The following is a 72,089-nucleotide window of genomic DNA, read 5'->3' on the forward strand; positions in this document are numbered from 1 at the left end:
CTTGTCTGGGTGACACTTGTCTGAACCCCTTTAATAAGGAATTTCAATATTAAGCTAAAGCCATGAAGAAAAGCACAATAGTTCCTTCATATGTCAAACCAATTTCAGTTTCTTTCTTTATTCCAAATCCCAATAATTATTCACCCAGTTCAACTAAATTAGGAATTTTCACTGTATAAGAATAGAATTCTCCCAATCTATATTCTCAAATTTCAATTTACATTCTTATTTATGATTAAAAACAACTTAATGATATAATAATAATTAAGAAGGAGGAAATAAAGGAGAGGGGAGGAGGAGAACACGATCATATTGTTTTTGGTTATTTTTTTAATCTCAAAATCGATTCTCAGCAAATACCAACTAAAATCTCACTAGAAGTGACTCATTGTTTTCATGCTGCCATTGAGATCAATTGAGTTCACGGTAGCTCTGTGTGGGTGTCTCTGAAATAAGATCTTAAATGATAAATTCAACTCAACTCTAGAGGAACATGAAAATGTCTTGAAGACTTTTAGTGGGAGGAAAGTTTTGGTCTCCTTTTCCCACCATCACTAAACCATATCCTTTCTGTACAATTGTTGTTCAGTGATAAGCTCAGCAATCTAGTATAGCTCCCTCCCTCTTCAGAACGGGAAATACTCCAATGAAATTGAAAACATTTGAAGTTTCCCTATACGACTGGCTATTCTACGTGTTATCACATTTAATTTTGTAGGAACCCTGCAGGTTCCCATCAATGAGATTGATACTAGAAGAACTAACAGAACATACAGGCTAGTTCTGGGGGTTTTGTTTGTTTGTTTACCATCTTCTTCCTCCCTTATAGAACCTAATTGTTTCATGTCTCCTTTTCTTCCATGTGTCTCATTGGAAATCAACCTCTTGCCTGCCTTTGCAGGTGTATCAAGACTGGATTAAAACTCATGATTTCATTATCCTGGTCTAGTTTGCAGGAGAGGGAAGCATGTGTTCTTGAAGCCAGGGCTTCACAGGGTTTCTGGGAAGGGCTTTCTTGCCGTTAAGAAAACAACACAGAAATAAAGAGCTTATTTTCTGCCTCTGGACATTGCCATTTCCTGATGTGATCCAAAAACTGCTTTAGCAACCTGCACACAGGAAGGGAGGCCTGAGGGCTGCCCAGCAGAGACATGGAAGGAATCAGTGAATCAGGTCCTTGAGGACATCATTGAATTGTTGATCATATTGCACCTGGGGCCTCCTTTCTTCTTACTCTGACATTCAGCTATGTGGGAAAAAATAATCCCTCACTCATTAAGGTAATTTGAATCCAATTCAGGGATAATTTATTCCTGTCTCAGTGACTCTTCCCTTACTTCTGGCTGTTACTCCTCACACATGGAACCAATGACAAAACTATTTTGATTTCCCATTGGTTCTATTTAGAATTGCCAGATAAAATACAGAAAGCCCAGTTAAATTTGAATTTCAGATGAACAATGAATATTTTAGGATAATTATGTCCCATGCAATGTTAAGGACATACTAACACAAAAAATTATTCATCATTTATGTGAAATTTCAAATCTAACTGGTACCCCATATTTTTGTTCAATCTGGCAACCCTAATTCTATTAGAACAATATTAGGAAGAAAAATTTGAAAAAGTACTTCTCAACAAGCAGCGGGAGGTAGCATCAAATAGAGTATGTGTGATTTGATTAAGAGGCATTTGGGTATGAGGAAAACACCTAACTCAAATTTTCATTCATAAATTTAGATAAAAAAAAAGTCATAAATGCATATGTACAGTAAAGCAAACACATTACCAGATATATTATCATGGAAAGAAGCTAAAAGAAAGGAAATTTCTTTTAACACCAATTTTGCATTTTTTGCCACCCTTAAAAGCATATTTATGAAAGGTATTATTATTATTTTTTGAAAGATTACTTTTAAACGAACTCCTACTTTTTGTTTTCAACCTAGGCTCATGTTTGTTAAGATAGATCCTTGGATTCAAGACCTGTAAATATGGCATTTAGTTCTTGCACTCATTGGGAGAGATTTGTAAATTCCTAACAAAGAGAGATTGGGGGAGTAGTTAACTAGTTTATGGTAAAATGCAGTGGAATGTGATCTGGAAGTTCTGGGTTTAAGGCCCAGGAAATAAGAATAAGAAAGTAAGAAAATGGGCATGAATTCTCTTACCTTTCCAAGAGTTCTGTAAGATTTTAAGCAATGCCCTTAACCTCTAATTCTTAATATCTAAAATGGAGAAATGACTTATCATATAGATCATATATAGAATTTTTTGTGAGTTTAAAAAAGCCCTTTGCCAAGGACAGGCCCTAGTAAAATTATACAATAGCGTTATGAGTACTATAATTAAAATAGCTTTCATAAAAATTATCAACTAGAGAAGTCTAATCTGGAAATATTCTCACCACTGCAATCCACAAGTATTATATTTCAATGTCTTTTATATGTCTTATTAAGAATCCATTTTACATCATGACTTCTCTCTAAAAGTATCTATTTCTTTTGTGCAGAATCTCATTATCAAACTGTCCTGCGATAAAGATGTTCTGAATGGCAGGCAACTATAGTCATTACCTCTGCTGTGTCTTTCCAAAGAGCAAATATAGATCTGTTTCCTCTGTATTAATGATATGATTTGAAAACTTCTCAAGTTTGGCAGGTGTGGATTATTCCATTTATGTTACTTTTCAAACTTTGGTCTTCTAATTTGATTATTCTGACTTTTGGCATTTTGCTGTAGAACTATAGATAGACTGAATTCTTGATTTAAAGGAGTTCTCCTGCCATGGGGGAAATAAATGGAATAAGATGGAAAGCTCATTGTAAGCCTTTGATTATTTTAGAATTAAAAATACGTATCACCTAATGGCCCATATGGAAGCTAAAATGTTTTTGAGATTTTCTCAGAGAAGGTTTATAGAAAGAAATGTTGGTAAATTGTTAATCAGGATAAACACATTCCAATCAAACACATAGAAATTTTAATTGTTCCTTAAAACTCATACTTTCAAGACGTTGCCAGAGTAAATGATTGTCTTCTAATTATACAATTGTTCTTTCTGCACACTTCATCTTCCAATCAAGACTGTTATGGAATGAAGATATAGAACAGAATGAAGTAACTTGATGAACCTAAAGTCTTTGGTACTATAACTATGCCTGTGTTGTTTCTAGGACTTTTGCCTCTTTGCACAAAGAAGACAAGTTGATCAATTTAAAATTTTTTACAGTATTTTAAAAGTATTTTAAAAATCTTTAAAGTATTGAAACTTGATTGTTCTAATGGTACAATGGCACGTGTCCTTTGATGAGAAGAGCTAATGCAAAACTGTGTCTTAAAATACATTGTGAACACAGAAAAACTCAATAGAAATTTATTTTATTGACATTAAATTACCGAATTTAATCTCCAAACATATTTTGAACTTCAACTATGTGTCAGAAACATTAGCAGTTGGAGCTAGGGGGAAAAAAATGAAAAAAACAAACAAACAAACACACCACATTGGATATTGTTTGGATATTGTCTGTTCCTTTCAGGGCCTTCAATTAGGGGACAATAATAAATCCTCTATAATATAGAGATCTTGTCACCCTATTGTTTATTTTTATTTAATTTTATTTTGTTTGATGAAAAGATCTGCAATCAACTCAATTCTGATTTTATGGCTATATTTATGGATATAGGAATAGTTTTGAATTTTATGTAAGGTAATTTCTTATGTCCCAGTCAGCCATTGGCATCTAGACCAATTCTATACATTATATACATTTGATACAACTACACCAAGGATTAGAAATAATTTAAATGCCTAGCACATTGTATGTCACATGAAAGGTGCCTCACACATGGCTGAGACTGTGGATTTATTTCACAAATATGTATATACTTTTATTTTGGAGGGGGGGTGGACAGAGGGAAAGGGAGAGAGAGAATTTCAGGCAGGCTCCATGCCAGCCCAGAGCCCAAAGCAGGGCCCAATCTCATACCTGTGAGATGATCATGACTTGAGCCAAAGTCAAAAGTCAGACACTTAACCAACTGAGCTATCCAGGTCGCCCCACAGATACATTTTTAAAAAGCTTAATTATAGCTGAAGAAGAAAAGTTGAGTTCAAAGGTGATATTTTCTGACATGGATACAAACAAAAAAAATTAAAATTTCCTCATTCATGTTAAAACAAGTTGTGAGAATGAAAATAAAGAATTAAAAGATGGTGTCAGTGTCAGCTTAGACATCTTTAGTCAAAGGTATGGCAAAAAGTTAAAAAGCTTTTTTTTTTTATATTTGGAGATTCTTTTTAAAAGAGAAATAGAGAAAAAGTCCATAGGAAATAAAATTGTTTTAGGTTTTGTGAGTACAGAATTCTAAATAGATTACTAAAAAAATGTCCTTCCTGTTAAAAAGAATGTTTTAGTTAGAGAGAGAGAGAGAGAGAGAGAGAGATTCCTCCACAATGTGCTTACAGAAGGAGAGAGAAAGACAGACCCATGTAGCTGTTCAGACAAGGTGAAGAATAAGCAATCACTGACCAGAGTGATGACATTCCAGGAACCCAATCAAGGAATCCTATTATATCATTTCTTACTCATATTATTTCTCTCTATTAACCAACCACTATACAGAAAATGATGACAGAGAAGGAAAAGAAAACATAGGGCAACCCACAGACCCTTTTCCTTTAAGTCTTTCATTACTCAGCAAGCCGAAGGTAGAATGTGTCAGTAGAGACTATGTATATCGAGAAGTAAATAGAAACAGCTGAGTCGGCTTGAGCAGCATTTCCATTGTTCTTGTAAAAACAAAATGTATTGCATGTTTGAGCTACTGAATAGGAGTTGCATCATTTTGGTGACTCTGGATGCACTTTTTGCATCTAGAACGAGCACTAGGCAATATAAATATAAACAGAAAAAGGCTAAAATTAAAAATACTAACCTTTCTTAACTCTGATCATTATGTAGCAAACACAACACTGACAAATCAAGAGAAAAACTGCAAGAGAAAGGAAAAAGCCTTACATTTTAAGACCATTTCCAGCAATTTATCCTTGCTTTAAAAAAAAACAAAAAAACAAAACATATTTTCATTTTGCACCAGCCCTGGAAGTTTGCATCATCAACCCTCCACAGTAAAAACGGTATCTGTTGCATTACATTAGAATCTCATTCTTGCCTCTCTATCACAAATCACATCTTCTTTATATTTTTCTATATCAACCTACAATGGCTCTCACTGCTGATGGCAGGATTGATCTTACTCTCCTAGTTTAGCTTCAAACATGGCACAAAAATGTCTGTCTTGGTGTAAGCAGAGAATATATGAGCACTCATGGAATACGCTCATTTTTAGAGTTCAGAGTTTATGGAGCCACATGTAACACCTGGATCAAACCTAACAGAGAAAACCCAGAGAAGTAGAAATCTTAGCCATTCACTGCATGAGAAACCACTGAACAACACAGAAGAACCAAAGCTCTCTGAAAGCTGCCAGGAAATAGAACACAATGCCTCTCAAGGTTATGGGCTCCTGCCACTAATAATATTAGAAACAGGCTTAATTACACTTAGCAAGAGTGGCTGTTAGTAATATGGTTTATAGGTTAAAATCAAGGGTAATTGTGGACAAGGAACTTGAGATTGATCTCTATTTCAGCAATAAATAATTATGAGACTTTAGGAAATTACTTATTTTTTCCATGAACAGGTTTCCTCATCTGTAAAGCTGGAATCATAGTAATACCACATGGGGTCTTTGTAAAGATTGAATGAGACCATGTATGAGGCCACTAACTCAGTGCTGTATGTACAGAGTAAATGCTCAATGAAGTCGACAATCACTATTTGGGGGTATATGTGTGACAAAGGTAGAGGAGAGAAGGGATTTCTACTTTGATTAGGAGATTAGACTAAGTGATGTTAGAACTTTTTACAATTATAAACTTGTATAGGAAATGACACAACAGCTAAAGCTGCAAATTTGGCAGGAAGCCAGAGGCAGATGTAAACATTAAAGACAGTAACCAAATTTAAATGGAAATCCCAGGCACAGGTGGAAACTAAAGGTAGACTATAAGCCCCATACAGAATATTTCAGCATGTGGAAGATGATTCTGTAACTCAGGAATGTGAAGATGGTGACATATTGCTGTGAAGCGGTTCGGTACATCATGGCAGCCACTTGAGGCAACTGGCTATTTAAATTTTTTTTTTTTAACGTTTATTTATTTTTGAGACAGAGAGAGACAGAGCATGAACAGGGGAGGGGCAGAGAGAGAGGGAGACACAGAATCTGACAGGCTCCAGGCTCTGAGCTGTCAGTACAGAGCCCGACGCGGGGCTTGAACTCACGTGAGATCATGACCTGAGCCGAAGTCAGACGCTTAACCGACCAAGCCACCCAGGTGCCCCGAGGCAACTGGCTATTTAAATTTAAATGTAAATTATTTAAAAATCAATACAATTTAAAATCCAGTATTTATTAGCCACATTTCAAATTCTGAATGACTACAGACACCTAATGGTTACTGTACTGGACACAGAAGATACAGAACATTTGCACCATTGCAGAAAGTTCCATTGGACTGTCTCTAGGGAAAGGTAGAGTGCTACATGTATTTGGGTCTGTGGTTTCATTTCACTCCCAGAGGAAATCTCTACTTTCTTTTCTTATTGCAGCTATTCATTTATTTTCCCCTTCCATATTTTTACTCTCTCACTGAATATTTAGAAGAAAACCAAGGAAAGTTCTGTGGTAAGAAAAATTCTAAGAAACCCTCTAAAATTGTCACCTCTGGTATGGGCATCCTGTATAGTCCCCTCCTGAGTGTGGGTGGGCCCGACCTAATCAGATGAGTCCTTTCAAAAGAGGGCTTACAGGGGAGCCTGGCTGGCTCAGTCAGTTAAGCGTCCGACTTTGGCTCAGATCATGATCTCACGGTTCGTGAGTTCGAGCCCCGCATCAGGGTCTGTGCTGACAGCTCGGAGCCTGGAGCCTGCTTCGGATTCTGTGTCTCCCTCTCTCTCTGTTCCTCCCCTGAGAGCACTCTGTCTCTCTCTCTCTCTCTCTCAAAAATAAATAAAGATTTAAAAAAATGTAAAAGAGAGCTTACAAATAAGAGAAACAAGTCAAAGCAACATTCTCCTGCTGGCCTTGAAGGAGCAAATGGCAATGTTGTAGAGAAAGCCATGTGGAAGGGAATGTCCAGATAAATCCTAAGAACTGAGAGTAACCCTGGTCAATAGCCAGCAAGAAAACAGGACCTACGATCAAAAAGAACTGGTTTCCACTAACAACCTGAATGGCCTTGGAAGAGGACCCTGGCCCTCAGATAAGAACCCAGCCATGGCCTACACCTTCATATCAGCTTAATATTACCCTAAGCAGAGAACCCAGATGAGCCATGCCTGGACTTGTGATCTACAGAAATGTGAGATAATCACATAGGTGCTGTTTTCAGCTACAAAGTGCAGAATACTTTGTATTATTTATTTACTTTGTATTATATTATTTACTAGTTGTTATGCAATAATAGAACACTAATACAAGGCCCTATTAAACACAACCTCCTCTCCCACACACAAGCATGTGCACACATAGAGAGACAAACTTGCCCACACTCACACACACACACTTTTTCTTTTTTAAATCAAAAAAGTATAAGTTTTTAAAATGCAATGTGTTTTTCTTGCTTTGTTTTCATTTGTTTGCTTTACTAGGATAAAAGTTTTAAAAAAGGTATGTTCAAAATTTTGCTGCTGGATTTGGCCAAGGAATAGAAAGGAGGTGAAGCAATTAGCTGGGATTCCAGCATTTTTACATTTTCTTCATATAGAATCAAATGTACTCGACTCTCAACAACTCCAAGAAAGGAAAGAATAAATTTTCACTGTGACAAAAAGGCGGCTCTGCAAGTATTTGATGACTGCTTAAAGGTACCAAATTATCACATATCGTGGCTGAAATTGTTCTCTCAGGTTAGATCACTGGACCCCAAGGCCTCTATTAAAATGTAATGTGTTATATGGTGGTTGGGTAAAGAGTGAAGAGTTCTCATTAAAACCTACAGCTTCAAGCCAGATTATCACTTTCTAATAGAAAACAGACCTGAAGCAAATGGGCCGAAGGTTAGATAAACTTGGATAGGGAGGAGGCAGGGGGAAGGAAAGGCCAAGAACTATTCCCCACCAGGTAGACCCAAACCATCATGGGTGAGAAGCTATCACTGACAGAGGGTCTCTGGAACTCCTGCTGGGGAACCCCAGTGTAGTGATGAGGCTTCAGAAAGGGGAGGTGAAGAAGGCTAAGGCAAACTTCACCTGCTTTATAATTTTGCTCACTGCCCCCTGATGTGTAAACATCACCTTTCAAGTCACATATGAATTCTCATCCCTGAGGAAGGAAATGTCTGAAGGCTTGCTGCCCTAAGTGGCTCTTGACAGGAACCTGAGGAATCCTGAGGAGAGAAGACATTTGTAAGAGATCAATGGAACCCAATTAACTTTGCCACTGATGACTTTTGTCACAGTTCTTTATCAGAGGGGGGGATGAAACAGTGGGATACAGAATCTAGACATGAAAGAAAGTTGCTGAGTGAATAGGTTTCTAATGGTTTCCTGCCTTTTCTTGCCTTTTTAAAAAATAAAATACCTTTGAAGGGGAATAATTTCTCAAGAATATTATGGCCATATAAGAATTACACCAGATATGATAGGTCAGATATGAAATATGACCAGTTAGTTGAAATAAGCTTTTGAAAATTCCAGAATGTGCACACTAGGTAATGCTGTGTTCAAATGGAGCATTAAAAGTGGGTTGTCTGATTTTCTTCAGGTAGGTTCGCCTGTATATCCAGTGTATTAGCATCTTAAAATCAGGGACTCTACCTTATTTTTCTTTTGACTCTATCTCAAAATCAGTATCATGCTGAGAAGGGGATAGATGGTTAGTAAATACCTGGTGATAATTTATTTTTTTTTAAATGTTTTAATGTTTATTCATTTTTGAGAGAGAGTGAGACAGAGCACGAGTGGGGGAGGGTCAGAGAGAGAGGGAGACACAGAATCCAAACAGGCTCCAGGCTCCGAGCTGTCAGCACAGAGCCCGACGCGGGGCTCGAACTCACAGACCGCGAGATTGTGACCTGAGCCGAAGTCGGCCGCCCAACCGACTGAGCCACCCAGGCGCCCCATTACCTGGTGATAATTTAACCACAACCACTGATCAAGATAAATGACTATTGCAGGTACATGTGGCATAACATATCTAAATATACATACATATATGCCAGGACACACATGCACTTCTCAAACACAGAACTAACCCATGGGGAAATGTGACAATCATCTTGTGGTCCTCCCTATTTGTGGGGGTAAAAAAGAGATGAGAGGCAGAATTTGTCTTCCTCCCCAAGCCTCATCTTGATCCTACCATCAAGCAACACCACATTCAATCATTCTAGTTTTGACTTAGCAGAAAAGCATTGCCACAGTCTTATGTTAGGCTGGCATAATATTTGCTTTGTAAATCAGGGGTTTCTTGTTCAAACTTGTATACCCATGGCTTTTTGATGACTGTGCCACATGCTTCAATCCAAAGTAGCTACAGGGGCACCTGGGTGGCTCAGTTGGTTAAGTGTCCAACTTTGGTTCAGGTTAGGATCCCACAGTTGGTGAGTTCAAGCCCTGCATCGGGCTCTCTGCTGTTAGCACAGAGCCCGCTTCAGATTCTCTGTCCCCTTCTCTCTCTGCCCCTCTCCCCCTTCTCTCTCAAAAATAAACATTTTTAAAATTTATTTATTTTTAAATGTTTATTTATTTTTGAAAGAGAGGCAGACTGCAAGAGGGGGAGGGGCAGGGACAGAGTGAGAGAAGGAGGCACAGAATCTGAAGCAGGCTCTAGGCTCTGAGCTGACTCCAGGCTCTGAGCTGTCAGCACAGAGCGCGACGCGAGGCTGGAACTCGGGAAGGCGAGATCATGACCTGAGCCGAAGTCAGACGCTTAACCTACTCAGCTGCCCAGACACCCCAAAATTAAACAGTTTTTAAAAAGTAGCTACAGCATGCCCTTTAAAGGGCATATATCATCATCATATATCAGCCTATAACAGTTAGCTTCTCTATGACACCTTACAATTTTCAGATTAAATATAAGGTTATTAGGAACATGCCAATCAGGATAAAGAAGTAGGATATGTTGGCAAAAATAAGGTAGAGAAAAGAATTCTGGGCAGTGATACTATCCATAAATTATGAGAGACTTCAAAATACCATTTCAAATGGACTATCTTGCTTTCCCCCAAATACACTTTCCTGAGCATCTTTATATGGGATAATATTAAATCTCTCTGCCACAGTTGAACCCAACTCGGGGATTAGATTTGTACAAAGCTATTTGTTTCAACCATTAGGCATAACTTAATTATGGATATTTCTTCCAGGCATCCATAAATAAGTGATCAAAGATGTGCTTTCAGGATACCTTTAGAGTTCTCTAAAACTATCAATATGGGGAAAAATCATCAAAGCCTGATATTTGGGAACTATTAGTTCTTATCACCTTCAGTGTAGAGCCCAAAAGACAGCATAATCTTGCCCTGCTCTTGTGTTCAGCCTCATTGTTTTACTGTGTGAATTTGCTTTTGCTACATTTATATCATCTATATAGCTCAGTTTGGTGACGAGGGCTGGGTTTAGCCGGGCAGTTGTATTGGTCTCTTCTGAGTACACTCCTGCATCTGTGTGAGCTGCCAAGTTGGCTTGTACCAGGTGGTTTTAGGATGGCCTTAGCTGGAATGGTTGACTTTGCCTTGCATGGTCTCTAAGCCTCTAGCAGCTCAGCTCACGCCTGTTCACACGGTGGCTTGAATAAGCTTCCAGGAGAGTGAGGAGAAGTGTCAATCCCTCTTGAATCTGTGCTCAGAACTGGCAGATTTCTTCTGTTGCATTCTATTGGCCAAAATAAGTCACAAAACCAATCCTGATTCAAGGGGTGAGTCAATTTCCCCATGGAAAAAGCTAAAACGTTATACTGTTAATGTCATGGATCCAGAGAGGGTAACAATTACAGCCATTTTTACAATCTGCTGTACACCCAAGACTCTAGACTACATACTTGGTCATCCTCTGTCCCCCCTCAGACCTCCTGCCTTTACATAGGCAGCGCCCTCCTCTGCATCTTCACTACACCTTCCGTCTACTGACTTTCGCTATTAAGATTAGGTCAACATTCCTTCTATGAGGGGGACTGCCCTGAACCCTAGATGAGGTAGATTCCCCTCTCCTGTGCTCTCATCATCCGCAGCCTATGCATCCTTACCAAAATTTACTATCATTTTTCCAGCATTCAACTACCTCCCATGCTTGAGGAAAATGAAAGTGTTTTCATCTATTTATTATGACAATACAGGGCATCTCCTGTGCATAGAAAATATTCAACAAATATTTATTAACCAGTATTTCCAATCATTGGAAATTCATACATAATCACCAACAGTGAAGGGGCGTATATTTTCTAGGTAGGAACTTGAAATTCTTTCTCTCTGCCAAGCCTAAGAAATGTGAGAGTTCATAAAATTAGTCTAAATAGTCATAGCTTTAAAAAAATTTCAAAGCAACTGAAGTGTTCAATCCAATAACTTCTCCAAAAAATAAAATTGGATCCTTAATGTTATCAACTAATTCAGACACCATAACTTATCCAGTGTGTTAAAAAGTAATGGGCCTGGCAATCAGTCCTGAAGGACCCCATTTGTCACTTCTCCATGAGGATTTGCTACAATTCACTGCTATCCTATATTATTTTAGGCTACAATCAGTCTTTTAGCTAGGTTCACACTTAGACCGAAGTCTAGCATTTTGCTTATTAACTTTTCCTATGATAGACTGTCAGAAGTCCCATCTGAAATCCTGTTAAATTACATCTACTTCTCAACCTAATATAATCACTTAGCCACTGCCACAGCAAGCTACAAATTATCTGGTGAGACCCAATTTTCCCTTTAGTGACCTAAGATACAATTCCCTGTTTTTTTCCCTAAATGAGCCAAATTGTCTGTTTTTAATAAAAGACTTCAAAATTCTAGTGTTTTAATTCAAGTGCTTATCTTCTTACCTTTTGTATATAACACATACAGATAGTACTCTGGCATGATTATTTCACCTCTTTACCAGCTGCCTGCTATCCATTTACTAGTGAGTTAATAGCTCTAATTAGAGACCAATGAAAAGTTTAATAAAGCCATTTTTCCTCTAAGTCTCAAAACAAGCAAAATATATTACATTATCACATCACATCTGATATATGGAATCTAGACCAACTTTTACGATGATTTGATAAGCTTTCTCACTTTGAATTTCTCATAAAAGAATACTCAGTTTGAATGCACAATGGAAGATCTGACATCCCACATGCATATTTTTTCATTGTTTCCGTTTTTGCTAAATGAAATATCTCTACCTTGAAAGTGTTTCAGGGTCAAAGTCTTATGTTAGGCTGATTTTAAGATTTACTATCTTTTTGATGTAGTCCCATATTGTCTCTTTATTTACTTTGGGTTAAGACGATTTATTAATATGTTATCTGTGGAAGCTTGATAACTACAAAATAAACAGATAAAAATCATCTAGTTACCCTGTCTACTTCATAGGTTTGTTCTGAGATTTTTAACAACACAATACAGGTAATGCACTGGACTAGTACCTGGGGCACTGTAGGAACTCAATAAACATTTATTATTATTAAAATCAGTTCCTGCTTTATAGGAAGTTTATAACTTCTCACAGTATCTTTTCACTATCCTCCCTCTTATTTAATTTGAAATGACATGGTCATCTTCACAAAAGCCTTGTAAGAAACTAGTCTTTCTACAATAATTCTTTGTGACTTTAAAGTCAAGACATATTTTTCTTTGGATAAAATATTCTTCATTTCTAAATCTTTTCTGTTGTACAGTGAAACCTTGGATTGCAAGTAACTTGTTCTGCGAGTATTCCACAAGATGAGCAAACATTTCTAACAAATTTTAACTTGATAAATGAGCAATGATCTTGCAATGCTAGTAGTATATGACGCCAAACATCACATGATCACAACTGAGCCAACGGTGCTTGAAATTTGCTTTGATATATAAGTGCTTTGGATTATAAGCATGTTTCTGGAACGAATGACGCTCACAAACCAAGATTTTACTGTATATTCCAATACCCTTGCATTCCTTTTTCAACACTAATATGGATGGCAAGTTAGCTAAAACAGACATTCTACAGATGGTGTCAAATGCCCTCTGCATTCACACAATCAAGACTTCCCACGTATTCACAAGGAAGACAGGCCAGGGATTCAATTGTCTCCTGCTTTTCAGCACTGCACTAATCCTATGTCTATATCACGATGACTGCTCCTGCTTCCTGCAGGCGGCTGTGAGCTGAAGCATCCCCGAAGCTTGAGCTTCGTCATGCATTAAAATGACTTTTTAACGATAGCTTTAAAAGCTTTGGAGTTAGTTGAGGTTCAAAACCTGGCATGGTTATTTCTAGCTGTGTGACCCTGGGCAAGTTATGCAACTTTTCAAAGTCTCCCTTTCCTCATTGGTAAAATTATGGATGGCTAGTTATCTTGGAAGGGGCAATGGCAGGGATGTGGTAGGGAAAGCATAATCCAGACTTAGGTTGAAAATCGAATGGAATATTATGAAGGAGATATAAAAAGTGCAACCTAATATTTCCATAAGTTGATGGAAGTACCAAAACAGACATGGTAGAGGGAAATGCGGAGCCAAATATGTTTGTTGTTGTGGTAGTGGTTCTTTCAGTTTCTCTCAGATGGCAGGGACTATGAGTGTATGCATAACCTGAGTGCACATATTTATATTTATCTGTACACCCAATGTATATATAGTTAGAAGGGGGAATCAATAAAAAATATAAATCAGAAAATACAAAAGAGAAAGATGATACCTGGAGAAAGGAGCAAATGGGATCAAGAGCACTAGTGTGGGGATTAGTTCAGAGAGAAGAAGAAATTCCTCTGGCGTACGTATTGGTCTGCTAGCGCTGCCATAAGAAACACCACAGACTGTGCAGCTTACGCAACAGAAATTTCTTTTATCAGCAGGTACCCGGCACGGAGAGGTGAACTTGGGGAGCGAAAAGCCATGGGAAGGGAAGTACTCTGGTGGGCAGAGAGAGGAGGGGGGTAGGGTGCAGGGAGAATACGGGAAAAGCAACCCTCCCCAAAAGCAGCTGGAGAGAAAGTGGAAAATTGGAAACAGCCGCGGGGACTAAACTAAAAAGGTAGAAAGGAGAAAGGAGAGGGTTTAAATTCCGTTAAGACTGTAAACAAGGGGAGCACAAAGGCTGCAACTCTGCAGCTCCATACCTGGTGGTGCTCTGGTGGGAAGGGTGAATCCCCAGGAACAGAGTGGGGTCCGGGAGGATCTCGGGCCACACGGGGAAAAGCGGTTCCACTGCTGGAAGGACATTTGGTAGAGACTGTTGAAGTCACCTGGTCCCAGCAGACCCTAGAAAACAGCCACATTCGCTGATGCTGGAACAACGTCGTTAAGGGTGAAGCCTGGTGCCAGATGTGTGTTGTGATCTTCCATAATCCCTGAAACACTGCTGCCACACTATCTCGCGAACTTTTTCTGGGGCGAGCTGGCACTCAGCCGCAGTCTCAGGCACCAGCAGCAGCAGGGTCCAGCAAGCGTTCCTGGGTGCAGCTGGAATTCGGCTATTGCTCAGTGATGAAGAGGGGCGGGACGGGTCAAAGCTGCAGTCCTTCAGAAGTAAGGGGCCGGGAAAAGAGCTGCATCTGAGACAAAACTCAGGAGAGAGGTATTGCCTGAGGCGTGGTCGCGGACAGTGAAAAAGCGGGGAGTAGACGAAAGGTGAAGACAGAGGACGGGTGCCCATTTGCTGATCGATAAAAACAGAATTCTGATCCGAGAGACCGAGTAGCTGAGTGACGCCATTTCCACAGCTCCTGTGCATGCGCGTACGCACCTACAAACGCCACAAGGCTCCACCCCACTAGGCTAGCAGCGCCATCTAGTGGAGAGCGGAGCCACTACACTGAGCCCCGCAGGACTGGGCCAACCTGGCTCTTCAAGAACACAAGTCTCACTGGCTACTTACTTTATGGACTACAAAGTGCTTCATAGTCTGACTTCTATGGGAAAAAGAAGTAATTTCAGTCCTATTTCAATCTGCTAGCAGGTCCATCTATTCAATTATCTTTTTTTTCTTTTTCACTTTTTCTTGAATAGAGAAAAAAATTCATTTTTATTTTCAATTGTTGTTAAAATATTTTTCTTTAATTTTTTTACTATATTTTTTGCTTTTGTGTAAAATTTTTCAATTTCTATTTTACTTCCCTAATTTTATTTTAGTCTAATTCAGTGTGTTCACTTTTTCAAATCTTCAAATGATTTCCTTTTCCTTTCTCTTTTTTCTCTTTTTCTTTTCTTTTCTTGCATATGGCAAGAGAAAAACTTCGTTTTTACTTTCAATTTCTATTAAAAATTTTTTTCCTTTTTTTAAATTTTTTTTTAACGTTTATTTATTTTTGAGACAGAGAGAGACAGAGCATGAGTGGGGGAGGGTCAGAGAGAGAGAGGGAGACACAGAATGTGAAACAGGCTCCAGGCTCTGCACTGTCAGCACAGAGCCCGACGCGGGGCTCGAACTCACGGACCGTGAGACCATGACCTGAGCTGAAGTTGGACGCTTAACTTGACTGAGCCACCCACGCGCCCCTAAAAATTTTTTTCTTTAATTTCATTACTATATTTTTTGTTTCTCTGTAAATTTTTCAGATTCTATTTTACTTCCATCATTTTATTTTAGTCTACTAGAGTGTATTCACTTTTTCAAATTTTCAAACGACTTCCCTTTTTTTTCTTTTTCATTACTTTTCTTTTTCTTGAATACAGAAATAGAAAAAATTCATTTTAATTTTTTAATTTCACTAAAAATGTTTTTAAGTTTTTTTTCAAGTATACCTTTACTTTTGTGTAATTTTTTTCAAATTCTATTTTACTCCCATCATCTCATTTTAGTCTACTTAAGTGTATTCATTTTTTCAAATTCTCAAATGATTTCCTTTTCTTTTCCCCTTTTTTTCCTCTAATCTGTCAAACCACTTTGAATACCCAGACCAAAACACACCTAGGATTTAGCATCATTTATTCAATATTTGTGTGTGTGTGTGTGTGTGTGTGTGTTTAATTTTATAATTTTAATATTTTTTAATTTTAGTTTTAATTTTAATTTTTTAATTTTTAATTTCTATACCTCATTAATTCTTTTTCTCCCTTCAAAATGACAAAATGGAGGAATTCACCCCCAAAAGAAAAAGCATGAAGAAATGACAGCTAGGGACTTAACTAACACACATACAAGCAAGATGTCTGAAGCAGAATTTAAAATCACGATAATAAGAATACTAGCTGGAGTTGAAAATAGGTTAGAATCCCCCTCTGCAGAGATAAAAGAGGTAAAAACTAGTCAGAATTAAATTAAAAATGCTATAACTGAGCTGCAAACACGGATGGATGCTGCGGCAACAAGGATGGATGAGGCAGAACAGAGAATCAGTGATACAGACGACAAACTTATGGAGAATAATGAAGCAGAAAAAAAGAGGGAGATGAAGGCAAAAGAGCACAATTTAATATTTAGAGAAATCAGTGACTCATTAAAAAGGAACAACATCAGAATCACAGGGGTCCCTCAAGAGGAAGAGAGAGAAATAGGAGTAGAAGGATTATGTGAGCAAATCACAGCAGAAAACTTTCCTAACCTGGGGAAAGACACAGACATCAAAATCCAGGAAGCACAGAGGACCCCAATAGATTCAACAAAAACTGACCACCAACAAGGCATATATCACAGTCAAATTCACAAAATACTCAGGCAAGGAGAGAATCATGAAAGCAGCAAGGGAAAAAAGTCCCTAACCTACAAGGAAAGACAGATCAGGTTTGCACAGACCTATCCACAGAAACTTGGCAGGCCAGAAAGGAGTGGCAGGATATATTCAATGTGCTGAATCAGAAAACTATGCAGCCAAGAATTCTTTATCCAGCAAGGCTGTCATTCAAAATAAAAGGAGAGATCAAAAGTTTCCCAGACAAACAAAAATTAAAGGAGTTTGTCACCACTAAACCAGCCCTGCAAGAAATTTTAAGGGGAACTCTCTGAGGGGAGAAAAGATGAATATACAAGCAACAAATATTAGAAAGGACCAGAGAACACCACCAAAAACCTCAACTCTACAAACATCATAATGGCAATAAATTCATATCTTTCGGTACACACTCTAAACGTCCATGGACTCAATGCTCCAATCAAAAGACATAGGGTAACAGAAGGGATCAGAAAACAAGATCCAGCTACATGCTGTTTATAAGAGACCCACTTCAGACCTAAAGACACCTTCAGATTGAAAATAAGGGGATGGAGAAACATCTATCATGCTAATGGTCAACAAAAGAAAACCGGAGTAGCCACACTTACAACAGACAATCTAGACTTTAAAAAAAGACTGTATTAAGAGATGCAGAAGGACATTATATCATAATCAAGGGGTCTATCCACCAAGAAGACCTAACAATTGTAAACATTTGTGCGCCAAATCAATTAATCGCAAACATAAAGAACTCATGGATAGTAATACCATAATAATAGTAGACTTCAACACCCCACTCACAACAATGGACAGATCATTTAATCAAAAAAATCAACAAGGAAACAATGGTTTTGAAAGACACACTGGACCAGATGGACTTAACGGAGATATTCAGAACATTTCACCTTAAAGCAGCAGAATATACACTCTTCTCCAGTGCACATGGAACGTTCTCCAGAATAGACCACATACAGGGACACAAATCAGCCCTAATCAAGCACAAAAAGATCGAGATCCTACTGTGCATATTTTCAGACCACAACGCTCGAAACTCAAAATCAACCACAGGAAAAAAAATTTGGAGAGGTAACAAATACTTGGAGACTGAAGAACATCCTCCTAAAGAATGAATGGGCTAACCAAGAAGTTAAAGAGGAAATTAAAAAGTCTACAGAAGCCAATCAAAATGATAACACCACAACCCAAAAACTCTGGGACGCAGCAAAGGCAGTCATAAGAGGAAAGTATATAGCAATCCAGGCCTTCCTAAAGAAGGAGGAAAGATCTCAGATATACAACCTAACCTTACGCCTTAAGGAGCTGAAAAAGAACAGCAAATAAAACCCCCAAACCAGCAGAAGACAGGAAATAATAAAGATTAGAGCAGAAATTAATGCTATCAAAACAAACAAAAAAAAGACAGTAGAAGAGATCAATGAAACTAGAAGCTGGTTCTTTGAAAGAATTAACAAAATTGATAAACCACTAGCCAGTTGGATGAAAAAGAAAAAGGAAAGGATGCAAATAAATAAAATGAAGAATGAAAGAGGAGAGATCACAACCAACACAGCAGAAATAAAAACAATAATAAGAGAATATTATGAGCAATTATATGCCAATAAAATGGGCAATCTGGGAGAAATGGACAAATTCCCAGAAACATATACACTACCAAAACTGAAACAGGAAGAAATAGAAAATTTGAACAGACCCATAACCAGTAAGGAAATCGAAGTAGTAATAAAAACTCTCCCAAAAAACAAGAGACCAGAACCAGATGCCTTTCCAAGGGAGTTCTATCAAACATTTAAGGAAGTGTTAACACCTATTCTCTTGAAGCTGTTCCAAAAAATACAAATGGAAGGAAAACTTCCAAACTCTTTCTATGAAGCCAGCATCACCTTGATTCCAAAACCAGATAAAGACTCCGCTAAAAGGAGAACTATAGACCAATTTCCCTGATTAACATGGATGCAAAAATCCTCAACAAGATACTAACCAACTGGATCCAACAATACATTAAAAAAAATTATTCACCGTGACCAAGTGGGATTTATACCTGGGATGCAGGGCTGGTTCAATATCCACAAAACAATTAATGTGATTCATCACATCAATAAAAGAAAGGACAAGAACCATATAATCCTCTCAATAGCTTTAGAGAAAGCATTTGACAAAATACAACAGACTTTCTTGATAAAAACCCTCAAGAAAGTAGGGTAGGGATAGAAGATTGTAAAAGCCATATATGAAAGACCCAATGCTGATATCATCCTCCATGGGGAAAAACTGAAAGCTTTCCCCCTAAGGTCAGGAACAAGACAGGGATGTCCACTCTCGCCAGTTTTTCAACATAGTATTGGAAGTCGTAGCCTCAGCAGACAACAGAAAGAAATTAAAGGCATACAAATCAGCCAGGAGGAGGTCAAACTTTCACTCTTCATAGGTGACATGTTACTCTATATGGAAAACCCAAACGATTCAACCAAAAAACTGCTAGAATTGATTCATGAATTCAGCAAAGTTGCGGGATATAAAATCAATGCACAGAAATTGGTTGCATTCCTATACACCAACAAGGAAGTGACAGAAAGAGAAATCAAGGAATCGATCCCATTTACAGTTGCACAAAAAAACATAAAATACCTAGGAATACATCTAGCCAAAGAGGTGAAAAATCTATAAAAACTGAAAACTACAGAAAGCTTATGAAAGAAATTGAAGAAGACACACAAAATTGGAAAATATTCCAATCCTCTGTGTAGGAAGAACAAATACTGTTAAAATATTACTACCCAAAGCAATCTACATATTCAATGCAATCCCTATCAAAATAACACCAGCGTTCTTCACAGAGTTAGAACAAACAATCCTAACATTTTTATGGAATCAGAAAAGACCCCAAATTGACAAAACAATCTTGAAAAAGAAAACCAAAGCAAGAGGCATCACAATCCCGGACTTCAAGCTGTGTTACAAAGCTGTAATCATCAAGACAGTATGGTACTGGTACAAAAACAGACACTCAGATCAATGGAGCAGAATAGAGAACCCAGAAATGGACCCACAAACGTATGGCCAAGTAATCTTTGACAAAGCAGGGAAGAATATCCAACAGAATAAAGACAGTCTCTTCAGCAAGTCGTGTTGGGAAAACAGTGACATGCAGAAAAATGAACCTGGACCACTTTCTTACACCGTACACAAAAATAAACTCAAAATGGATGAAAGACATAAATGTAAGACAGGAAGCCATTAAAATCCTCGAGGAGAAAGCAGGCAAAGACCTCTTTGATCTTGCCCGCAGTAACTTCTTACTCAACACATCTCCAGAACAGGGAAACAAGAGCAAAAATGAACTACTGGGACCTCATCAAAATAAAAACCTCCCGCATAACAAAGGAAACAATCAGTAAAACTAAAAGGCAACCGATGGAATGGGAGAAGATATTTGCAAACTACATATCAGATAAAGGGTTAGTATCCAAAATCTATAAAGAACTTATCAAACTCAACACCCAAAAAACAAATAATCCAATTGAAGAAATAGGCCAAAGACATGAATAGACACTTCTCCAAAGAAGACATCCAGATGGCCAACTGACACATGGAAAAATGCTCAACTTCACTCATCAACAGGGAAATACAAATCAAAACCACAATGAGATACCAGCTCACACCTGTCAGAATGGCTAACATTAACAACTCAGGCAACAACAGATGTTGGCGAGGATGCAGAGAAAGAGGATCTCTTTTGCACTGCTGGTGGGAATGCAAACTGGTGCAGCCACTCTGGAGAACAGTATGGTGGGTCCTCAAAGAACTAAAAATAGAACTACCCTACGATCCAGCAATTGCACTACTAGGTATTTATCCAAGGAATACAGGTGTGCTGTTTCGAAGGGACACATGCACCCCCATGTTTATAGCAGCACTATCAACAATAGCCAAAGTATGGAACGAGCCCAAATGTCCATCGACAGATGAATGGATAAAGAAGATGTGGTATACACACACACACACACACACACACACACACACACACACTGGAGTGTTACTCAGTAATCAAAAAGAATGAAATCTTGCCTTTTGCAACAATGTGGGTGGAACTGGAGGGTATTATGCTAAGTGAAATTAGTCAGAGAAAGACAAATATCATATGACTTAACTCATATGAGGACTTTAAAACCTAGAACAGATTAATATAAGGGAAGGGAAACAAAAATAATATGAAAACAGGGATGGGATAAAACATAAGAGACTCTTAAATATGGAGAATAAACAGAGGGTTACTGGAGGGGTTGTGGGAGGAGGGATGGGCTAAGTGGGTTAGGGGCATTAAGGAATCTATTCCTGAAATCATTGTTGCACTATATGCTAACTAACTTGGATGTAAATTAAAAAAAAAAAAAGAATATGTTTCTCTTCATTCATTACTTATGATAAATGCACCATAAGAATATAATATGTTAATAATAGGGCAAGCTGGCTATGGAGTAAATGAGAACTCTCCATATGTGTTTGCAACTCTGCTGTAAATCAAAAATTTTCTAAAATATAAATTTTATTTATAAGAAAAATTAAAAATAAACTGGGGTTATTTGCAAGAATATGTTCTTTGCAACCAAGTAAATTGTTTCCATACCCAAACTTTGAAAAGCATTCTTCTACTCTTGTTTGAACACTTAGCAGTTTTAATTTTTTTCTGTTATAAAAATTTTTGGTAAACATGAATACTCCTAATTAAACACACACAACTATAAATTAACATGATTCTATGTAAGTGTGGGTCTCTGGTCTCCTCACTATACAGATTTATAAATAAATGTATATCAATACGGTTAAGTTTCTTAATAAATATTGCCAAAATTCTCATCAAAGAGCAATATGACCCATTTACTCAATAAATTATTATTATTTTTTGTTGTTATGTCTCTTTTAACAAGTATGAGTCATGATTCTTGAGTCTGATTTCTGGATCACCAACAAGATCAAGTTTTTACACCTGAAAGATTAAGTTGCATCTGAGTTTCTGTAAATCGCCAACATAAAAGTCTCCTTGTATGTCTTCCTGACAGCCAGCCAGTCTCCACACATTTCTGGGAACTTAAAACTGTCACAAATCACCATCAGCCTGGATTGAAAAAGAACATACATAAATGTTTGTACCAACTTGGCAAAAGACTTGTTGCAAGGCCTTAAGAATGTCCAAATATGATTACTCCAATCATGACTCAGTCTCCCATTTATGAATGGAAAACAAAACAAATTTCAGTAGCGGTCAGTCGTCTTAAGCATAGCATCTGGATTAGACTTACCTTTTTACAATAAGAAAGATCACCATAAATAACTAGTATGTGATTGAATCTGTGGTCTGAGTAAACTTGTGAAAAATTAACATACTTGTGTGTGTATATCTGTGTGTGTGTGTGTGTGTGTGTGTGAGAGAGAGAGAGAGAGAGAGAGAGAGAGAGAGAGGGAGAGAGAAAGAGAAAAGAGAGAGATGGAGAGAGAGTTTTGCTACATTCCTTATCTATCACAATCAGATATTGGTAAGATTAATGAGAAGTCATCCATAAACTATTCCAAGTTGCATGGGGGGAGTTAAGGTGAAAAATATCAATTAAAAATGTCTTTTGCATTTCACTAGTCATTTTGTTTTGTTTTGTTTTGTTTTGTTCCTGATCAGACTGGCCACGACTTGAACAGCCAAGTAGAGGAAAGAGAAGTTCATAATACTGAAAACTCCTGTATCAGGTCCCATTTATACAATTCCTCAAGTTTATTCTAACAGCAAGTTAAAATAACCTGGGAAGCTAGCATTACCACGTTCTTTTTACGGATGAGGAAGCTGGGACACAAATAGGTTAATTTACTTTTCCGGGATCACACAGCTTAACAGTGATGATATGACATTCAAATCCAAGTCTGCTGAACTGTAAAGTCCACATTCTTTTCATTAAACAAGTTTGAAAACTAATATAAGAGAATCCAAAATGCAGTATAAAATATACAGAACTGTTTCTCTTACACAAGCTCCTAGGATAAAATCAAGAATTAGGTTGAAATAAATGTTATTTCTAAATTCTATTTGAATATTTTTTATTTTGATTCCTGAGTGGAAAACATTACCCATTCCTTTGTATAATTTCCAGTCTAGATAATTTAGGGTTATATTAAATGCTCTATTGAGTAAAAGACTATTTCATACATAAAGTTTATTTTCTCTACAACTCAGTTGTAATTGGTCACAATAATTTATATTTAATTCATGTATTTTTCTTTAGTGTTTAGTCAATTATTATGCTGCCTTTGGATTAATCATATTTTTAGGAAAATTTCTCCAATCTAGCATTTGGCAGTGCAATGGATTAAATAGCATGCCCCAAAAGATATGTCCAAGCCCTAACCCCAATACCTGTGAATATGACTTTATTTGGAAATAATGTGTTTGCAAATGTTATTAAATTAAACATCTTGAACTGAGATCATCCTAGATTTATAGTCAGCCCTAAATCTAATGACTGGTATCCTTATTAAAGAAAGAAGAGGTAGATTGGTTACAGAAAGAAGATGATAGGAAGATTGAGACAAGGAGTGGAGTGAGCCTCTATAAACCAAGAAAATCTGTGGCTTGCTAACTCTTACCAGCGGCAAGAAGAGAAGCATGAAACAGATTCGAAGAGCCTCTGGAAGAAATCAACTCTGGTGATGTCTTGCTTTCAGTCTTCTGGCCTCCCAAACTGTGAGAAAATACATTTCTGACGTAAGTCACCGAGTTTGTGGTTATTTGTCACAGCAGCCCTAGGGAATGAATACAGGCAGTTTAGCATTTTCCTTTTAAAACAGAAAAATACATTTATCTGAGCTATCTGCCCCAGTTTATTTCAAAGATGGATCTACAATGGCTTCTTTCTATTCAGATTGGTATTTCAAATCAGTATAAGTTTCATAAGTGACTCTCCTGTTGAAAAAAGTAAATTTCAGCCAAACATAATAAATCTTATGACATAATTATAGGATCTTATGGATCTGAAACCAGAAACTTTCAACAACAAGATCAGTGAAAATGCAAGACAATTATAAATACATTTATAATAAATTCAGGATCTTTAAGTAAATTTCAGAGAAAATTCCAAACATTTGTAATGGTAACATTAGAATATTTATAATGCTTGAAGTTCTTTGCATTTACTGTCTCATTCAGTCCTTACAAGGACCTCGTACAAGCACTCTTATTATCTCTGACATTTTGATGAATAAATTGAAGAAGACAGGTTAATAAATTAGTGCAAAGTTATACAACTGAGATATGATTAATCAAAAAATTCAAACCTAGGTAGTCTGTTCTTAACCTTAGTTATTTTATTCATTTCACACATCTGCAATACCTGATTTTTCAAAAAGTGGAAAGTGCAAACACCAGTTACTCAGAAAAATTTTTTACATCAGTGTCTATTTATTTTTGAGAGAGATTGCAAGTGGGGGAGGGGCAGAGAGAAAGGGAGACAGAGAATCCAAAGCAGGCTCCACACTGTCACCGCAAAGACTGATGTGGGGCTCGAACCCATGAACTGTGAGATCATGACCTGAGCCAAAGTTGGACGCTCAACTGATTGAGCCACCCAGAGGCCACATTTACCCAGAAAAATTTCTAAAGAGAATAATTCAAAGATGGAACTTATTAAATAAAATAATGCCCAAAACATAAAATGCCACATGCATTTTACAGCTATTTGAACTGAAATAGGGACTCGATGGATCTTCTGAGTAGACTCGAACTAGGTATATGACTTAAAACATTATTTCTTGAGGCGCCTAGGTAGCTCAGTCATTTGAGCAACCAACTCTTAATTTCGATTTAGGTCATGGTCTCATGATTCATGGGGTTGAATTCTGAATTGGGCTCTGCCCTGACTGTGCAAAGCCTGCTTGGGATTCTTTCTCCCTCTCTCTCTGCCCCTCCCCCATTCTCTCTCTCTCTCTGTCTCTCAAAATAAACAAACATTAAACAAATTTAAAAAAAGATTTCTTAAATGTTTTATTTAGCTTTTTAATGCCATGTTAAATTCTTCTCCTGCTGTGTAAAAGGCTGGCATTCCATGGCAATCATGAAGTCTTTATACCAAACCCCTGAATTGGTGGTGACTGGCATTGAGCCTACCTCTAAATGTATCCTTGATATATGATCACTAAAGATGATGGAGGTATCAGAACAAACTTTAATCTGAAACTGGCTACGAATGCTGAAACTATCACTGGTCACTGAGGTTAATCAGAATGTTCTCTAATATATATTAGGTAGTATTTTACAAAATAGTATGGGGGAGAGAGGGAGGGATAATGGCAATCAGAGTTATGAGACTCTAAATTATTGCATGATGGTGTTAAATTTAAGAGCATATGAATTATCTGGCCTGATCTTCTGCCACCTTCTTAACTCCTTTGTCTCTTTATAAATAATAAACCCATGAAAAGTTTGAACTCATGAAATAATGGCGAAGTGTTGGGTAACTTGAATGCCTTTATAAAGTGTAGGCATTACATATAGATTTTAGCAACTTTTTTTAATTTGAGTATAGTTGACACATGATGTTAGTTTCAGATATTCAACAACTCTGTATGTATGCTAGGCTCACCACAAATTAGCTACCATCTGTCACCATGCAATGCTATTGACTATACTCCCTATGCTCTGCCTTTCATCCCCATGACTTACTCATTCCATAACTGGAAGTCTGTATCTCCTACTCTCCTTCACTCATTTTTGCCCATCCACACCAACCCCTCCCCTCCAGCAACCATCAGTTTGTTCTTTGTATTTATGGGTCTGTTTCTGCTTTTTGTTTGTTTATTCATTTGCTTTATTTTTTAAATTCTACAGATAAGTGCAGTCATATAATATTTGTCTTTCTCTATCTGATTTATTTCACTTAGCATAATACCGTGTAGGTCCATCCATGTTACTGTAACTGATCTTGTAATCTCCTTTCTCTGTAATCTACCATATTTCTATAAAGCTAAATTTTCTAAAATTCAGATCTAATAAAAACACTGACATTTTAAAATCATTCAGATTTTCCTATTTATGAACAAGATCACTTTGAAACTCTTTAGAGTAGTTAAGTGTGTAAAGTATGAAATCAAAGACTGTGAGTGGGAATCACAACTCTGCATTTACCAATTGAGCAGCCTTGTACAAATTATTCAATCTCTCTAAACCTCAGTATCTTCACCTGAAAAATGGGGGATCCTAATAGTACCTACTACAGAGGGCTGTAGTTATAATCAATAGAGAAAACATATGCTAACTGCTTATCCTAAGTGCTTGCATAATCAGTTCTCAGTTAGTAGTAGTAGTTTTTAATGGTTGTTATTACTATTATACATCATTCACAATCTGGGCTTATCATACCTTTACTAAACTTATTACTCACATTCATCTGCCTTTTTCAAAATAAACCATCTAGTTTCACATTTCTTTGTAGTGTTACCTTTGTCTAAAATTTCCTTCCTCATGACATTCACAGCATTCCTGATGTGTTAAACTCCTGGTGCATTTTTCAAGATCCAATCCAAACATTGCTTCCTCGGAGAAAACTTGACTAGGTAGAATTCCTGGCTCCCTGAATTGTGCTAGCATAGCATTTGGAAATATTTCTCTCTTAGCACTTCTCATGCTGGATCACAGATAATTGAGGGAGTCTGTCCTTCCTAATGTCAGAGAGTCTAGCCTTCCTACTAGACTAAAGCTAGGGCTTGGTCATATTCATCCTTTCCAATACCTGAAACATTTGCTAGCACATTGGGTAGTAAGTAAACATTTAGTCAATGAAAGCAAATTAACCTGTTTGCACTATTCCAAAGCCCATTTTGGTACTAGTTTTTGCTCCAGTAATGGAGAGATGGTTTATATCAGACTAATCCCCCCACTAAAAACAACTATAAACCCTGAAGCAAACATTTGAAAAACCCCAACTATTGAAGGCATGAGGGAATGTCCAAAGGCAAGCTAGAAGTGGAAGTGATACAATCTAGAAAGAAGAGAATTACATTGAAGGAAAATCTATGTTTATATGTTTTTCCCCCCCCAAGAGCATTTTGCTTCTGTGTGACTGGAGCTGTCTGAATTCAAACACAGAACCAAAGTCTTATTTGTTTGAAATCTCAGGAGATAGCTTTTAGGACTGCTGGTAGAGCTAGAAATGGAAAGGAAAAGTCCAGAAATGAGGTAGGCACAGAGGTGAAATCCCTGAAATTTTAAACACTGACTCAACCTTTAAATTGAACACCCATAGAACAGACTCCAAAAACACAGCATCAGGGAATATGGGTAAAACCGAAAAAAATTAGCAGGTATTTTAGCTGCTAGCCACAACAAAGGAGACAGAGCTTGAAGTTTTAATCTTGTTCTGTTAGAAGAGCTTCATAAGCAGTTTGGGCATTCCATTAAAGCCTAAGGATAGGTAAGCCTTAAGAGAAAAGTTACCAGCCCAGGACTAAGAATACCCTTAAGACTAAGAGCAAAATCAAAACAAGCCATCTTCCACATAAAACCATCCAGATGAAACTAATCTTTACCCATATAAAACCAATCTTTCATATGTGCAGGATGATCTACTTTTAATTGCCTGCTAGAGCAAAATCAACACTCTTCAAAGGAAGATAATAGAACATACAGTATCTACAGCATATTATCCACAATGCCCAATATACAATTAGCTATCACTAAACATACAAGGAAATGGGAAAATGTGGCCCATAGGTCCCGAGAAAAATAAATCAATAAAATAGACCAACAAATGAAAGCAAGCTGCTATGGATTACCTATAGGTAAATTTTTATTTTGTTTATTTTTAAGGAATATTACCAGAAATAAAGAGGGGCATTTTCTAATAATAAAATGGTCAATCTTATCAGGATGACATAACAATCTGAAATTGATATGCACCTAATCAAAGAGCTTCGAAATACCTGTACCAAAATCTGGTAGAATTAAAGGGATAAATAAACATACCTACAATCTGGGTATGAGGTATTTTAACACTGTTTCTTATTAACTGAATAAAATTACTATTCAAAAATATTAGTAAAAATACAGACTTAAATAATATCATCAACTATTTTAATCTAATTGACATTTAAAGAATATTATACCCAATGTCTGTGGAACATATATACTTTTCATGTGTAGATGGAACATTTATCAAAATAGAATACATGCTAAACTATATGTCCTAATACAGCTCAAAAGAATAAACTTTTCAGCACATGTGATCTGATAGTAAGGAAATTAAATCAGAAGTCAATAATCATAAGTTACCTGAAAGGGCTCCAAATATTTAGAAATTAAACAAATACTTCTGAATAACCATAGGTTAAAAAAGAAATCCCAAGATAAATTGGAAAGTATTTTGAATAACATAAAATAGAACATATGAAATATGCAGGATGTAATTAAATCAGTAGAGAGATACAAAATTGTAGTTTTAAATGCTAATATTATAAAGGAAGAAAAGTTTAATTTTTTTAGTGTTTACCTATTTTTGAGAGAGAGAGAGAGAGCACCAATGTGTGCAGAACTGCGAGCAGGGGAGAAGCAGAGAGAGAGGGAGACACTATCTGAAGCAGGCTCCATGCTGTCAGCACAAAACCTTACATGGGGCTTGAACCCATGAACCATGAGATGATGACCTGAGCTGAGGCTGAAGTCAGATGCACAACTGACTGAGCCATCCAGGCACCCCTAGAAAGGAAGAAAGCTTAAATCAAAGTATTTTACTAAAACCACTATCTTATAACCATGTTCAACAAAGTTTTCTTTGTTTTAATAATACCTCCAGGATAAATCCTATCTCTGACTGAATCCAGAGTCCTAAGATTCCTAGCTTCTTCATGGAGAAATCTGTTCTAAGCATAACACTCAGTAGCAGCCATAGTCAAACAATCCTAGATAAGTGAAGCCACACAGCAACTTTATTTTTTTATTACTTATATTTTAGAGCACAGAAATTAATTAAAGAGGTTATGGAACACTTATCTGCACCCCCCTTCCACCATAACACCCGTAAATAATCTTACATATGTGCATATACACACACAAATATGTCTTACAAAGTAACAGAATAAAGCCATCTTTCCCGTTGTGGTTAATAATCAAAATCCTTATCATGGTTGATATTTCTTACATTAGAATGTTTCTGTATCACTTGAAATTTGAAAGTTCTGCTTTCTTCTACTTCTTGTACCAATTGGTACAGGGAAATAAATTTTACTATGTGGATCTCCTTTTAGTTAGGCATTCTGTTATTACTTTCTTATAAAAAAGGTACCAGCTAATAAAAATATAATCACATATTTAGTCTCGGTTTTTAGGCATATTTTAGACTTTCATGTATTCACAAATGCAGACTGAATTCACTAAATTCACAAAAGCATAGCAAAGAGTTTATAACTCAATTACCTATTTGCCTGGAATCTCAGAGAGAGTAAATGAAAATACTTATTACAGACGTTTCCTTTCATGAGTAGAATCAATATTTTTATTATTTTTATATTTTAAAAAATGGATTGGTTATCTATAAAAACAATTATATCCTTAAAACAAAAAGAAGACTTCTAATTCATCCACATCTAGGAAGTCATGATATGTTCTCTAAATTTATTAAAAAAAAAGCTTTCAAGTGCTTAAGGACAAAATATTCTTAAGAATTTAGAGCTTTATAAACATATTTTTTCCTTTGTCACTCTAAAGTTGTGCTATAAGAATCTGTAAAATCATGTTTCAGAATGATTTACTTTATCATCACAGAATGATAAAAATCTAGTCTGTAAACCTACCAGGTTTAACTTGGTAGTTTAACTTAAGTTAACCAGGTTTAACTTAATGAAACCTACTTGTTTCATTAAGGATATGTGTTTTCTTGATCTGTTAGCGTCTTAGCTGGAGATAGTATTGAAATGTATACAGGACTGCATATTGTTTTATTGTCTTCTATATGCATCTTTGGGCTTGGGGTTCAGACAGACACCACTGTTCTTGTGTAATGAATTAACTAATTTGTTGTTGTTGTTGTTTCATTCTAATTTCCATTCTCTAAGTACTACTATCTATTTTTCCAGGTCCTTAGTACTTGTCAGCCAACTTCGATTTCATCAATATCTGCAAACTATTGGCCCAACTTTTCCTGCTTTCTTACCCCCTCAATGCCCTCACTCCCTTACTCAGGTGCAGCTCAGTGATCCATCATGATCATCATACTTTTAGATTTCTCTCTCTCTCTCTCTCTCTCTCTCTCTCTCTCTCTCTCTCACACACACACACACACACACACATACACACACACACACACACACACACACACACACCCTCCAGTTTTTTTCTATCTCCTCGGAATATACCCAAAAAAGCACTACTCAAGTTAAACCCAAAATTTAGTAAGTCTTATGTCTGGACCCCAACACATGAGTACAGATGGAAGAAACAGAATCTTCTTGCTTGGACCCACTTTAAATTCTTGAGCCCAGATTTCAAGTGGGCACTTAACATTACATAGCCATGATTGTACATTTCACTAGTAAATTTGTTTTCCCATCTTCAATATAATAATTTAATGTCAAACCTCCTAAATTTTTTCCTTTCTTTTTCAGTCTATGATCTCAATTTGTATTCATTGAGGAAATACAATAAGTATTACCTCATTTTTCCTCTACCAAATATACAAATCTTTTTCTATATTCAGATGCTATTTTCTCTTTTATTTTAATTAAGAGTTGTCCCTGATCCTATATAATATTAACATCTCTACTTGGATACTAGATCCTAGAGCTTCTCATTTGCTTAAGGACTTCATCTATTTTCTTTTCTGTCTCATCAGTGTACTCTTTCTTAAACTTATATCCTCCTTCATCTATCATTCCAACATGTTTATCTTTGTATCAAAGCCCTTTTTTGAAAATATTTTCTGTACACTAAGTAGTAAATCTATTTCTACCATTTCAAACTATTCTGATGTGTCTTTCTTCCTCCTTCTTCACTGAAATTACCTTAATGATTACTACTTCCTTATTGTCCTTATTGTCCATTGTTTCCAATGGAAACATATCTGTTCTCATTCAAATTTCTGTCCCAGGCAAAATGGTTGCCTTCTCTTTAAGCTTTAAAACTTCATATCCTTGTAACTTTTCTTTGTGACCCTTAGCTTTTTATTGCACAAAATACCTTTACGCAAAATATTGTAGTGCCCCGGGATTGGTTTTGAACCCTGTTCTTTTTGTCTATTTTCTTCCGGAATAATTATATATCCATGGATTTAAATAGCACTATATACTCTGACTCCAAAATTTCTATCTCTGTTTTGTTCCCCTCAGCATTACACTCATACATTCATTTGTCTACTTGACCTTTCCACTGTGATTTATAATAGGCATTGTTGGCTTTTGCTTATCTTCAAGATTCATTGTAAATGTTAACTTCTAAGAAAAGTCATTCTACCTAAAATTCTTTCTATCCCATTACACTACTTTATTTACTAAAAGATGCTTATCATGTTTTGAAATAAGCTTATTTATTTATTCTGTCTTTTATTTGCTTACTTTCCTGTTCCATTAAAATACAGTCTCTTTGATGGCAAGGTTTTTCTCAATCATGTTTTTCTCTGTATCCTTAGCACCTAGAAGAGTACTTAACACACAGAAGGAACTCAAAATATTTGTTCAAGGACACTTAGAAAACACATTTGTGAGTTGAATTCTAATATTCATCAATACTAGTATTCATCAATTCTAGTGAGAGTTCTATTGATTCATTAAATTGGAAATGTTATAGTAGATTTTAAATAACTTAAGGTTACAACTTACCTGTAAGCGTAACACTGCAGCATTTATTAGCACATGCCATTGGCTTCAAACTCCCGTCTCTCCACATCTGATGTGGTAGCACAGGTTACTTTTAGGCATAAGTATAAATTGTCTTCACACTGTTTCTTGATATTTTTAAATTTAGGCTACATTGTTTTGATAAGTAATTATATTTTATAAGTTTTTAGACCCTATTATCACAGTAAAGTAATTCTTTTTCATTTATATGCTTCAAACCAAGAGTCTGGATGGGACTGGATTTGATATCCACCAGTCAAGGTGGCTGAAGTGAAAATCAGCTTCTGTGAAGACTTTTAAAAAGACCATGTATGAAAACTGCATAACTAATAAATTAATCAGAATTTGATGGCAACTTCATTTCTATTTGAATACATATGATGGCAGAGATTATGAACTACACAAGTGTTACCAAACATATACTCATGAAAAAATATGACTTGCAGTATGCAGAAGTATAGTTTTCTGTTTAAGGTACCTGGCTTTATGTCACAAATTTAAGATAATACAATGCCATCAAAGATCCTAAAACACAGTTTACTGTTAAAATCTTAGGTACTTTGTTGTTCTATTTAACTTTATAAACTATATGTTCTGGTTACAATTGATGACTTTGGTATTATTGAAGATTCCGAACAAAATTAAGCACAATCTAAGCAAATGTACTAAATAGTAAATAACAATTAATCCCTCTGTGTGGACCAGAGAGTAGAATTTGAGTTTTGGGTTTTTTTAGGGTTTCCTTTTGTTTTGTTTTGTTTTTTGTTTTTCTTTTTGATTTTTCATTTGTTAGCAGCCTCTTTAGCATCTTACCTACAAACTATCTGGTGAATAATTACAACCTAAAATTTGTGGGGTTAATACTTCCCAGAAGAAGATGAAGGAATATCTGAAAATACGAGATTCAGAAACTATCAGTTTTTTGTTGTTTATTTCAAATTCCATATTTTTCATCTCTTTCAATTCTGATTGCATGAATAGAGCCTTTAACATTCTTTAAAATTAACCCCACATTTCCAAATTTGTATTAGCCCATGGAAATCTTTGTAGGCAGTTAACCTTGAAACATTCAAAAATCACTGAACACTTATACTAAGGAGATGGTCTTGAGACCTGAAAGAAGAAAGTTCAAGACATAAATGGAATAGAATATAATCCAGCTTCATTTTTTTTATTTGTATCTATATAGAAACAATAAAATCTTTCTTTAGTTCTTTGATGTCAAAGTGAGCAGAAAATGCAATACCTTGTACCAAATTCCCTCCTATGATTTCCATTACTCATACGGATAATGAGGAATTAAGTGTGGTTTCTGTGTATAATAGAATGGTTTCTAAAATGGATCCATCAAGTAAAATATTGAGAAAATACAGATTTACCACACATCTTACCTTGTAATCAACCTCTGCTCATCTTTTTAGTATTATTTTTGCCTTTCTCTGCTCTTCCACTCAATGCCTTGCCTTTACTGAAATAATTTTTATACCTCAACAATATTCTCTACACATTTTCTTCCATTTTATAGCCTATTACCTCTGCCTGACCCACCCCACTCTCAACACACCCCAAATGTTCCCCATAACCCACCTCTTTTCCTGGCTTAGCTACTACTGCTTTTCAGCTAAGGTGTTGCTTCCCTCTCTGTCTCATTCCCTGCCCAGTCGGGGTCAGATGTCCCTTAAGATAACACCTGGACATATCTCTTTCATGGCACAAAGCACATATTATTTTAACCTATAGTTCTTGTTTCTCTGGATCTGAAGGCAGAGACTGTGTCTCATACATTTTTATTCTGAGCTCCAAACTGTTATGTAACTGTGCAGTGCATGATGATAATTAACTAACAAGTGATTACTTAATGAATGAGCTCAAATGCATAGGTGATAACACAAGCAGTGACTAGACAAAGGACAGAAGCAGTCAATTCATCCAAGAGGAAATAAAATTAATTAAACATACCTTGTTTACCATGCAAACTAAAGAAGTGAAAATTAAAACAAATTTTGTGTTCAGGCACTTATTCAAAGATAAACTATATTGATGACATTATTCAATGATAGTAATTATGAGATAAAATGAGATCGTCAAATATTACTAGTAGAAATATAAATGAGAAAAAAAAATTAAAATTATAGTAATGAATGCTGAGAACCATAAAAATGTTAAACACCATTTGACCCACTTTGGGAATTTATCTTCGACAAAGGAACCAAAGGAAGGAAAATCTCCAACTCACGTCCATAAATTCCAGACACATCTACTCAGCTGTCAATTAAACATCTCTACTAGGGCATTTGGCAGGCATTCAAACTCAACATGTTTGAATTAAACCCATTCTTGCCTGGAAACTTGGCTCCCAGTTATAAGCTAGGGAATATTCTTTTTTAGTTAACAGAACCACCATTCACCGAATTGCTGACATGAGAAATTTGGGAAATATCTTTTAATCCCTCCTCTCTACTTCACTTGGCTCATCCGATAAAACACAAAGCCTTGTCCACTTTACCAACTCCATTTCTTCTTTCCATCATCTCATCTATACCTTACTCCAGGGGTCTAGGCTCTCTAACTTGAATTGCTTCTCTTGCACCCACTCTTAACCAATCAGTTTTGCATAGTACAGATTCTTCTTCTTTTTTAAAAATTTTTTAACATTTATTTATTTATTGAGTTATTGAGTTATTTATCTATTTCTGTGTATGCAGGGGAGGGACAGAGTGTATGCAGGGGAGGGACACAGAGAGAAGGAGTCACAGAATATGAAGCAGGTTCCAGGCTATGAGCTGTCAGCACAGAGCCTGACACAGGGCTTGAACCCATAAACAATGAGATCATGACCTGAGCTGATGTTGGAGGTATAACCACTGAGCCACCCAGGCACTCCAAGATTCTTCTAAAATACAAATCTTGTAATATCACTGTCCTGCATAAATCTTTCCAGTGCTTTTATGCTAAGTGAAGTAAGTCAGGCAGAGAAAGACAGACACCATATGTTTTCACTCTTATGTGGATCCTGAGAAACTCAACAGAAGACCGGGAGGGAGGAGAAGGGGCAGGGAGGTTACAGAGAGGGAAGGAGGCAAACCACAAGAGACTCTTAAATACTGAGAATAAACTGAGGGTTGATGGGGGGGGGAGGGGAAAGTGGGTGATGGGCATTGAGGAGGGCACCTGTTGGGATGAGCATTGGGTGTTGAATGGAAACCAATTTGACAATAAATTTCATATTAAAAAAAAAGAAGAAAAGAAAAAATCTTTCCAGTGTTTTCTAGTGTTTAATGTTCATTGCTCCTTAACTTGGCTTAAGAGGCCAGCTGTTATATAATACAGGGCTCTCCTTTACTTCTATTGCTATGCACCACCCAGGTTCTCTAGTTCCTCTGAGACCTTGTGCTCAATTTACCTCGTCTGTTTGGAAGGGTCTTCTCATCCCATTTCTCCTTCACCTACTCATCCGTTAGGTTTGGACTTAGTTGTTATTTCCTTCAGGAAACCTTAGCAGACAATATTGCTTATCGCCATATATTTTTCTTCTGACAACATGTGTGGCAATAAATAAATTTGTTAATTAATAATAAACTAACTTCCTGGCCTATTGGAATTCAGGAAGGCTGACATTATTTCTTTCTTGCCGGCCACCATATCCTTAACACCTAGTGCACTAAGACAAATGAAATATTTATATATTAAATTAATAATGCAATCACCAAAAAATTAGTTTAAAAAGAGAGAGAGATCAGACAAACAACAATAAAAGCAATCACATTCAATGCTGTAAATGAGACTGGGTAACCATATATTTTTGGTAGAAATGTGAACTGCTACAAACTTTTAGATTAACTAAACTAGCAACATGTACTAAATTTAAAAAAAAAACATTTGTTTTTCCAAGTTTTTATTTAAATTCCAGGTAGTTAACATACACTGTAATACTGGTTTTGGGTACAGAATTTAGTGACTCAACACTCACATTCAATACCTGGTGTTTATCACAACTAGCGCTCTCCTTAATCCCAACATATTTAACCCATAGCTCCTCCTCACACCCACCACCCCTCTGGTAACCATTAGTTTGTTCTTTACAGTTAAAAATCTGTTTTTTGGTTTCCTCTCTCTCACTCTCTCTCTCTCTCTCTCTTTTTGGAATCTTGCCATTTGCAATGATGTGGATGGAGCTAGAGTATTATGCTAAGTAAAATATGTTAGTCAGAGAAAGACAAATACCATATGATTTCACTCATCTGTGAAATTTAAGAAATAAAACAAATAAACATAGGGTGTACTAATTTTTTTAAAAAAAACTCTTCCTGGGGTGCCTGGGTGGCTTGGTCGGCTAAGCGTCCAACTTCGGCTCAGGTCATGATCTCACGGTCCATGAGTTCGAGCCCCACGTCGGGCTCTGTACTGACAGCTCAGAGCCTGGAGCCTGTTTCAGATTCTGTGTCTCCCTCTCTCTCTGCTCCTCCCCTGTTCATGCTCTGTCTCTCTCTGTCTCAAAAATAAATAAACATTAAAAAAAAATTAAAAAAAAAAACAACTCTTCCTGTTCCTTGGAGTAGTACTCTCAGTTTTGGAAATCTATCTGCAAATATAAAAGCTTCAGTATAAAAGGACCTATATACAAAGGATTTTTGAAAACATTGTATAGCCACCAAAACTAAAACTAAAACTAATAACAGATTAAAATATTAACTTTTGAAACATATGTATGTTTATCATTAAGAGAAACATAGAATTGATATTATACAAATAAAGTATTATTATACAGTTATCACAAACAAGAAGATAGATGTACATTATTGACTTGTAAGGATATTCCAAGATATACTGTCAAGTGAATACAGCAAAGTTTACTTGAAAAAAATCAACAACATAAAAAATATGGATAAGTATACATACATATATGCATAAAAATGTATAGAAAAATACACAAACAGCATTAGTTAACATAAAGGGTAGGATTTGAGAGTACTAGGGAAAGAATATTAAATTTCCCCTTATAAATTTCTATCATTTGATCTACTACAATAATATAATGGAAGAGGGAAATGCCCAATTTGAGTAAGATGAAAGGTACTAAGAAAATAAATGGTGATTATTCAATTTTTTACAAGTATCTTGAAATGTTTTACATTTTTACAATATGTATTTTGAAAATTGGAAACAAAAGAATGATGTCTTTTCTCTATCAGTCAAAACTGGATCTCTATATCTCTTTGGTCATTTGTTTATAAAAAAATTCATTTCTGTATTATTCCATACCTCTTTTTATCTAACCCAAATCTCAATCTTCCTAAATCCTTCTCCTGACTCTCTAAAATTCCCCTACTTTGGCTTGACTACTTGGTTCTTGAGCACACTTCCCTCCCTGAAGTCTCTCTTCATTATAGGCATTTATTCTTCCACATGCTCCATACTTCATACCAGACAGGGTGGGCCCCTGGTTTTCCCCACTCCTGCTTGTACAGTTTACTTCTTAATGTTGTAAAAGAAGTAACCAAAAGAGGAAAGAAAAAAAAAAGAAAAGAAAGAAAGAAAGAAGAAAGAAAAAGAAGAAAGGAAGGAAAGAAAAAATAGAGAAAAGAAATAAAGAAAAGAAAACGCTTGATATTCCAATAACTCAGTCCCAACCACACTTTCACTCCAAACATGAATATTCAGTTACTTACCACTGTATCACTCATCTAAATCTTTGATATATTCCAAACTACAATATTGGTCTCTCACCTCAACTTCCTTTTAGTCCAGTCTCCTTCTATGAGTAAATGGCACTTCCATCTACCCAGTTGTTTATACCAAAAATGTGGGAATCATCATTTATAACTCCCTCTGTCATCCTTCGTATCTAATTAGAAACTATTTCCAAAATATATCACACATTCAATTCATGATAATAATCTCTTAGATTATATTCTTCACTCAATATCTGTTATAGAATTATACATATATACTTTCTTTGCAACATGATTCTGTACCTCTCACTAGAGTAGCTAGACTACATTTCCCCACCCAATGTTTTGGTTGGCCATGTGATTTGCTTTAGATAAAGGAATGCAAACAGATATAATATATGCCCCATCTGACAGGGGCTTTTGGCTTAGACTTTTGCACTTCTTCCTGTCAGCCATGAAAAGAACATTTCCAGGGAAGCTGGTGGTCCCAAGAAAGAGATTAGACACATGGAACAAGTCAATATCCAATGCTCAGGGAAAACCATTGAGTCCTCAGTCTACCTGCAGACTCATGAGTGATAAAAAATGTTGGTGATCTCTGAGGTTGTTGTTGCACATCACTGCAGCAAGATATTCATCTAATACTCTATCTTAGTCCAATACTCTGTCTCTTATCTGGACTGATAAAAATGCAATAGTCATTTATCTGGTATTCAAAGTCTTCTGCAGTGATTCCCCACAGAATAGCCAGAGTAGGTGTTTTAGAAATACAAATTCAATCATAGCACAATCCTTAGAATCACTTAGTGTTGTTTTTTTTTTTTTTTACTGCACTAGAATATAATCTAACTCTATAAAGTCCTGATGATAAATTAATAGAAATATACTTCAGATTGCATGTGGAATTGCTAGTTAATTTTAGGGGAAAAAAACATTTTTTTTTTCACGCACTAAATTTCAACCATAAGAAAAATGTTCGTGTTTGTTTGGTTCCTTAATTATGTGGAGCTTTTTCCATGTTAGGTCTCCAGTGAAATCTGAAGCTCTGCCTGGGTCTCTGTCTCCTGTCCTGCATGGTCTGGCTTATGCTTAATTATTTACCAGAATTTAGCTCCAATTCTATCTCAGATATTAAATTTACCCCATCAGTTTCATATCACTTCATATCACTTGCCAATATTTGCAATTACATATGTATATTTATTCATAAAATGTCTGATTTGTTTTTCTTCGAAAGATTGGAAGCTTCACTGGGATAGAACTTTTCTTTTGTTCATCCATGTACCTGGCAAATTAATTTGTGTCGGAGTTCTTGAAAGTATATTGTTTTTGTCACATTCTTGATAATATTTTGTTCTTGCTGAGTTTCTGTAATGGTATCCAATACTGATTAAGGATGGTATTCATTTAAATAATACCAGAAAGACAAACTTGAATGACTTTTTATTTCTCTGGTGGTTAGACCAAGGAATGGGAATGGCTGAATAAATATCTAAAGGGGAGAAAAAAACCATCAAGTGATTTTAACACATATCTTGAAAATATAAAGGTAATAATGATCATTTACTATAGTCAAGAAAAGGAGCAAGCCTTGAGTATAAGAATCTGCATTATTTAATTCTATGATTGCCCCTTCTTGAAATGATGATCTTCAGTCACACACACCTTGGGGAAGTTAGCAATGTAAATGCAGCCATAGTGATTTATTTGAAAGTTTATCTGGAAATCCTTCCTGATTGAAGAACATCAACAGAGGAAATATTCAGACTTTATTAGGTGCTTGATAGTTCTTATGGTTGTTAAACATTATTAATCTACTCATGTACATGTTGGTTCAAACCTAGCCCATCCTATCTAAAAACTATTACTCTCCCACTGTTATCTGTTCACAGCACACATGGACACTACTCAATTTATTTCCAGACCGCAGGTAACTACATTGCAATCTTCTCTCTCAAGAAAAGAAAGTATTGCAGAATTTATGACCATTAGGATATTACCAACGTTCTATACTTTCACATAGATTCCAAAATATAATGGAAAACACTGAATTAGGACTAGAAGAAATTTGATTCTCTTATCTCCTCTTTCCTCTGCCATTTCCACACTAGTAAGAAAGTTCTTTTATTTTTCTAAGACTCAGATTTCTTTAAAAAAAGAAAAAAAAAGGAAAGAAAAGGAAAGAAAAAAGAAAAGAGAAAAGGAAAGGAAATATTAAGAAAAGGAAAAGAAGAGAGGAAAGGAAAGGAAAGAAAAAAAAGAAAAAAAGGAAAGAAAAGAAAAAAGGAAAGGAAAGGAAAAGGAAAAAAAAGGAAAGGAAAGGGAAAAAGAAAAGGAAAAGGAAAGGAAAGGGAAAAGGAAAGGAAAAGAAAAAGAAAAAAAAGAAAGAAAAGAAAAGGAAGGAAAGAAAAGAAAAGGTGGGAAGGAAATCTACTTTCTTTACTTATTCTTTTTTATTTATTCAAAAAGCCAAATAAATCAGATAACACATGTAAAAGTACTTTGCAAAATTTTAAGACTAGTATTATAATAGAGTGCATTATTATATGCTTAATTACTCATTACTCTTATCTGTCTTGGCCAGGTTTCTGGTCAGACATTTTAACCGAATTGAAATAATTAAAAATATATGTACTTTAGGAATCGATATTTTCTGAAGTTGCATGACTCTAACATGGTAGACTGAAATTTGGCCCATTTTATTAAGAGATTTCTGTCAATTACTACTGTTATGTGTACACTTTTAAAATTAATACATTCCCATTAAAAAAAACTATATAAAAGGGTTCATTTTTAAGAAGCTTGTTTGTGCCTCAGGGGAGCATCTGTCCTGTTTCCCTTTACCATCCTCCCCTGTAGGTAACCTCTTTAATTAGTTTCTGTTATAAATACCCAGGCTTTCTTTATGTAAACACAAATAGGAATATATATATTCCTGTGTGTTCTACAAAAGTTAGCAATATTCACTAAACTTACTTTGTTTTTTTTTTAAAGGTTTAATTAGACTTTATTTTTAGAAAAGTTTCAGATTTCTGGAAAAATTGTGAAAATAATAGAGAGTCTCATATACTCCTGTTATTAACATCTTATATTAGTACATTTGTTACAGTTAGGGAGCCAATAATGATACATTATGACTAACTGAAGTCCATATATTTTTAAGATTGTCTTAGTTTTTTGAAGGAATTCCCTCATTTTGAGTTTGTCTAAAATGTTTCTAATGGTTAGACTGGAGTTGCCAGTCTTGGGAAAGAAATCCACAAAGGGAAGCTGCCATTTTTATCATATCATACCAAGGATATGTGCCGTCAGTATGACTTACCACTGGTGATGGTAAGCTTTCTCCCATGGCTATGGTTTGCTTGCTGGGTTTCTACATTGTGAAGTTACTCTTTTTTCTCCCCCTTCCATATCATATGTAATTTTTGCTACATGAAATATACTGCAAAGGTATTTGTACACACATATTCTGAAGTATTACATCCTGGATCTAATTAGATTTTTGGATCTTGTACCTTTGCATTACAATACTTTTGGCCTACATTCTACATTGTCTGAGAGCAAGAGCACTACCGGTGATTTTCTTAATTTGCATTTGCCTGAATTACCTAATCCATTTTTTATATTTAACCATTCTGAATCTATTTATTTTAGATGTATCATTTTTCTAGAGTAAAGCATTGTAACTTACCCTAAAAATATTTTTTTTGAGTTTATTTGTTTTTTAGAGAAAGTGAGACAGAGCGTGTAAGGGAGGGGCAGAAAGACAGGGAGAGAGAGAATCCCAAGCAGGCTCAACACTGTCAGTGTGGAGCCTGGTGTGGGGCTTGAACTCATGAACCTGTGAAATCAAGACCTGAGCCAAAATCAAGTCAGACACTTACCCGACTGAGCCACCTAGGTGCCATCCATGCTAAAAATCTTTTGCTTCTAATACTTAAGCCCATTTATGTTTACTAAAAAACACATATGGCAGTATTTCAGATTTTGTCTCATACTATATAACAGGTAGTATTCAAAACAACATATAATGCATTAGATATGAACATTATATAATTTATGTACATGTGAATACATATATAAACATGTCTAAATTACACATGTATATATGTGTGTGTTTGTATGATTTTTTGCCTTTTTTTATAGTTCTGAAATTTTGGAAGTCTTGTATTTTTGTTCTAGTAGTAAACTTTACACTTATACTTTAATACAACACCCTTAGACCCTGCTCTTTAAGATTATTATCTACTTGCTATCTCTTATGAATTGTTAATAATTATGTTACTTAATTAATACTTTTTCTCTTATGTGTGCTAAAGTCTCACTACTTGAATAGTAACTTAAATGATATTCTTTGACCCCCATCCTCACAGATGAAGACTCACTGGGCTTATTCTGGTTCCAATATTGCTCCCCCTTTCTCTCAATTTTTATTATTCTTTATATCATTTCTATGCTTGAGAGCACTTAAAATTTACACTCCTTTTTTTTATTCTTATCATCACTATTTTTTTTTTTTGCATTAGATCTGAAATTAAATATATTCAATGCTTACTGCCAGTTCTTTTGCTAAAATATCCTCGGTTGGCTGGACTGCTAGTATTTTTTTCAAGGAGAGCTTAGAAAAACAATATTCCCGGCATTCTTGCATAAAAATTCTGCATTTGTAGCCTTTATGTTTGAAGAGCGACTTGCTTAGATAGAAAATCCCTAGCTCACATGTTCTGAGAATCCTACGGTGTACACTCTTTATGGGAAAAGAGATGATGGAGTTGAATACTTACTAAAAATAAATTTCACAAGCATGACTTTAGTTCCTATTATATGTCAGGTGCTTAGTTAGGTACCAAGGTTATTTAAACTAAAAAGCAAAAAGCAAAACCATAACTGCCTTTACAGACCATATAGTCTAAGAGAGGAGTATGTCAAAAAATAATTACAATATAGTCCAAGAGAAATTAATAATAGCCAAAAACATGAAATGTTGAGTTAGCACATTTAAAGCATCTAAAGAACACATAAAGCACCTAAAGCACAGATAAAAGTACAAATATTTGTACAAATAAAGATAATATGTATTCTATTTAATAGTGAAAGTGAATAAATGAATTTTAAACATCAAATTAATATCAATGTGCAGTGTTCTCATTATAAATAGTTATTTAATATATATGTATCCATTAAGTTAAAAGTGTTATTTAAAAGATGTAGCAATAGGGGTGCATGTCTGGATGGGTAGAGCAAACGACTCTTGATTTCAGGGTTGTGAGTTCAAGCCCCATGTTGGGTGTGGAGCCTACTTGAAAAAAATAAAAATAGGAGCACCTGGGTGGCTCAGTTGGTTAAGCATCCGACTTCAGCTTAGGTCATGATCTCACCATTGGTGGGTTTGAGCCCCACATCAGGGTCTGTGCTGACAGCTCAGAGCCTGGAGCCTGCTTTGGATTCTGTATCTCCCTCTCTCTCTCTCTGCTCCTCCCCTGCTGGTGCTCTGTTTCTGTCTCTCTCAAAAGTAAATAAACACTTAAAAAATTTTTAAGTAAATAAAAATAAATAAATAAATAAATAAATAAATAAATAAAAGATGTAGCAATAAACAGCTTTATCCCCCACCCCCACCCCACTCCTCACTTAGTGCCCTTTCAGACCATCTCTGGGGCATGTGTCCTTCCTTTCCTCTCCATGAGCTCTCTGACAGGTCCCATGATTGTTCCAATCACTCTCATTTATTTATTTAAATATCTCCTGAGCATCTCTCACTTGACAGGTGTGGGTGATACAGCAAGAAACAAAACATAAAGCATAAACAATGTTTAAAGCTTTATAATATAGTGGTAACAAGTGATCTAGAGAAATGGGAATAAAGATTGGCTTCAATGTGGGGGTGATTTTATGTGGGCTGTCTGGGAAGTACCTCTGAAAGGTGAGATCTGAGACTGGAAGAAGTCAGTAAGCCAGGAGAATATGCGTGTGGATGAAAAGTATTCCAGATGGAACTTCAAATGCAAATCTCTATGGAAGGAGCAGACTCTGTGTGTTCTTGGAGCCTGTAACTGACAGAGTAGAGGAAAATGACATCAAAGAGGTATCAGGGCCAGATCATGTAGGGCCTTACATGTCAGGTTAAAAAGTTTGGATCTTTCTATGAGAGAAAAGGTAAGTAGTTGAACAGTTCTGAGTAGAGGGATGACAAGATCTGACTTTTACTTTGACAGGATCACCCTGAGCTATTATATTGAACAATGGACAGTAGGGGGCAAGAATTGAAACAAGAGGACTATCATTAAGAGGCTTTTAAACCAGTGCAGGTGAGAAATGATGGCAACTTGGGGGAGTGTGCCAATGATGAGTTCACTGGGAAGTAGTCAGATTCCCGATATCATTTGCAGATGGAGCCAACGTGATTTCCTAATGAATTGGATAAAAGATGTCTGAGAGCAACTCAAGAATGACTTTAGAATTTTCTGACCTGAACACCCTGTAGATGCTGTATACTGAGATAGAAGAAGACCAATATAGAAACGGGTCTAGTGGACAGACTGAGACCAAGAGTTAAGTTTTGGCCATGAGTGGGAGAGAGCCAAAGCATAAGAGACTCTTAAAAATCTGAGAGCAAACTGAGGGTTGACGGGGGGTGGGAGGGAGAGGAGGGTGGGCGATGGGTATTGAGGAGGGCACCTTTTGGGATGAGCACTGGGTGTTATATGGAAACCAATTTGACAATAAATTTCATATATTGAAAAAAAAATAAGTTTTGGCCATGAGAAGACAGTGAACATTCAAGGGAACAAGTTGAATCTATAATAAAGTATATGTGGGGCTCAGGTGATTGATTTAGGATAGTATAGGAGTCAGTTTCAGTTATAAATGTTATTTAAAGTCTTGGGACTAGATAAATTCTCCTAAGAGGTGAGTATAGTTGGGAAGGTAAGTGCAAGGATCAAACCCCAGAGCACTTCAGAATTTAGAGGTAATTTGGGAAAGCTACATAGACTAAGAAGAAATTTGCCAATGTTTGGAAGTCATCTGTGATCTTGATAAGAGCAGTTTGTGTGGAATAATGTGGATGAAAGTTTGGCTGATGTGAGATTCAAAAGAGAATGAGCTGGCAGATAGTGACAGCCCTTCTGTGTTTTGCTGTCAAAAGAAGTAGACAAAAAGCTCTCCAAATGGTGTAGTTGTAAAAAGGGAACGTTTCAGTCACTAGACTTTCATTCTATGTATGATGAAAAACTCCCAGTTCTGACCCATGTTAGCCTTGGAAAGGCTTTGGTGGAACAAGAGGGTATGGTTGATGTCACTCTTCTGTCTATCTCTACTACTCCACTCCATTAAATAAGCTACTTCTAGGTCCAGAGGGTGAAAAAAGAAGTAAGGAGAAGGAAGGAATTATAAGGGAAAGAAGAGATGATACTTGACCAGCAATAATGGACTCTGACTTTGGTCTTTATAGAGCATGGAAGGTACTTATATTTGAACTGCAGGCTTGAAAAACGTTCAAACTTAGTCCCCATCCCTTCACCCCCCCACCCCTGCTCTGGGATAGGTCTGGTTTCCTAAATTCAGATAATGTCTCTTCCAGCTTGTCTTTTACAAATATTCTCTCTGTACCTTGGTTTTGAGCAGTTTACTACAGACAAATTCTTTTGAGCCAACTTCCCACCAAGTGATTTTCTTTGAACTAAGTTCCTTTAAGACCACAGGATGACAAAGATCTGTGCAGCTTTGCTCTTAAATATCTTGAGGAAAGCAGACTTTTCCTAACTCCAGCTTTCTCCTTGTTCAATCATCAGAACAGCTAAGCAGCCAGGCAGTCTTAACCTTCTAGACTTTTCCAGGCTGAGGTGTAAAGCCAAGGTTACCTTCTGATAACCTGGCCATTTTCTTTGCTATATAATGTTCCAAGGGTAAATTGAAAAGTTCTACTTTGGAGGATGAACTAAATACTGATAACTTATTTATAGTGCATACTATGACAAATACTGTTCTAGAATTTTTATTCGTATTAAAAAATATATTGCTCAGAGCAACCCTTTGAGGTAGGAACCCATTTTACTCACAGGGAGACAAAAGGAATAGATAGATAGATAGATAGATAGATAGATAGATAGAATCTCCACTTTTAAAGTCAGAGGAAATTCTCAATGTTTGGTTGATTTTCTAGACTTTTACTTATATTTCAGGCAAATTCCTATCTAATATTGAAATGCAAGTATAAGCAAGATGTACATTACTTAAATGAATTCTTACTTTGTAATTGTATTAAGTAAATATATTTTACAAATTTAAGAAAAAGCATATATTAGATAATGGAAAAGTATAATGAAATATAGCACTTTTATTTGCAGTCTAAATTCAAGGTATCAAAATATCATGTGAGTCATCTCAGAGGCTAGTATTATGCTAATACCCTATACACTTTAGCAAGTAGATGTTCTGGCTTCAAACTGTTTATCTTTTTAGGCTTATCTCCTGAGGAACACTGAGAAACTTCCATAGTAAATGCTGCCAACACTACTAATGGCCTATCATAAAAAATAAGCAAGGAGAAATAAAGTCAATTCAGCCATCTTCCTCCAAAACTTCAAAGCTTATATCAAAAATTCACAACCAGATATAATTTTTAAAGCAGTAAAACATGGAAGTGTCCAGGAGCAGACAACAAGCATAGCATAACACTTTACCTTTTCCTGTAGAAAATCCCTCTAGATCAATGTCAGTGTCAGAGTCACCTCAACGGATTATTTTAAATGTGGAAGGTCATTACCCATTTCTGGAGAGTTGGAGTCTTGAGGTCCAGGGTGGGGTCAAGCTGGTCCCTAGTTGATTCTAATTTTGACATGTACTGAAGCTGTCTAGCAACTAGAATAATTGTTCTCAAGTCTTCAATGTTCTCTGTACCATCTACATGAATACCATTTGGAGGTTCAATAACATTATGACTTTATATTAAAAATAATCTTTTCATTATTATATATATTTTTTCATTATATATATATATATATATATATATATATATATGATAAATTGATAATAGATAAGATAGATAGACTTTTACATACCCAGCCTACAACTGATGGAACATTTCATTAGCCATTTCATGGTTTTGTATGCACACATTCACAGTTTTGGACTGCAAACTAAAACACCATTAAAATTCAGCATATGCTTCTCCCATAAAGTACTGCAGTATAAATGATTTACATTTAACAATTAAAAAAATAATGTTTCAGAGTATCTATATTTCCAATGAGGTGTTATAAAAGAGCATGCTGTTATCGACAAGAATACTGAATAGTAAAGAAGTATTAGTATCACTGTACAAAATAAAGAAGAAATGGTTTTCCTTATATAAAACCATAAGAAGACATGGAGAACATGAAAAATAAGATACCAACCTGGTATGTGAAATCTACACTGAGTCTTGAACAATGAAAGTTGATTTGGAAATTTGGAGATCTGATCAGGATGTTGAAGAGGGAAAGAGAAAAATAAAACAACTTAGCAGAAGGCAAGTGTAAAGTTGAAATGTTATTTTAGCACGTGAACTTCTGCAGAAACTCACATTAGCTAAAACTCAATTATGTAATCTAATTGTTTCTTGTGACACTTAGCTTTAAAATATTGATCAGTCATTAACAACTTAATTTTTAAGTACTTGGAACGTAGTAGGTAAAGACCCACACTGCAGGGTATAAACTATAAAATATGTGTGGCTGATCCATTTAGCCATCATCCTTCATGATTATCAAGAAAATGTGCTCAAGTTCATTTGTGACTAATTGGCAAACCCTCATTACAAAACAAAAACTATCCTTCCCTTTTGAAAAATTTCCTTAACTGATTTTTCACTGGAACCAATTGCTTCTCTATCCTAAAACCTTTTTTTTTTTTTTTTTTTTGGTCAAAGGGAAGCTTGCTTCGCTGCCTTTTTTTTTTTTTTTTTTTCCTTTCTGTGCTTAGGAACAAAAGCAACAAAAAATGATCAATATGGCAATCAAGATAATTCAATAAAACACTTTTTCATTTGTCTGCCACCAGTGAATGCCACAGTGACCGCCACAACAGGAAAGAAAGAGGGAGAAACTCTAAGGCAGTGTTTGAGTTAATTTGCCAGTTTTAACATTTCTTTAGAAAAATTTGGTCCTTTGGTTCAGATACACAGTTCATAGTTCCATCAACTGAAGCTGTGCACAGATATACAGGGAGAAAATGTCTCGTTTCAGGTTAACTTGGTTTTAAATTCACAATGTGAATTCTCTATTTGAAATGTAGCTAGTTTTGTCTAGTCTAAATTGGGGATATGTATCATTGTCTCCTTTTGCCTCAGGCCAGGACTGGAAATGAGATGTTTCATTTCAGTGCATTTTTTTTCCAGCTGAAATTGTGTAAATAAATAGATTGGGAAAGATTTAATGAAATCATCAATAGCCTGGAGCCATCTATTGGCCCCATGCTAAGCATTTGGCATAATCAACTGTCTAAGAGATTGAAAGTCTTACGTACTGGGATTTAAGGTTATCATGAGCTCAGAGAAGGGGGAATCTAGGAAAGGTTTGGCACTAGTATCTTCATATACATGAGTTAGGTCAGATGAAGTGATAAGTGATCCAGGGCACTTTAACCAATAAAAAGAAATCATATGGATAATTGAAATATTAAAATTCAAATTTTAACAGTAAAGAAAAGCTACATAAGAATTCAAGAGAACTTACTTTTCTTCTGATTTTGTTAACATCTGGTTACCTTTAGATAAGCCACATGATTTCTCTATGCTTCAGTTTCCTAGCAGGAAAAAATGTTAAAAAAGGACTTTTACCCTGAACATTAAGGACTGCAGACACAACAAAGAAAGAAAGTAATAAAAAATGGATCTGAGCAGTTCATCCTTGCATCAGCTGGAACAGTATTGCATTTTTCTACTGCATCTTACATTTGCATTGGAAGGAGTCCAGTTGCTATAAAATGTTTGAAAAATTAGTAGTCTGGAAAAGGATTTCTTTTTTTTTTTAATTTTTTTACACTTATTTATTTTTGAGAGACAGAGTGAGACAATGTGAGAGTGGGGGAGGGGCAGAGGGAGGGAGACACAGAATCTGAAGCAGGCTCCAGGCTCTGAACTGTCAGCACAGAGGACGATGCAGGGCTCAAACCCACAAACCACAAGATCATGACCTGAGCCGAAGTCGGACACTTAACCGACTGAGCCATCCAGGCGCCCCTGGAAGGGGATTTCTAAAGTGACCTCCGGCTCTGATGATAGTATAGTTATTTTAGGTAAGATACGTAATTCTCAATTCTGCCATTAGTAACCTCTTTAAACAGCTTCTGTGACACAAGGATTTTCTTTGACACCAATTTAAATTGGAGAAGGACATCACTAAAAGGGAATGAAGGGAGGGAATAAAGTGGAGCTATACCATAAGGTGTATCACTGTGTTAGAAGAGAAAGAGAAAATCAGCATGAGCATTTGTATGCATTCAGAAACAAGCAGAAAAGAATGCCATTTTATATCATTTGACAACTACTTGGTAATTTTTTCATTTAATGGGATAGAAAAGAAACTATATATATAAGAGTGAGAAAGCTTTACTTCTATAGTGCTCTTAACTCAAATTATTTCTAGAGCAATCTAATAGAATTACATAAACTATATATGTTTATAATTAAGAAACTCCCTGACTAAAGTTTTGCATCAGATGGAATGTTGTTTTATTGAATAATATTTGAAAGGTGTGAACTTTTGTCAGAAATATTTCATTGTTGTACAAAGATTTCACTGGAATAAAATTGTGTATATATATTCAAAGAGAGGGGCACGTGGATGGCTCAGTCATTTAAGCATCTGACTTCGGCTCAGGTCATGATCTCATGATTTGTGAGTTCGAGCCCCACATTGAGCTCTGTGCTGACAGCTTGGAGCCTGGAGTCTGCTTCAGATCCTGTGTCTCCCTCTCTCTGTCCCTCCCCCTGCTCATGCTCTCTCTCTCTCTCTCTCTCTCAAAAATAAATAAACATTAAAAAAATAAAAAAGAGAGAATGTAAATTTCATAAATTTATTTTTCTAAATGAATAAAGGAAAGTAAAATGTCATTCTATTGAAAAATATTGCATTTTATGACATTTTGACAAGGTAAGGAAAACTGGAATTACATGGTGCCTCATTTATTCAATTTCCAACACACTTGATGGGAAATATTTTTGAAACAACCTAACCCTTAACTGGAATCTTGAAAATAGTATTCTCCCCAAATATTCTGTTTGTGTTAGGAAATATTTTATAAAAGAAATGAAACATTTTTTGGAAAACAATAAATCATGCCTAAAATTCCCATTCATTCTCACATATTCTTAGTAACTAAAATGATACAGAAGAGTCCTCCCTACTTGGCTACTTTGCTCTTCTCACTGATGGCAAAAGGTCATATGGTTTTATAAGGGCACCCATGTAAGCACAAATGATTGTGTTTTGCTGAAAATAATTAAAGATGGTGAAAGTATTAATTTATTTAACCAAGTCAATCAAACATTAAGATATATTACAAGACCAATCGGAAGTGAAACTTTGTTTCTAGGTGCTTGCACCCAGAAAGATTCCACATCATTTTGTGAGAAAAAGCGGATTTCCATTTAATCAATTCCCCAAGATTAATGTGGGTGGGCAGAAAAGAGGCTTTTAGAAAAATCCCTAATTAGAACAGACTCCAGTACTCTGAGAATCTTGTTTCTAATTGAGGAAACATATTAAGCCAAATGAAACTCTTAAATATTTAAGGCTATTAAAAGGCAGATATAGTAAACTAAACATATAAAACATGATTTCATTAGGTATAGGAAGAAAAATAAAGTATTTACCTGACAGCAAAGAGGAACAGTCAGACCACATTACCTAATAGTATTTCCCACCTAGTTACTCAGTGCACATGGCCATTTCATAGTCAGAAAGGGCTTCATTTTGTCTTCTTAGAGTCAGAAGATTGTGACCATCCTTGGTTGTTGTTGAACGTTTAGAAATGTTGTCTCACCATAGGTGAGCGATTAGAAAGTCACCTGATGAAATAAAAGATTTAAAGTATTGTGACACACCCGTAGATTAATATAATAAACTTTTTAAATGTTTCAAAAGTTAGATTTGAACCAAGAGAGAACAGCTAGAAGTTGAAAACCAAAAACAAGTTCATATTAAATGCACGGGTGTAAATCCACCTATGGGCTTACTATTCTCTCTTCTGGATATATTTTAAATATTTTATACTTTGAGATGGCTGGAGGTTTATTTCAAAAGAGAATTCGATTACTTATTAAAACATTAAGAAATCAGTCTCACATATGACGCTGTAATATTCTTCTGACTAACCACTAAACTTGCTTTCTTTTCCTCCCACTCACCTCACCCCACATAGGATCCACAAATTTCGAGTTAGAATCACATCTCAATGATATACTCCCAAAGTGACAGAAAAGGATTTTCCTTCCCCTAGTTGAGTCAGTCTCTAAGGCAGATGGTTAATTCATTGCACCTGTAACCAATTAGCCATTCAAAACAACCGATTCTTCACAGCAAATTGTTGCCTTGCCAATCTGAGAAGCAGGTGCATATTCAATGGCGAAATAATCCAAATACAAAATTCTTTTAGATTAATGTGCAGAAAAATATGACCAGTTATAATAATTCCATTCTAAATTAAGAATTTAATTATTTCAGGTTTTGAATTACAGCTTTGAGGTTTTTCTTTTTCTTTTTTTTCATTCTGATATTTGGCTACCAAATTAACCAGATGTTTTTTCAATGAAAATTAACTTTCTTTTTCCAATAAGACTTTGAATTTTATTTTTCTTCTTTCTTAAAACAATGAGTTTTGATTACAATAAATGTATTGAAACATATTACAGTATATGCTAATCCATCTAAATCATCTGCTTCAAAAGAGTTATCTTTATATGGAAGATTTAACTCCCAGCCAGGTACCATAACTAACTCCATGGAACTGGGTATAGCATAGCCACTCTGGTGTGTTATACAGTGAGAATGTCTGGAGATTGTTCTATCACTACAGTGCCAACATTACACTTCCATAGACTTGAACCATTTTATTCTAAAAAATTATCTAAAAATTTTTCACCTTTCTCAGATATATTATTTGAATATGGGAAAGGGGTACACTGACAATTTTTCTAGGCTGCAGATGCCTAAAGTATCAAATCTAAACATCTCAACTTCTGCCTTCTCTCTTTATCAGAATCATGGTATGATAAGGAATCACTCCCAAGTGGAGTATCAGACCCCATTTAGTTAGCACCAGGATCTCACATCTTCCCATCCGGGGAATCAGCCTGCAGGGGACATATAGGAGGAGACCATGAACACATTTCTAAAATTAGTAAGAGATCTCCAAACACCTCAACCAGAAGTTTCATACAAGGAATATATTTGGGGGCACCTGGGTGGCTCACTCAGTTAAGCGTCAGGTCATGATCTCACGGTTCATGGGTTCGAACCCCACGTCTGGCTATGTGCTGACAGCCCAGAGCCTGAAGCCTGCTTCGGATTCTGTGTCTCCCTCTCTCTCTGCCCCTCCCCTGCTCCACCCTGTCTCTCTCATTCTCTCAAAAATAAATAAAGATTTTTAAAAAAAAATTTTAAAAAAGGAATAGATTCTATTTGATAGGATACAGAACTCTGACTGCATAATTGTAGGACAGCATCACTATCCTACCAGACACTCAGGCTGGACATAGCTCCCTTTGCACATCCCATGAGTCTCCAGTCCTTTGGATAGTAATTTCCATGTTTCCCATGATTTTCATTCTTATTGCCACTATTCTGATTCCCTTGTTTTCCATCTGATTCATTCAAAGTATTCACACCTTTTTTCACTTAATTATCCAATAAATATCCATTAAGTATCTACTAGGGGCCAGGCACAAAAAAAAGAAAATGGTAAATGAAGAATAAGGCAGATAAGATAAACTGTTTTAATGGCCTTGATGGTCTAAGGCAGATACTGACAAATCAATATTTACAATTTAGTCCTAATCCAGACCTGAGGATCATTAAGGCTTCCTGGAATAAATGAATGTCTAAGTCAAAACCTAGTGGTAAGCCCCTTCTCTAATTTAGCAAAGAGGGGCAAGGGGAATAATCTGTTTCTTGTCTCTTGAATCTCAATGTCAACCTGTTTAACAATGCTTGCTTACAGATTTATGTCCTTAAAAATACTTCAGCTCTAGGGCGCCTGGGTGGCTCAGTTGGTTAAGCAACTGACTTCGGCTCAGGTCATGATCTCACAGTTGGTGAGTTCGAGCGCCACGTTGGGCTCTGTGCTGACTGCTCAGAGCCTGGAGCCTGCTTTGGATTCTGTGTCTCCCCCTCTCTCTACCCCTCCTCTGCTCACCCTCTGTGTCTGTCTCTCAATAATAAATAAAAGTTTAAAAATTTTTAAAAATACTTCAGCTCATGGCCACCCTCTGTAGTTTCCCTGTAGTCTGAAGAAATTACAAACCTAAGATTAAGTTTCCAGTTTCATCTTCTCCAACAAAGAGCATGATAGTGCAATTTCACTATATTAGTATTAGTCCTTTGCTGAAAAATAGGAACAGTTAACCTATTTTGTTGTTTGCACTATGTCCTTATACTGGAATGCCTCACACCATAATGCCTCCTCCATCACTTGAAATCCTACTTACCTTTAAATGTCTGTTAAAACATCATCTTCTCTGTTAAGTTTTATGTAGCCCCTTCATTCACAATTAGTTGTTTATTTTTTTTCTGAAATTCCACTGCCTGTTCTTTGCTCTTCTATCATATAGTGCCTATTTTATTGTGTTTCATATGGCAGTCCTTTGTTTATAACTGAAGCTTAGGCTATCCTTCCCACATGGAAGGCCCAACCCCAACCATTTAAAATTCCTATTTCCCATTCAAGTCTAGAAAACTTCTTCCCTGCTAGCTGCTTTACTGCCACTGTGAAAACAGAATTGCCCACAATTTCCTGTCTCTCTGCAGGTAGCAGAGGTAACTAGATACCAGACATGGTAATGGTATTTCTATCCCCCTTAGCATCTAGAATTCGACTTTGCTTATGCTTTATTTCTTCTCTCCTCCCTAGTGCTCTAAGCTTCCTGGTATCACTTTTCCTTTCCACTCTCCAGCATTCTGGATGGACTCCCATTTAGAATTAGGGCCCTTACTTCCATAGGAGAAAGAAAACCATCCTACAAATATGACAGAGCTTTCAAAGGGATGGATTTGCCTCGAAGAAATTCTGGATTTTTAAAAATCTCCTAAAGAGATTTGCTTTTTTAAATTTAAAGCTCCTTAGATAAGAAAATCATACTAGGCTAACGCAAATATTTTCTTCTAATATTCTTCCCCTCTCCAGTCTTGTCTCTTAGATATACCCTAATATTTAGGGTTGTCACAGGGAACACTTTCTAAGGTTGGGTGGACATCCTTCATCTCAGACTTGGGTGAGGATTTTAATATTTGAAAGGAACCAACTCCTGGTCATAATATCCCCTTGAAAGTTGCCCCCCAAAATACCAGGTGCCTTTTGTAATGTGAATTCCTGGGAATCCTATGATTCTTGATGCCCTGGAGTCACTGATGTGGGCTCTGGTTGCACACATCTCCCTCTGCAACTAGATTATACCTAATTCTATTTTGCAAGTTTCTCAACCCTATGGAAATCTTGCCTAGGATGGTGCTTTGTTCACAGTGGGTACCTAATAAATGCATGCTGAATTTAATTTTCCCAGGAACAAACATATGGCATAGATGACTAAAAAGTGACAATCCTCTATAACATATTGCATTGCCATTTAAGGGGGGAAAATCTTGTGAATGTTCATGGTGACAAGTTTATGTCCTGAAACATGAGATCTGATTAGCTTTTTTATTTTAGCTCTCATAACTACTAGTTTTATTGCTGGTCATAAAATTATCCAGCTCATTTTGGAATTCAGCTGCAAAATAGAACACTTTGACCTCCTGTGATTATACCAGTTTCTGTGAACATATGACTTCATGGCAGGGGTTTTACTCAAACTAGGGTTTGGGAACCTCAGGAGGTTATGTTGAAGAAGTCTCACAGGGCCTTGGGGATGAGAACACATTGGGTGCAGTTAACAGTGTAGAGGTTTTTTTTGTTTTTGTTTTTGTCAAGATTTTATCTTGTTAACTGAGATCTTATAGTCCTAATGGCAAGATCATGGATTCTGTTTTTGTATATCACTTCCTCAGCCTTGGACTTCACCCTTAAACTACAGTTCACAGACACCCATCATTTACTAAGAACATCACTAAAGCATGTAACACAGGATCGCCAACTTGAAAGTCCATCAATAATTTATTTCATGTATATGTTTTGAGCACCTGATAAGTATTCTGAGTTTATTCTATAGATAATAAACTAGCAGCAACATTCTATGATTAAAAAAAAAAAAAGTAAACACACGAGAACTTTTAAGGGTAGGGTTTGACACTCCTAAGATATTTTTAGGGTCTAGCTTGCTGCCTATCAGATCTATGGCCATTTAAAAAAATGATTGAAGTATAATTAACATATAGTGTTAGATTAGTTTTAAGTGTACATTATAATGATTCAATGATTCTTAGTGTTCATCAAAATCAGTGCATTGTTAATCCCCTTTTTGTTCACCTATCCCCCCAAATATATGACCATTTTGGAGAAAATCAAGCACTAGGAAGGATCCTTACCCTGGGTTGAGGTCATCTGGCTTCATCAAGAGAAATAAAGGGCAAATGGAGTCTCTAGGCTTATTTTAGGTCAATTCACTTTACTAGGCACCAGGACTCTAGGCTCTGGTGACCATAAAGTGGAGTTTACCCTATAGTATAAAACAGATTGTGTTGGAGGCACCCAATAGCTCAGTTGGTTGACCATCTGACTCTTGATTTTGGCTCAGGTCATGATTTCCTGTTTATGAAATTGATCCCCACCCCACCCCACCCTCCGTCAGACTATGCGCTGGGCATGAAACCTACTTTAGGTTCTCTCTTTCTCTCTCTCTGTCTCTCCCTCTGCTCCCCTCCCTGCTCTCTCTTAAATACATACATACATACATACAAAAATACATAAATAAATACAGATTGTGTCAAGATACTTTATGAAATGCGAAGGGAATTGGCTTCCCATCCATGACTCCTGGCACAAATATTGGGAAGTGGTGGCAAACTATCCCAACAAGTAGTGAGAGCAAGCTGCCACCATCCCATACTAAGAACTGCAGAGAGGTTGCCTACAAAATCAGGAAGCTCTGATTTTATAAAAGGATATATTCACAAGGCTGGGAAAATGGGTTTGGGAGGGTAAGGACAGCCAGTGCTAAAGGAATCAGGCAGAGTTCCACATTATCAAAGCTTTTTCACTGGTGAGGGAAGCTAGTAAAGAAAAACATGATTCTATCCAGTTTCTTTCTTAATACAAATAGGGACGATGGAGGATGTGTCACTGTCCTTCCTTAGAATCTGCTCAGACCTGCCCCAGAATTGCCAGCCAAGCTTACTACAGGCTCCAACGAATAAAGGAAAGGTATTCTTGACAGAAAGATGTTAAGTGTGGCAGGATTACTGGGTTTTACACCAGAGGCCACTTTTTGTGAAAGCTTCTCTCTTTCAGCTGTGTGAAAAATGATATGGACACTAAACATTTTTTCCATCTTTAAAGGTAACTACTTTCATTTTGTTTTGTTTTTGTATATCTTAATTTAGGCATCCTTCATTCCTGCACTGTGTTCTTAAGAACACAAGCAATCTCAGGGATAAAGCGCCAACTCAGGATTACAGAGCAGACATGCATGCATGCATGCACGCACTCACACTCATAAACACACAAAGATCTGGTGCTTTATTATTGTAAATATCTCTTTGTCATGCATACCTGTCTTCTACCATATTTTGCCCATTAGGATTGATTCTCTGCCACACTTAGAAATAGAAGGGTTTAAAATTGACAAACCTCTAGCCAGGCTTCTCAAAAGAAAAGGAAGATGACCCAAATAGATAAAATCATGAATGAAAATGGAATTATTACAACCAATCCCTCAGAGATACAAACAATTATCAGGGAATACTATGAAAAATTACATGCCAACAAATTGGACAACCTGGAAGAAATGGACAAATTCCTAAACACCCACACTCTTCCAAAACTCAATCAGGAGGAAATAGAAAGCTTGAACAGACCCATAACCAGCGAAGAAATTGAATCGGTTATCAAAAATCTCCCAACAAATGAGTCCAGGACCAGACGGCTTCCCAGGGGAGTTCTACCAGACGTTTAAAGCAGAGATAATACCTATCCTTCTCAAGCTATTCCAAGAAATAGAAAGGGAAGGAAAACTTCCAGACTCATTCTATGAAGCCAGTATTACTTTGATTCCTAAACCAGACAGAGACCCAGTAAAAAAAGAGAACTACAGGCCAATATCCCTGATGAATATGGATGCAAAAATTCTCAATAAGATACTAGCAAATCAAATTCAACAGCATATAAAAAGAATTATTCACCATGATCAAGTGGGATTCATTCCTGGGATGCAGGGCAAATCAATCAACGTGATACATCACATTAATAAAAGAAAAGATAAGAACCATATGATCCTGTCAATCAATGCAGAAAAGGCCTTTGACAAAATCCAGCACCCTTTCTTAACAAAAACCCTTGAGAAAGTCGGGATAGAAGGAACATACTTAAACATCATAAAAGCCATTTATGAAAAGCCCACAGCTAACATCATCCTCAACGGGGAAAAACTGAGAGCTTTTTCCCTGAGATCAGGAACATGACAGAGATGCCCACTCTCAACGCTGTTGTTTAACATAGTGTTGGAAGTTGTAGCATCAGCAATCAGACAACAAAAGGAAATCAAAGGCATCCAAATTGGCAAAGATGAAGTCAAGCTTTTGCTTTTTGCAGATGACATGATATTATACATGGAAAACCTGATAGACTCCACCAAAAGTCTGCTAGAACTGATACATGAATTCAGCAAAGTTGCAGGATACAAAATCAATGTACAGAAATCAGTTGCATTCTTATACACTAACAATGAAGCAACAGAAAGGCAAATAAAGAAACTGATCCCATTCACAATTGCACCAAGAAGCATAAAATACCTAGGAATAAATCTAACCAAAGATGTAAAAGATCTGTATGCTGAAAACTATAGAAAGCTTATGCAGGTAATTGAAGAAGATATAAAGAAATGGAAAGACATTCCCTGCTCATGGATTGGAAGAATAAATATTGTCAAAATGTCAATACTACCCAAAGCTATCTACACATTCAATGCAATCCCAATCAAAATTGCACCAGCATTCTTCTCGAAACTGGAACAAGCAATCCTAAAATTCATATGGAACCACAAAAGGCCCCGAATAGCCAAAGTAATTTTGAAGAAGAAGACCAAAGCAGGAGGCATCACAATCCCAGACTTTAGCCTCTACTACAAAGCTGTAATCATCAAGACAGCATGGTATTGGCACAAAAACAGACACATAGACCAATGGAATAGAATAGAAACCCCAGAACTAGACCCACAAACGTATGGCCAACTCATCTTTGACAAAGCAGGAAAGAACATCCAATGGAAAAAAGACAGTCTCTTTAACAAATGGTGCTGGGAGAACTGGACAGCAACATGCAGAAGGTTGAAACTAGACCACTTTCTCACACCATTCACAAAAATAAACTCAAAATGGATAAAGGACCTGAATGTGAGACAGGAAACCATCAAAACCCTAGAGGAAAAAGCAGGAAAAAACCTCTCTGACCTCAGCCGTAGCAATCTCTTACTCGACACATCCCCAAAGGCAAGGGAATTAAAAGCAAAAGTGAATTACTGGGACCTTATGAACATAAAAAGCTTCTGCACAGCAAAGGAAACAACCAACAAAACTAAAAGGCAAGCAATGGAATGGGAAAAGATATTTGCAAATGACATATCGGACAAAGGGCTAGTATCCAAAATCTATAAAGAGCTCACCAAACTCCACACCCGAAAAACAAATAACCCAGTGAAGAAATGGGCAGAAAACATGAATAGACACTTCTCTAAAGAAGACATCCGGATGGCCAACAGGCACATGAAAAGATGTTCAACGTCGCTCCTTATCAGGGAAATACAAATCAAAACCACACTCAGATATCACCTCACACCAGTCAGAGTGGCCAAAATGAAAAAATCAGGAGACTATAGATGCTGGAGAGGATGTGGAGAAATGGGAACCCTCTTGCACTGTTGGTGGGAATGCAAATTGGTGCAGCCACTCTGGAAAGCAGTGTGGAGGTTCCTCAGAAAATTAAAAATAGACCTACCCTATGATCCAGCAATAGCACTGCTAGGAATTTACCCAAGGGATACAGGAGTACTGATGCATAGGGGCACTTGTACCCCAGTGTTTATAGCAGCACTCTCAACAATAGCCAAATTATGGAAAGAGCCTAAATGTCCATCAACTGATGAATGGATAAAGAAATTGTGGTTTATATACACAATGAAGTACTACATGGCAATGAGAAAGAATGAAATATGGCCCTTTGTAGCAATGTGGATGGAACTGGAGAGTGTGATGCTAAGTGAAATAAGCCATACAGAGAAAGACAGATACCATATGGTTTCACTCTTATGTGGATCCTGAGAAACTTAACAGAAACCCATGGGGGAGGGGAAGGAAAAAAAAAAAAAAGAGGATAGAGTGGGAGAGAGCCAAAGCATAAGAGACTCTTAAAAACTGAGAACAAACTGAGGGTTGATGGGGGGTGGGAGGGAGGGGAGGGTGGGTGATGGGTATTGAGGAGGGCACCTTTTGGGATGAGCACTGGGTGTTGTATGGAAACCAATCTGACAATAAATTTCATATATTGAAAAAAAAAGAAATAGAAGGGTTTAACTAATTTTTTTCCAATGACATTACCCCTCTCACTGATAAGATCCAGAATGCAGAGATTGTCAGGGGGTCCAGGGTCATGGAGGAGTCTGGAGGCTTTAAGAAGACTAAAGACCACTGTGAGTTCCTGGACCTCTAGGCATTGATCCCGAGGATACACTCTTCATTGGATTGGTCTACACCAGTTACACATAAAGTCATGTGGTAAGTTTTTCAGATTAGCTTACATTTTAAAAGAAAACATCCATACTCTTCTTAAAGATATAACATAAATCTCCAAAAAATAACTCTTCAGAATTCTGCACATTCCAGTTACTTTTCTGATGAATTTATGAGATAAGACTGAATGGGATAAGGGCCCAATTTCTTGCCTTCCTCTAGTTGCAGTAAAGTGGTAGCTAATGGGGAAAAAATGATGTTTAGTTGACATTGGTGAAATCTATGCACACTGGCCAAAATGCCATTATGGTGGCACAAATGCAAGGTCATGCACTTGTCACATATCGCTGATTCTGGTTTCCTGTCTCTCCTAAATTATTTCATGTTATACTGTTATAACTTTCTAAATTTCCAAGAATTTCACAAATTTTTATAATTGGTAGGTTTTGGATAGGTTAGGTAAGTTTTTCTAAATATACCACATTGGTTTTTTTCCCCCAGATTTCCTTAGGGATTTAATTTTTTTAGACCTCTTAGATATAGAACAAAACGTGATGGGAAGCTTGAACAGTAGGCTGTGTATCACACAAAAGATTTCTGAACTATGAACCAGGTCACAACTCCGTTCAACTTGGGAAAGGGCTTTAATCTTATCTTCCTCTTCTTTTATTTGCCTAATTCCTAATTTGCAGTATGTGGGAGACCTCCTTGTTTTTTAAGTCCTTAAGGATTTCTCCTGCTAGTTGAAGAAACCCATGTCAAAATGAACATTTGTCTAATGGAAGAACTCTAGGTTGTCTATAGCAGATAAAAGATTGTAATTCTATATTTACGAATATAAAAGTATACTTTATGGACAACCATTATTTATGTGGAGGGAGGAGAACACAGGGCAAACCAATCTATATGTTCCATAAAGTTTATTTTTTCCTGTTCGTTTTTTCCCCATTAGCTACCACTTTACTGCAACTAGAAAAAGGCAAGAAACTGGGTCCTTAGCCCACTCAGTCTTATCTAATAAATTCAGCAAAAAAAAAAAAGTTTATTATCTCCCTTCATTTTTGTAAAGTAGAAAACTGAGCTCCTTTTATAACAATTGGGTATTTCCTTTAAACTTCCTTTTTTCTCTCCACAGGATATACTCAGAATAATAATTGAGACAGAGAGAGAGAGGACTGAAATCACTTCTACTCACCTACATTTAATCAGGATAAGCTAGGTGAGAAAACAAAAAATAATCTTATGGCTTAACAACAAAGACCAATTTCTTCTTCACAGGAAAATCTCCAAAATAACAAGTCTACCTGAAGTAAGGGGGTCTGCCATCCTCATCTGGAACACTTAGCCTCCTTGATCACAGAACAAGGAAGACAGTATTAGAGGTCTCACCCTCACAATTCAATGCTATGGCCTGCAAATGACACAGACCACTTCTGCTAATAGCCCTTGGCAAAAGTTGGCCTCATGAACCAGATTAAATGCAGGGACAGATAAGTTTATTCTTCCTATGTGCCCGGAAAGAGGTGTAAAAGATGTATAGGTGAGCACTCCACACCCACACTACCCAACAATGTTTTCCCAAACCCCCTTTTTCTGACCATACCCAAACTTACCTTAGCTAGGAAGGAGATCAGGGAAGAGGATATGGAGATATTATTGTCAGGAGAAGATGTTTGGGGTGATGTCAAGCAATTTTTACTAGCTCAGATGTGGTACAGAATTAACAGCATCAAAAGTACTAAAACTATATTCCTGCTGCCTTTCCATTTCACTTCCCTATGCACATGTGCTTCAGACTCTTAACCTATAAGGCACCCTATTAAATATGTTTTATAGGACCACAAGATTAACAGCACTTGCATGTGAGAAATACTGTTTAATATTTGCATTTTAATTTGTAATATGTAGTCCTCAATTATTTCTTGAATAATTACTATACTCACTACTACTCTTATTATTACTACTAAAACTATTACTATTAGTTATTATTTCTTGATAACCTACTGAGCTAAGCAATTTACATATGTATAATTTTCAAAACAAGTCTATGATATAAGTATAATTATCTCCATTTTATGGTAAATAAATTGAACAAAGAAATTATGTAACTAGTTAAAAAATGAACCCGGATCTATCTGACTCCAAAGTCCATGCTATTACCCACTATGGGGAATGGAGAAAGTATTGGAGAATTTATCCTCATGCTGTCATGTGTAATGACCTATCTTAATACCCAAGATCCTAGTGATGGGGTTTTGGTAGGGGGTCCAGAGCCAAGAAAGAATTCCTGAGACGTCTTTGGTGCAAAAAAAGTGATTTTATTAAAGCACAGGGACAGGACCAGTGGGCAGAAACAGCTGCACTGGGGTTGTGAAGAGTGACTGGTTACATACTATGGAGTTGGGGAAGGTAAAGACCAAAGGGAGGGCTCCAAGACTTTCATATGCTAAAGAGGACTCATAAGACACCGGAGGCCTGACTATTGTCAAGTTAAGGTTGTTTTCCTTCTAGTAAGGCATTATCATTAGGATGGTAGGGGGTTCCTAGAAAAATGTGATACTCTGTATTTGCCTCAAGTATTTGTCAATGGGGTGCAGGTTATAAAGAAACTTAATTTTACCTGCCATTTCTTTTTTGCCTTTATTCCCTACATCACTGTGGAGGGGAGGGTGATGTTGGGGATCCAGGAAACTGTCTGTAGGTCTCTGGAGACAAGGCTATTGATAAGATTGCCTTTTTCTTGTAATTTACTAAGATATTTGTAAACTGATGGAGACTCATGTCTTGCGTGACTGTTATCTCTATCAGTTAACCATTTGTTCTTCCCTTTTCTTTGTTCTTGGGCAGCAAGAAGTGCCTGAGAAATATTACACATATCCCACCTGCGGGCTGGGGAAGGTGTTTGCTAGCTTGTGGCTGGCCTTCAGCTTTCCTTATGGTCCCTCATCACTAGGGTAGCTGTGTCAACTGATGAAAATGGCTTGCACAAATTTAACTTGTTATGAGGATTGAAATGTTTAATACTACCAACATCTAACATCTTCTTAAATAGGATGAAGATAGATCTTAAATATTGGTTTGAATTTGAATCTATTTTCTGAATCTCAAAGCAACTTACTGGAAAGATATTATCTTTCCAGTACAAATACTGTATTATCATCGTATATTGCCATAGACAACAAGCCACTTTACTAATTCAGGTATAAACTCTAATAATTCATAGAAGTTCAAGGAGACCAAGCCATATCTGTTTATGCCAAATATATATATATATATATATATATATATATATTTTTTTTTTTTTTTTCATTTTGAAGACAGATCTTTTAAATCTTTTTAGTGTTTATTTATTTTTGACAGACAGAGACAGAGCATGAGCAGTGGAGGGGCAGAGAGGGAGACACAGAGTCCGAAGCAGGCTCCAGGCTCTGAGCTGTCAGCACAGAGCCTCATGTGGGGGTCAAACCCACGAACGAACCATGAGATCATGACCTGAGCCGAAGCTGGATGCTTAAGTGGCTGAGCCCGACCCAGTGCTGTGCCCCTTGAAGACAGATCTTTTAAATCACATCTTACTTACAAAGTGTATGAAATTCTGCCTATGACTTCCAAGATATGCTCATGTTGCTTGTTCATTCTCTAGAATTTAGCAAACCAATTTGTTGTTATTATTTAATATTATGCTAGATTATTAGCAAATCTGTTATAAAATCAAATAGAATTGTAGTCATTTACTATTAAGCTAGACTTGATGGAATGCATAACTTCTTTTCCTTTTCCACTGATCTTTCTCTGAACAATCTTCTAATTGTGCTCATTTTCTTATGTTATTTGCTCAAAAGAAACATGTATAAGTATCAATAAATGGTTATGAGATGTATCTCTAATGAAAAAACATCGAAGTGAAGAAGAATATAAATATTTATACCCAACTTTCTTTTTCAGAGAGATTTGAAATAATTTCAGAAACTTAACTTACTGTAATACCATAGAAATAGATCATAAGAATGAACAAGGGGAAAAATGGAAAGTTAGATTGAGGTAAAGTTTATCCAAAAATGCATACTTAATTTCTTCAAATGTTATTAATTTGGCTGTGAGCCTCCTAATAGCCAGAACAAAGTGAAAAATATTACCATTTTTAAATTAGTGAGTCTATTAGAAGATTAAATATAGTTGGTGAGCAAAAGTACAGTTGCTATATGCATAAAAGTGCCAATTTCACATGTACTTATTTAAGCCACATTATCAATTAGAAAAATATTTTTATTATTTGTTTTTGTAAGAGGGACTGATTTCTAAGACATATAAAATCATTTAACATCTCACTACTTTTGAATCACATATTAGTTTTATAATAAAACTATACTAAAGGATCACCCATAATACACATCAGACTTGTCTTTCAGTGGCATTCAGGCATGGGTGTTTCCAACACCCAAATCCAACTTCAAAGACTGCAAATATGCCATGATATAGGATACTCAAAAGCTGAGTGACAGACTTTGAAGGCAATTTACAAAGAAGTGTTCAGAAATATTTTGAGAGATGTTGATTTCATAGGAAGAGTCATATAAGCTCTTAAGGTGAATATTTGAGGGAGATAAATGCTTGTTAAGATAGTTTTCATTTTTTATGTGGTTCAAATAATTTTATTAGGTTGTGATTATACAATATATGGCAGTCCAGGATAAGCATGATATTTGTGTAGCCTCTTACTTAGTTTGGGGGTGCAAATAGTCCTTGCCCTCAATAAATATATTCTTAGGTTTTTATATGCTTTTTTAAAAAAAAATTAAATGTTTATTTATTTTTGAGAGAGAGAGATAGAGCCTGAGTGGGGGAGGACCAGAGTGAGAGGGAGACACAGAATCCAAAGCAGGGTCCAGTCTCTGAGCTGTCAGCACAGAGCCCAACGCAGGGCTGGAACCCCCGAACCATGAGATCATGACCTAAGCCAAAGTCGGACACTTAACCGACTGAGCCACCCAGGCACCCTGAGGTTTTCATATGCTACTTGTACACATGTCCTTTTTTCCCCTTTAACTGGAGAAAGAGATCCTTTAGCAAAGGAAGAATAATTGCTTTTTGCTTTTACCCTTGGCCACTAGCAAAGCTCCTGTTAGGTGCCAACACATATTGTTGGATAAATAAACTACTCTCTGATACCCTGAAACACTAGCAAACTGCCCAGCTTTCTCGTCACATGCCATGTATTAAGTGTGGCCTTGGAACATGTTCCCAGATATCTTTTATTGAAAATTCAGAAAGTTAATAATAAGGAGATGTGAAATATATCAAATGCCTTTATAATCTCTTTCTTCTATGCCCTGGGTAAATGCTAATCTGAATCCTGCAATCTGAGTGACTGGTACAGATGAAGGCATGCGTAATTTGCTGATAGTACTTTCTCGGGCTATTAAGCTCTGCCCAACCTTTTAAGAATATTGAATTGGAAGATCATGTTCCCACCATTTCAGGAAATTGGTAGCGTCACAGCCCAACAACTTGAGAAAATAACATTATTTTAGAGGGGAGGTAAAAAGAAGAAAAGGCAACGAAGAAACTATCCTAAGTGCCCAGACTGGAAATACCTGTCCAATGGACCCAAAATTTTGTCATTGTAAAAAAAGGAGCCAAAAAACAAAAACAAAAAAACAAAAAAATAACTACTGTGATTTATTTAAATAATTAGCTCTCCCCTAAAGGACTCTGGCATGCCAAGTGCTAACAGTAAATGTTAACCCTTTAGTTGTTCTCCTAAATGAACAATTTCCCCTGCATGGGGCGGGGGAGGTTGGGGGAACTGCTTTGTTCATAATGGAAAACTGCATAAGGAGAATTTAGGAAATGCTAAGTGAAGTGGCAAAGGATGAGGTCTCTTTAATGAAGACAATTTAATCAAGATCACAAAGGAATGTATTACACAAATGGTTTTTGAATATAAAGAAGTGGAAAATGCTGGAAGTGTGGTCTTTAGTCTCAGTGACCTTTCAGAGTGGGAAATATGGGAGTTAAAACTGTGCAATCTGATGGCTCTTCCTAATTAAGGGTGTGACTACAAAAGAGATGGTGAAGCGGCTTCCAAATAATACTGGTTTCCTAGCAACCATAGCTCCAGTGGTTTAACTAGATTTTAAATGCAAACAATAAACCTCAAGTATTGAGCTTGAAAGGGGTGTTAAAAACCTTGGGGCAAGCAATGTAATTCTTCAAAGGAAATGCTCTTCTGAGGTGGTAGGCAGTGTTACCAGTCTGTTTCAAAGCCTTCCCATGCACTCAGGTACCTACAATGCTGTACATGAGCACTGAGTTACATTGTGCTTAGACTACTCCCTGATGCACTGTGGGCCCTATTTGTTTCCTGGTAGGAAACAGACTTTAATAATTGGATGGCTTAATAATTGGATTGGATGTGCACCAATACAGTTTCTTTCCAACTTTGTATTTTGCAGCCTAATTTATTAGATTGTGAATATATTCTTCATAAGTTTGTTTTTCCTCCATTTTTCAATTTCATTTAGTATTATCTTTTCCATTTTCTAAAAAACAGCCTCAAGAGAGTCAATCTAAGAAGATCCTATAGAATACCTTTAAATAGCACAGCTCTCAAAAGCAGCATGTACTTTAAAAGTAGGTCTCATTCATATAAACTGATCCATATGAGCAAATATTAAAAATGTGTGAATATGAACTCCTTCAGAACTTCTCAGTTAATTGCATAATATCCTCCAATACCTTATGGACATATATGGAGGCTCTCGAAGCATGACTGGAAAGCAATTGACTTATCTACAGTTAAGTCTCTTGCAGAAGAGGACCCTGACTGTCCTCAAGGGGAAACTGAAACAACAAACAAAGCCATGTAAAAGGCCCCAGAGTCTTCAGTCTGAATCCAACTATGATGAATCATGGATGGATAGCCATTTAATACAGAAGACACTTCCCAGTAAAAGAATAAACTTATTCTGTTGGGGGAGGAGAGCTAGAAATCTTATTTTAGGGGACTTTTTAAAATTAAATGTTTTATTTCAAGACAATTACAGATTGACATGCAGTTGTAAAAAAATAAATATGGAGAGATCCTATGTATCCCTTATCCAGTTTCCTTATGTGGAAGTACTTTTAAGCTTTGATGCAGTCAGTTTATCCAGGAACATCACTGGAGCTGTAATCAAGCAAGTCAGCCTCCACGAGAACTCTTCATTTTGACAGTTCCACATATGAACAAAGACGGTGCTCATTAAATCATCACTAGCACTCCCAGGTGCAGTATTGTTAATTGGGAGTCCACCAGGGAGCACTACATTAAAAACAGACCAGCAGATTCAAGAGAGGAGGCCTCTGGCATCAGGAGGGAACTCTTGTCATTTCTTTGTCAGATTTGAAGCAAATTATTTTGGGGGCTTGGTAGACATTTATATCTCCCTGCTGCAGGTAGGATTCCCTGTCAATAAGATTTTGTGATTGGATATTAGGCAGGAAATTTATTAGGGAGAGCTCCTGGGATCAACACTTGGGGAAACGAAGGGATGCGATGGAAAGGAAGGATAAGAAGCAGTACTGGATAAGGAAGAATATTAGGCTGCATAGGATTTCACCAAGGGACCTTTTGAAGTTGTTTTGCATTGTGATGAGGGTACCAGTCCCTATACGCTCTTGCATTGACCAATTATTGGATGCTTGGATGCAAGCTGCTCATTAGAGGGAGATGTGATTTTGGACTAGGAAGCCCAGAGCAATCTACAGACAGGACCAAGAGCTGAGGTTTGTTAGCTGGTCATATCTCCAGAAAGTTATAGCAATAAATACCTCCATTTTAAAGCAAGATCCAGGTCTTACAGAACAGCACACACTACAGTATATCCCTTGTACTGGTCATATTTACTCCTTCATAAGTATTTTGACTAGAGCAGTTAGATTTGTGGTTATGATGGGTCTCTTTTACTGCATCAGACTTGTAAGAAAAAGGTTGGTGGCATGAATAAAACCCATGATATTACAGCGGTGATCTTAGGGCTAAATGATGCTTACCATCTCCCTCCTGCATAATCTACTCTAGATTCCCCTCTCTTCAGTTAGCATTTCTGCTGGTCTTGGATCTGTGGGTACTATGCCCTTCCCAGACTGCTGCTGTTGCACTTGTCCATTTATTGTTAAAATAAGGTAAGGGAAACTAAGAAGTATACAGGTAGGTCACCTGGCAGCCAAATACAGACTTCCTTGTTCTAATTGAGTAACAGCAACTTTACACCCTCCTGATTATGTGAATCAGTTCATTGCCAGGATGCTGACTGCTCCTCCTGTGTACTTGTTTTTTACCCCAGGTGAAAGCCCAGGTGACACCCAAGGTGATAGCTTATATGCAAAGGGCTTTTTATGTGTCCCCTCATACATGTAATCCCCCTTGGGTATTAAGACTTTTAAATCTATAAAGCACGGAGCCATGCAAACAGAAAACACAAATTCCCAAGATGATCACCAGGAGTGATCATAATGGGGCCACACTTACTTCCCTCCCTTGATCTTGAACTCATATATTCTAACTATTAAGGACACTGATTGAGTGTAGAGGTTGGCAAACTATGGCCCTTGGGTCAAATCCATCCTGTTGCTTATTTATGTAAATAAAGTTTTATTGGAACTCAGCCACACCCACTCATTTACAGAGTATTTAAGGCTACTTTCACAATAGAGTGGCAAGAGAGACCACATGGCCTGCAAAACCTAAAATATTTATTATCTGTTTCTTTCCAGAAAAAGTTGGCCAATTCACGATTTCATCTGTACACTGCATCCTGGAGGATGGTGCCCCAGCCTTCAAGGAATCTTCTAACTGGCACTTTAGTTTGTCTTCATAAGTCCTTTTTTTGCTCTGTCAGAATGACAGCTTCTGGGTAGTATACTGCATAATGTGGGCAGTGGATCTCATGGGAATGTGTCCACTCCCCTACCTCTTTTATTACAAAATGAGGGTCTCGATATGACATGATATTAAGTAAGATCCTGACCTGGTACATCACTCTGTAAGCCCTTGGATAGTGGTGCTATATTGACATCCTGCAGTCAGGAAAGGCAGGCTCATACTCAGAAAATATTTCTGTTCTTGCTAAAATGAGTCACTGCCATTGCAGAATAAAAGGGGTCCAATATGGTCAACACACCACCAAGTGTCTTTGTTTTCTTGAGGGGTGGTGCTATATTAAGGACTCGTTGTCTCCATTGCTGACAGGTTGAGGTTCAGTAGTGGTAGCAGCAGGATCAGATTTGATGAGTATGAGTCCATGATCCTGGGTCCATGCATAGCTTCCATCCCTGAGATCATGGTTTCTACATCCATGCACCCATTGTGTAAGCACTGGAGTGGACAATGACAGAGGTTGGCTGACATCAATTGGCTAAGTCATTTTATCTACTTGACTGTTTAGTCCCTCTTCCATGACGGGTGTTGTCTCTCCGGTGGTAACAGCATGCAATGAAAAAATTTTCAGTCTGTGCCCACTCCCCTAAGTTCACCTAGTAAGCCTTTGCCCTAGAACTCCTTGTTCCCTATCTTCCATTCTTTCTCCTTCCAGACCCCTGGCCATCTAGTCAAGCCATCCACTATTGCTCATGAATCTCTATATATTCTAATTTGAAGCCACTTCTCTTTCCTCATAGAGTGGATGAATAGGTTTACCAGCTTCAGCTTGCTAATCAGGTTTTCCCTAACCACTGTCTCCATTGGCTCTCACTTCTTCCAATCCCCAGAGAGGGATTGTAGCAAAGCTATGGCCATTTTTTTTGCTCAACCAACACATTAAGCCAACATATTTATGAACCAAGCTCTGCTTTTTCCTGTTCCAAATTCCACGTGTCCACAACTGTAAGCTGACTCAGAGATTCTGCTGCTAAAGAGAATGACATGGCTCATGAGGGTTTGGGGTGGTGTGGGTGGTGGTGATGGTGTAGTAAAAGGTTTAGTAGTAGTGGAGTCAGAGAAGGTCTCAGACATCTGCTTAAGACACAGGCTGAACTTGTGTCTTTGGGCATTGCTTATACCAGATTTCAGATGTTCTACTTCCATTTTATAATGAATTCCTGATGAACCTACTTATCTTTCTTTTTTAATTTTATTTTGTATTTTTTAAAATTTACATCCAAATTAGCATATAGTGCAACAATGATTTCAGGAGTAGATTCCTTAATGCCCCTTACCCATTTAGCCCATCTCCCCTCCCACAGCCCCTCCAGTAACCCTCAGTTTGTTCTCCATATTTATGAGTCTCTTCTGTTTTGTCCCCCTTCCTGTTTTTATATTATTTTTGTTTCCCTTCCCTTATGTTCATCTGTTTTGTCTCTTAAAATCCTCATATGAGTGAAGTCATATGATTTTTGTCTTTCTTTGACTAATTTCACTTAGCATAATACCCTCCAGTTCCAGCCATGTAGTTGCAAATGGCAAGATTTCATTCTTTTTGATTGCCAAGTAATACTCCATTGTATATATATACCACACTTTCTTTATCCATTCATCCATCAATAGACATTTGGGCTCTTTCCATACTTTGACTATTGTTGATAGTGCTGCTAAAAACATGGGAGTGCATGTGTCCCTTCGAAACAGCACACCTGTATCCCTTGGATAAATGCCTAGTAGTGACATTGCTGGGTCATAGGGTAGTTCTATTTTTAGTTTTTTGAGGAACCTCCATACTGTTTTCCAGAGTGGCTGCACCAGCTTGCATTCCCACCAACAATGCAAAAGAGATCCTCTTTCTCTGCATCCTCGCCAACATCTGTTGTTGCCTGAGTTATTAATGTTAGCCATTCTGACAGGTGTCAGGTGGTATCTCATTGTGGTTTTGATTTGTATTTCCCTGATGATGAGTGATGTTGAGCATTTTTTCATGGGTCAGTTGGCCATCTGGATGTCTTCTTTGGAGAAGTGTCTATTCAGGTCTTTGGCCCATTTCTTCACTGGATTATTTGTTTTTGGGGTGTTGAGTTTGAGAAGTTCTTTATAGATTGTGGATACTAACCTTTTATCTGATATGTCGTTTGCAAATATCTTCTCCCATTCTGTCAGTTGCCTTTTAGTTTTGCTGATTGCTTCCTTTGCTGTGCAGAAGGTTTTTATTTTGATGAGGTCCCAGTAGTTCATTTTTATTTTTGTTTCCCTTGCCTCCTGAGACGTGTTGAGTAAGAAGTTGCTGCGGGCAAGATCAAAGAGGTCTTTGCCTGCTTTCTCCTCAAGGATTTTGATGGCTTCCTGTCTTACATTTAGGTCTTTCATCCATTTTGAGTTTGTTTTTGTGTATGGTGTAAGAAAGTGGTCCAGGTTCATTCTTCTGCCTGTCGCTGTCCAGTTTTCCCAGAACCACTTGCTGAACAGACTGCCTTTATTCCATGGGATATTCTTTCATGCTTTGTCAAAGATTAGTTGGCTGTACGTTTGTGGGTCCATTTCTAGGTTCTCTATTCTGTTCCATTGAGTAACACCAGCATTCTTCACAGAGCTAGAACAAATAATCCTAAAATTTGTATGGAACCAGAAAAGACCCCAAATAGCCAAAGCAATCTTGAAAAAGAAAACCAAAGGTGGAGGCATCACAATCTCAGACTTCAAGCTATACTACAAAGCTGTAATCATCAAGACAGTATGGTACTGGCACAAGAATAGAACCTACTTATCTTAACCATAGATCTACTCATGAGGGAATCTCTGACCACACGGTCATTTGATGACCACATGGTGAGGCATTCTATCTCTACCAGTGTCCAGTGACTTAAAAGAAGAAATATTTCCCAAAAGGCATAAAATATTGTGCAGAGCCTTGCTCCAGAATAAACAATATTGTGTTTCTCCTACTAGGACTTACCAAACACTCCATGTGACATCTTTTTTTTTCCCATCTGACATTTTCCTCCCCACAGGTAACTCCAAATGCATCATAAGGCCCAAGACGCAGAGCTGTTTGTCCTACAGCCTAAACTGACTACAGAAACCTTTTTTTATATCGATTCAAAGCTAGCAGCTTTTCATATCATACTTTATATGGGGAGAACAGTTTTTCAAGATGTGGAATATGCTGTTTCTAGAACCTGAATAGGCCTACCCAATGTTGTGTTTTCTTATTCATGGGGAGAGATATCAGAGACAATAATTTGTCCTTTACTTTATATATATTAACATATCTCTGGCCATTGAACCCCTCAATATTGATATGACAAACCCCTGAATCTTCCCATCCTCTGGAATAGAAACACATATAACATACTTGTTACTCTTGCTTTTACAATCTGATTAACATGATGTCACCAATATAGGGTAGTAGTGAAAGGTTTATTATGATGTCCAGATGATTCAGGTCTCATCACACTTTATTATAACAGAAGGTGGGGACTTTCACATAGCTCTGGGGAAAGACATTAGTGTATATTCTTTTCGATTTGAAGGAAATAAATTTTCTGATAATGTTTTTTTGAGAGGAATGAAAAAGAACATATTTGCCAGACCAATGGCCACATATCATGTACCTCGGGCCAAGTTAACCTATTTTAGCAAAGGTACCA

General features: G+C 36.6%; 1 long non-coding RNA gene across 1 annotated transcript; it reads right to left on the reverse strand.

Moving 5' to 3' along the window:
- Positions 1–21,591: 21,591 nt before the first annotated feature.
- On the reverse strand, positions 21,592–48,433 carry LOC122230154. Its single transcript, XR_006207303.1, has 4 exons — positions 48,177–48,433; positions 46,860–46,920; positions 23,561–23,716; positions 21,592–22,046 (listed from the first exon to the last, which is right to left on the reverse strand). It is a non-coding gene; the product is annotated as an uncharacterized LOC122230154 (long non-coding RNA).
- Between the last annotated feature and the right edge of the window lie 23,656 nt (positions 48,434–72,089).

The sequence above is a fragment of the Panthera leo genome, chromosome C2 (genome assembly GCF_018350215.1).
Source record: "Panthera leo isolate Ple1 chromosome C2, P.leo_Ple1_pat1.1, whole genome shotgun sequence".
Taxonomy (NCBI): domain Eukaryota; kingdom Metazoa; phylum Chordata; class Mammalia; order Carnivora; family Felidae; genus Panthera; species Panthera leo.